The sequence below is a fragment of the Cnephaeus nilssonii genome (assembly GCF_951640355.1).
Source record: "Cnephaeus nilssonii genome assembly, chromosome: 10".
Taxonomy (NCBI): Eukaryota; Metazoa; Chordata; class Mammalia; order Chiroptera; family Vespertilionidae; genus Cnephaeus; species Cnephaeus nilssonii.
In genome coordinates this window covers 35881123-35949544 of record NC_137081.1, presented here as the reverse complement: position 1 = coordinate 35949544, position 68422 = coordinate 35881123, and the positions used below count along the sequence as shown (strand labels likewise).

Here is a 68422-nt window from a genome sequence, read left to right as displayed (position 1 = left end):
TGGATTTGGCCAGAGTTCCATGTGGTGGTCCTGAGGGTTCCCTGTGGGGAGCCTAAAGGCTTCCAGCTTGAATGTTTGGGCCTGTAAGCTACACAGGGGTTGGGGGGACACACGGCCGGACCGCCTGAGGCTGTGTCCCTGTTGGGTCCTGGCTATGATGGTCTGGACAGCTGGGCACTGTGAGTGTCCCTGCGGGTGTGTCCCTGAGGGCGTGCACACATACCTGTTCAATGACAGAGGCTGCGACAGGCTCTTCCCTGGGAACACCAGCTGGGTGAGGCAGCGAACTGCAGTGGTAGTGGCCGCACTGAGGAGGGGGCACAGGCCTTCAGGGCCTGGAGCAGGGACCTGCCTGTCCCAGGCCGCCGGGAGGGTTTGCTGGAGGAGGCGGCCTGCTAGCTGGTCCTGGAGGTGGGCCAGGCCGGCCGAGGCCGCTGCACCCTGTCCTCAGAAGGCACTGGTGGGAGCCCATCAGCCCCGGCTCATCCCTGGAAGGGACCCAGCGTAGGGGCTGGTTTCTTGATGAGTGGAAACTTCCTGCCCATCAGTATGATTGCACGGGGATGTGGGTATTTTGTTTAAGTTTGCATTTCAACAACCAGCTCAGTGCTCAGGCTGGTCCTAGACACCACCTCCCTCAAACATGGTGGCTCCAGGAAGGTGCTAGGTCAAGCATGTTAAACTCAAAGGCTAACACGGGCCAAATAAACAAGGTTTAAGTTTACTTGGGTCACAAAAAAACAAAAGCTTCAGTTTTCATAGAAATGTAGGTTTATTTCGATAGAGACATGCTGAATGCAAAGGGCTGAAATAAATGAGTAATCATTAACATAAAATAATAGAACATTTTAATAAAAATTAGTATTTTTCTTGAACATTCACTTACAAAACACTGAATAACTGCAGAAATTAATAAGTGCAACGCTAATAAACCTATTTTTCTCGTTCTCTGAAAGCAAAATATTTCCTGTTGCGCACACCAAACAAGTCAGTACAAGACTAATGATGTGGCGATCGGCTGCTAAAATATTCCCTGCTAGTATTAGTGGAGAGAAATGGTGCGCCTGTGCGTAAGGGAAATGAATGCAACACGATTACAGTAATCAGTCATTAGCAAACATTGTAGTTTGTTATTAATAACTAGAGGCCCGGTGCACGAATTCGTGCATGGGTCGGGGTCCCTCAGCATGGCCTGCAATCGGGCCAGTTGGGGCCATCTCACCCAATCCCGATCGGGGCCGATTGGGGCCGGCCAGCTGGTGGGAGGGACCTAGGGAGGTTGGCCAGCCATGGGAGGTTGGCTGTGGGAGTGCACTGACCACAGGGGGCAGCTCCTACGTTGAGCATCTGCCCCCTGCTGGTCAGTGTGTGTCATAGTTACCGTCTGGTCGTCCGGTCGCTTAGGCTTTTATATATATAGATTATGTACATGTAACAGGATATTGTAAAAATTAAGTGACGAAATTTTTATTAAAACGTTTCTTACATACGTTATATTGGCTGGGCTGCAAAAATATTCATTGTGGACCGCATCGGCCCATGGGCTGCGAGTTTGACATGCTTGCTCTAAGCATGTACTGTAAAGTGCAAACAGTACCCCGTGGCCTGGAGGAGACGCGGCATCTGGGAAGGAGAGGGAGGTGGCTTTTCTTGGCAGTTGGGTCTCCTTCAGCCCCCTGACTTCATTCATGATCCTCAGCCCTGTACCCGAGCAGGGAGCCCTTCCCCAATTCCAGGGCCTGTAAGAGGAGGCTCAGAGCACTGAGGGGAAAGGGGAGCCCCCAAGACCGGGCATGAGCCTCCCTCACAGGCAGGAGTCACTGTGCTGGATGGTGCAGGGACTTGCAGATGGTGGGAATGATGGAGGGAGGGTCTCGTCCCAGACATTTGGGTAGAGTGGGGACCAAGGGTGGAACTGACGAGGCTGTGGCTGCCCAGCTGTGCCCTTGGCTGGCTGTGTGAGTGTGGACAAGTGGCGGAACCTTCTGGAACCTTATTTTCCTCCCCCCTCAGGATGGGGTTAATATGAGCCCCTGCCTGGATTAAATGACTTGATACATGAAAAGCCCTCAGCACTGGGACTTGTACACGTAACTGTACATCTAAGTCCTGTAATTCTCAGTAGTACCAGTTAACTTTTAATTAAAACTCCTCCTTAATTTAAAATGGATAGCCTCTGAGCAAAACGCATGTTTTCTGTACAAACTGCTCCACTTTGCACGAGGGCTGCACTGAGATACCAGGTGTCTCACACGGGGCACAGGGCAGAGCCACCCAGGAAGAGCCGAGGAGGAGGGTTTTGTGACACTTGGTTCAAGGCCCTCCCCCCTTGTTCCTTCTTCTTACCCAGGACCCACGCGCCCGCCCCAAGCAGAAGGGTCCATGGGGCCCTTAAAGTGCTGGGGTGTTGGGGAAGAGCCCAGTGGCCCACAGTGACCCCCACCCCCTCCCACCAGGTACAAGTGGCCCAGTCTGGTGCCCCAAAGGCGGGCCAGCCTCCCCGGGAAGGGCCCAGGTGTGGATCTTGTTGAGACCCCTTGCCTCATGAGAGGGGAGAGGGTCCCCACGGGTCTGAGATGGGGCCTGGGAGTCTGCATTTCTAACATGTTCCCACAGCGTGCTGATGCCGCAGGCCCGGGACTCCATATCTGGGCCACACATTCTCCTGACAGCAATATCTGGGGGATTAGCTGAATGTCTTGTGGGGCAGAGTGAGGGGTGCTGTGTGGAATGGGGCTCCCTCCTGGGTGACCTGGTGTCCAGAGGTCCTGAGAGGACCCTGTGCTGCCCATGAGTGAGGGTCCTGGCATGGCCTCCTCAGCCTCCCAGCCGCATCCTCTTGGCCTCTCTGGGTCTGTGTTCCTGCCGTGTGACGGAAGGGCAACTGTCCTTGGTTCCCACGCTGTGCCCTGCAATCCTGGGGCATCCCTTGTGGCTGTCACTCTGCCACCTACCCCACCCTGCACACACCTGCCGCCGTTGCTGACTCTCACTTGGGGTCTGGGTGAGACCCCCACTGCAGAGGCCTCAGGAACTGGGGCTCAGGATGGGTTTCCAGAACCCTCCCTGCCTGGGCTCCAGGGTCTGGTACCCATGGTACATGGAGATGCCAATGGGGGGGTCTGCAGGAGGTGGCATGGGGCTGGGGCAGCATCATGGTTGTGCCAGATTGGACCCTGGTCCGGTTGGCCTTCTTGGCACCTGGGTGATGGGCAGTAAAAGGCCCAGGAAGGCTTCTCCCACCACCCACCCTACCTGTGAGACCCACCAGTCAGGTTTTGGAGACCTTCTAGGTCACCAGTGTCCGATCAGGACAAAGCCACGATCTAGCCTGACTAAGGGCCTCTCACCAGGAGCGTCTCCGAGGGGCCTCGTGTCCGGTGGGCTTGCTTCCCACAGCCCCAGGCCCGGTTCCTGGGCGGGGAAGTGGGGGTGGGGGTGGGGGGAGGGAACACTAGTAATAATCTCAGTGATGCGAACATGTGTCCCCCAGTCCCCAGGCAGTGCGCTCGAGTAACAGCTCCTGTAACCCACCAGGCGTCCTGAGGCAGGGAGACAGGTCTGCCGACAGGACGAGGCCAGGTGGCTATGCCGTGGCATTTGGAGCTGGGCAGTCTGGGGACTGCAGGCATGGGCTGACAGAGCCCGGGTGTTTGGGGCCCCCCGGGATGGACGGCGTCCCTCTAGGTCTTAGTCGCAGCTCCAGGGATGCCCACTGGTCCTGCAGGGGACAGACCCAGGCTCTCCCTGCAGACACCGTGGGTGGTGCTTGGAGTGGTGTGTGGCCTGTGTCCGTTAGCTTGTGCCGAGCGGGTGACAGTGCTTGTTCTGACATATGCATCTCTTCTGTGTGTGTGTACGTGTGTCCTGCCCGCCTCGCCTTTAGCGTTTCCTTCGGAAATGACACTAGGTACAATCACTCTCTCTTCCGCGCTCGCTTGGTCCTTCCTCTTCTGCTTTTCAACTTCCTTTCTCCTCTGATGTCTCCCCGCGCTCTCTGCCCCTCTGTCGCCCGCTGCCCTTACATCCCTCCCCCTGGATCTTTGTCCTCAATGACCTATGCCCGACACGCCCGGCCCCCTCCCACCGCTTAGCCCCGCGCCCCTGGGCCGTGCCACAGAGAGAAGGGCAGCGGAGGTGCCGCCTGTGCCCCTCGCGGCCTGGCTCCCCAGGCACCCTCCACACTCCTGGGCCTGTGCCACTGCCCGGCTTTGTGTTGATGTGTTCTCAGCTGTGTCTCTGTGAAGATGCTTGGATGGAAACCGGGCGAGGCAGGGGGCTGTGCAGCGCTGCCCAGGGCCCACGGGGCGGCCACAGTGGGGACCGAGGCACATTCCCCGCCTCCAATATGCAGGCAAGACTGTAGGAGCTCTGCCGTCCGTGGCTTGAGCGGCCCCCTTCAGGAGGAGTTTGCCGGCCCCTGGCTCATGCTCGGCTCATTATCTTTCCGGGTTGGAGATGGGGGCAGAGGAGAGGCCCAGCCTGCTCTGCCTGATGGAGAGCCTGGCACAGTGGGCAGTGGAGCTGTCTGCAACTGGCCGCCCGGTTTCCACTCCCAGCATCCTCCCCGAGGGCCTTTCCTCTCCCAGGGGCGAGTCGGTAATGGAGGAGGTGGGCCCTGGAGGGTGTTGCAAACTGGGGCAGGTTCCTTAGGGTCCAAGGAGAGACCATGGCACCTCCTTACTCAGACCGAGGCTCCCGCCCTGTCCCCACCCTTGTGGTCTTTCCCCTTTTTCCTTTTCCTCGCCCTCGCTGCTGTCAGTTTGAGAGCTGTGGGCTACCACATGCCACTCTTCATCCACAGTGGAGGCGACAGCTGGGCCCACCCTGCTGGTGGCATCTGGAGCCCCCCTCCCCCCAGTCCTGAGTAAGGAGGGGTCTGTCTTTCCTGGACACTGCCCCCCCAGGCCTCCCGACCTGCGACCCCAGCGACACGCCCTGCGGGTCGCCCACATGTCTCTGTCTGTCTGTCCGTCTGCATGTCCCCACCCCAGCCCAGTGTGGCCTGCACGTCGTTATCTTACCTTCTCTCCGCTCCCGCCAGGACCTTTTACCAGTTCGAGGCTGCGTGGGACAGCTCCATGCACAACTCCCTCCTGCTGAACCGCGTCACCCCATACCGAGAGAAGATCTACATGACCGTCTCTGCTTACATTGAGGCAAGACTCCTATGCCCAGGCACGCCCCCGAAACCACCTGTCCCCTGAGCCTGAGGTGCCTGCCCAGGGCAAGGAGGGCGAGCGCGCTCTGGACAAGCCCACACGACCCTGCCGTCTCCCCAAGTGCTCGTGGCCTCCATGCACCTCGAGCGGCAGTGCTGTCAGCCCACCGCGTCTTCGCTGTGCGGGCTGTCGGTGTGGCCAGGTGGCACCGATGCCCCAGGCAGCTCAAACACAGAAGCCTCCTCCCCACCCCCAGGGCCAGACACACAGGAGCAGGCTGGGAGCCGGGACAAATCTAGTGGGTACAGTAGCCAGGAATCTGGAAGTTTGGGGTCAGCATCGAAGGTGAGGGCATCGCCCCCCCTCAGAGCCTACTCCTCCGTCTGTAATGGCTCTGCCCAGACAAGTCCCCCGTGCCCATCGGCTTTGTCAGAGTTACAGCTGAGCTTCAGGAACACAAAGAGCAGCTGCTTATGACACCACATCCGCCCCTGTGATGTCGTCCGTGGCGGGTTAGACGCACGCGTGGGTGCATCCTCACAGACATGTTGTGCGGCGTGTCGCGGATCGATGGTGAGGCAGCTGAGGCCCGAGACGGTGACCCTCGGGGCCTCTGCACCGGAGCTGGCCCTCGGCAGCCTGGGAGGCAGGGCCCGCTGCCTCTGCCGGGAGGTGCTCCAGCGAGGAGCAGGGACTCTCCCGCCTGCTCTGGGGCCACGCGGGGCCCGGCGAGGCCTGGGCTGCGGTCAGTGCCGTGGCTCTTGCCCCCAGGAAGTTAGAAGGGGGTGTCCCTGTGCCAGAGCCCCTGCTTCCCTGTCCCCGCAGATGGAGAACTGTGCCCAGCCGGCCGTCATCACCAAGGACTTCTGCATGGTCTTCTACTCCCGAGACGCCAAGCTGCCCGCCTCACGCTCCATCCGAAACCTGTTTGGCAGCGGGAGCCTGCGGGCCTCGGAGAGGTGAGCTGCTGGAGTGGGCAGGGCTCCCTGGTCACCCAGAGACCGGACTGCTTGGGGTGCTCGGGCACGGGCTGACGAGAGCCCAGCTTGTCCGCTTCTGGCTGGCCCCCTGCTCTCGGCCCTTCTCCTCACCCTGATATTGGGGTTGTTGGAGGCCAGGGGGCATGTGTGGGACACCAATGGCATGTTAGGGAGCCACACTGCACCCCACCACCAGGTGACCTTCTTTCCCGGGGGCTACAGGGGTCTGGGCCATCAGGGCCCCTCGCCTGCACACGGGAGAGGCTGGATAAATGTGGGGGGGCAGGCTGAGAGAGGACTCGGGATGGAGGCTGGCAGTACCTGAGGGTCAGACTCTAGGACCAGATGTGCCTCTCACACTCCCACCGCTCCTTGCACTCTGGGGGGACAGTGTCAAGGCAGTGAAGTTCCCCACATGCTCTGTCCCGTGGACCCCCCATGTCCAGGCCACTCTGGGCACAGCTGGGAGGAGGGAGTGTGGGGGTCAGGACTCAGTGGCCTTGGGCTGGCCACGACCAGGCATCTGAGAGGGTCACAAGAGGGTCGGTGGGTGCCCTTGGCAGAATCGGCAGTCCCAGGGAAAAGGGGGTCTGAGATGGGGCCTCTCCATGTAGGGCTGCAGTGTGGGGCCTGGCACCCAGCTCCCTCCCCCCTTTGAGGCCACCTGCATGGGCAGGGCAGGGCAGGTGCCCAATGTGCATTTGATGGTGATGAGAGTTGGTCCCGGGCATCCCCGTGCTTAGTGACAGCATGTCCCCCTCTGCTCCCAACAGCAACCGTGTGACCGGTGTATATGACCTCAGCCTGTGCCACGTGGCCGATGCGGGCAGCCCAGGTAGGTGTCTGTCCTGCTCTCTGTGGCAGGCAAGGCGGGGTGGCACTTAGTTGCGAGTCACCTGGGGTTCTCTCGGTCACTCCAGGTGACGTCAGCGAAGCTGCCATTTGGGGGGTTCCTTCCCTGTGAGAAGCACGGGCCTCTCCAAGGTTGTTCTGAGGGGCTGGGGGACAGTGAGGGGAGAGGCAGCAATGGGAAGGCAGGCCGAAGGGAGGGCATCCCGAGCTCTCACCCCCATGGGACACGATGCTGTATGACTTTCCTTGGGCGAGCCCAGGTGGCTCTGAGGGTGGACCAAGGATTAGGGGAAGGGGAGCTGCCCCAGGGCCCTGTCCCTGCACCCCCGGCAGGGACCTGGTTAGACAGGTGCCCCTTTTCAGGGATGCAGCGGCGGCGCCGTCGGGTGCTGGACACGTCTGTGGCCTACGTGCGTGGTGAGGAGAACCTGGCAGGCTGGAGGCCCCGCAGTGACAGCCTGATCCTGGACCACCAGTGGGAGCTGGAGAAGCTGAGCCTGCTGCAGGAGGTGAGTCTTGGGGGGTCCCAGGCCACCCCAGGACAGAGCGAGCGAGGGCACTCACACTGCTATCACGGACCTAATTGCAGAGGGCTGTCGGCTTGCAGACAGAGACCAGAAATCAGGGTGGGCAAGGCCCTCTGTCACTAAGTCCGGGAGCCAGTGTCCAGCAGCTGGGGACAGCATGCAGCAGAGGCCCATACCCACCCTCTGGGCCCGCAGGATGCTGTGTCGGAGTTCGAGTGTCCATCTGCTCAGGGCTGGGCGGGAGGCCAGGATGGAAGGAGGGCAGTGTGTTGGCCTCAGGGCTGGTTCCCGTCAGCAGCATGGCCTCAGGTCGCTTTGCTCTCCCAGGATCTGACCTGGGGCCCTGGTGCTCAGTGGGCTGCCCGCCCTTCCCTCGCCCTCAAGTGCAGCAGGTGAGGTCACGCTCTTGCTCTCTGGTGCAGGTCGAGAAGACCAGGCACTACCTGCTGCTGCGGGAGAAGCTGGAGACCACCCAGCGGCCCGTCCCAGAGACGCTGTCCCCGGCCTCCAGTGAGGACTCCGAGTCCCGCAGCTTGTCCAGCGCCTCCTCTCCTGATGGCCGACCGTCGCCCCTGGAAACTCCCAACGAGAGGCAGCGGGAGCTGGCCGTCAAGGTAGGGCAGGGCAGTTGGGCGGGTGGGCAGCACGGCCATGACCCAGCCCCTGCAGGGCTCCAGTGATGTGGCCTTGACCATGCTGGCTCTGTCAGGGCCCGGAGCTGGGAGAACGAGGGGTCTATAGAGACCCCTTCCCCACAGCACCCACCGCACCTACACTGGATTTTGGGAGCCTTTTACAGCCTCCTCCCTGAGGAGTGGCTTGTCCGCTCTTGAATACCTACATCGATGGGGAGCTGACCACCCGAATCCCAGCCCATTTTGCGGCTGGGGCCCGCCGAGCAGGTCTTCGCCCAGGCCCAGGCCTGCCTTGGGAGGCTTCCCCGGCTTGCCCCATCTTCTTAGAGGCCTGAAGGTGCTCCCACCTTGGCCTGCAGTGCCGGGCACCTGGGCAGGTCTCTGTGTTGTTGGGGGCGGAGCCCTCGGCCGAGCCTGGTCCCAGGAGACTCCTGACTGGTGTTTGCTGTTCCTGCAGTGTTTGCGCCTCCTCACGCATACGTTCAACAGAGAGTACACACACAGCCACGTCTGCATCAGCGCTAGCGAGAGCAAGGTGGGCACCGTGTCAGGCCTGGAGCCCCCACCCTGGCTCATGGCCTTCCACGCCAGTGTCCCCATGGCACTCCAGCCTTCCTGGGTCCTCACTCCCTGCCCCGCAGCTGCCTTGCTTGCCTCTGGCCTCTTCACTGGCCTCTCCCTCTGCCTGGGAGGGCCTCTCCCCATGGTCCTCAGGGTGCACGTCCTAAAGTCTGGCTCAGCCACACCTTCCCCAGCACCACCCAGTGTGGTCCTCGATGCTCTTTGAAGCCCTACAGCCATGAGTCCCTCGTGGGGCTGGGAGGGGTTGGGGGGTACCTGCAGTGAGGGTGGGGGTGCCCTAAATGAGTTCAAATACCAGCAAAGGTGCAGGAATCGGCCACTGCCTCGGTGTCCCCACCACGAGACTGCCCCCTCCCTGTGTCCCCTGTAAAAGACGCTCTCTCCTCCACAGCTCTCTGAGATGTCCGTCACACTGCTGCAGGACACGTCCCTGTCCCCTCTGGGGGTGGCCACGCTCACTCCCTCCTCTACCTGCCCCTCTCTGGTCGAAGGGCGCTATGGAGCAGCCGACCTGAGGTGAGTGAGCCTTCAGGCTCCTGCGCAGCCTCCAGCTCTGCAAGACTACCGGTAACGATGGCCGTGACGCGGGCACGGAGTGCAGAGAAGGGGGCGCGGGTGGCCCAGTCACGCGGGGCAGCCGGACATCCAGGGCGGGCCTGGTGGCATGGGGTCTGCAGGCATTGCCCCCAGAGTCTGCCCTGTGCCCACCCCGCAGCCTCATGTGAGCGTGATGTCCTAACCTTCTTTCTGAGACCGTGTTCTGTTGACACGTACATTTAAAACCAGCCCCGAATAAAAGCAGGAACAGGTCAAAATAGCACAAAACAAGAAACCCTTTCCATGGGGCAGCGCTCATAAAATGCTCGGTGAGAAAAACCTGAGCCCTCTACTGCAGGCAAGGCCACGCAGCAGCGGAGCCGTGCTGGGAAGAGACCCTCCCCACACACTGCTGACACCGATTATGTCTGATCATCCAATTTTAAATCCCGTGGCGTTTCCTAAATTTCTTCTTAAAAAGAAAAAAAAATGGCATTGAATCCTCTGGCTGTCTTCCTGAGACAGGCCTCCTGGGCACCAGGTCCAGTCATAGGTCCTGGCATGGGCCATGGGCAAGACGGTCCCTGAGAGACTTGTGTCTCTTTCAACTCGATTTGGAGGATGACGAGTGGCTACAGCCCCCTTTATGGGGTGAAGGGGGAGGGGCAGAGAGCACCACGGGAGAGATGTGAGGAGCCCCTCACAGCTGACCCCTTCCCACGGGGTCCAGCACAACCCTGGAATCAGGCGGGTGGGCCAGACCGTGGGTGTGGCGGTCAGACAGCCAGAGGTGCCTGCAGCGGCTCTGAGAGCACGAGACCCCATCAGGAGCCTGGGGAGGGTGGTTCTGGGCCCAGTGAAGGGCAGCAGCGTCCCTCCTCTCCCCCAGGAGTCTGCAGCCCAACTCCCGGCCGGCCAGCCCGGAGCCCGAGAGTGTGCCGGAGGCTGATTCCAAGAAGATCCTCTCCCCTGCTCGGGCCACGGACTCGGACAAGGAGCCCCAGCGCCTGCTGGTTCCCGACATCCAGGAGGTCCGGGTCAGGTATGCAGGTCACCAGCCAGCCTTGCCCCTTGACCTAGGGCTGGGGGAGGTCAGAGCAGGGCCCTGGTGGTAATGTGTCTGCAAATGACCAGTGTGGCCACCGGGCAAATGTCCTGAGCACAGCACTGCTGATGGGTGTGGTCGTGGGTCACAGCGTGACAGGCCGGGGCAGCTGCAGCCTTCCTACGCTTTTCCATCTTACAGTGGGGGCGCGGCTCAGAGAGGGGTGGTGGTTCTGGTCTCTGGCCTCCCAGGTTGGGGTCTTGCCAGGTCCCCAGGTGCCTCTGCCCTGGCTGCTCCTCTCGGAGGCCCGCTGGTGGCACGGCTGGGGACCTGGCTCGTGGTGGACAGTGGACCTCCGAGCTGGGGCCTCCCACTGGCTGCCAGGAGGGCGTGGACGAGCAGACATTCCTGTCCCGCAGCCCCATCGTCTCCAAGAAGGGCTACCTGCACTTCCTGGAGCCGCACACGGCCGGCTGGGCCAAACGCTACGTGGTGGTGCGGCGGCCCTATGCCTACATGTACAACAACGACAAGGACACTGTGGAGAGGTTTGTGCTCAACCTCTCCACCGCCCAGGTGGAGTACAGCGAGGACCAGCAGGCCATGCTCAAGGTGCGGCCACAGAAACGGGATGGGCGGGCCCTGGGCTGGCAGGACACAGGGCGTCCGGGCAGGGAAGGAGAGGGCAGGAGCCGGGGCGGCCTTTCCTGTCCCAGGGTCTCTACCACCCATGGGGCTCATAGTCCTGGTGGCAGCCAGTGGTGATGGTGGGACAAGTATTAACCTTCTCCCATTTGAGGGCCAACAACCCCGTCCCCTCCTGAGGATGCTCATGGTGGGTTGGGCCGAGCCACACAGGCCAGCCGTGCTGTGGGCCCAGGAGTCCAACCCCCTCCCCCCCAGCTTGACCCTGCTCCTCTGAGCAAGCGCAGCTGTGGACGTGGGTGCTGGGAGCCCTGGCTCCGTCCCTCAGCCACTACAGTGGCACTAGGTGATTTTTGATTCCCTGGGGCGGGGATGGGAACTCAAACCACAATGCCAAGGGCGCAGGCTTGAGAAGAAGGGAGGCCAGGATTACGGAGCCCAGTGGACATATCTGGACCACAGCTGTGCTAGGGTCCCAGGGGAAGGAGCCTTGGCCCATGAGGTGGGGACACAGAGCAGTGGCAAGGGGCCCTGGGGCATGAGAATAGATAGGTATCCTGCAGAACCTTCCGGGCCAGGCTGTGCACACTGTAGAGAGTTCACATGGCCCTACCAGCGCCCCTCGCTCCCGTGGGTCTCCCCTCTTGCTCCCTCCTCCCTGGCTGAGTGCTGACCCCAGGGAGGGGCGGTGCCTCTCACAGCGCGGTGCTTTGCAGACGCCCCACACTTTCGCCGTGTGCACGGAGCACCGCGGCATCCTGCTGCAGGCCAGTAGCGACAAGGACATGCACGACTGGCTGTACGCATTCAACCCGCTCCTGGCCGGGACCATACGGTAGGGCCACCTCAGACCTGGATGGGTGTTTCCACCTCCACTGGGACGGGGGAGGGTGCAGGCCTGGGACATCCTCAGGGACGCCGATGTTCATGTTTGTCATTGCTGCTCACGGAGTGGATAAACTCCCCAAACTTTCAAGCTTCACCTGCCACCAAGGTGTACTTTTCTGTAGGGAAATACCTCTGCATAGGGAATAGCCAGGGCGCCCCCCCATCCCTCTCCCCCCCCCCCCCCCCCCCCCCCCGCTCCGTGACTTCACAGGAGTCACAGTGACATGTCTCTCAGGTGATAAGGGAACCAGAGGGGTCTGGGGTCAGTGAGCTGCAGGCTCCGTCCTCCCTGAGCTCTGCTTCTCTCCCAACCCTCCCGCAGGTCCAAGCTTTCCAGAAGGAGGTCTGCCCAGATGCGGGTCTGAGTGGAAGACACCACCCTCCAGACAGCCAGCAGGCCCGGCCTGCCCCCCTCACCATCCGTCTGTCTTTGCCACCCAGCCCTTCCCACTAGACAGCCAACAAGTCCCCTCGTCCCAGGGGTGCTGTGCTGGGCCAGCGAGCCCGCCTCTGGCCGGGACCTGCACCACATGACCGTCATGCTCCCAGTGGAGGCCGTGTTTGTCATCATTCCTTCCCTGAGACTGTGCCCGGGGGGAAGAGCTGGGAGATGCTGGAGAGACCAGAGGGCACCAGTCAGGGGCGTCGGTGACGTTCTAATATTTTTTTAAGCATAGACAGACTTATAATTAATATACAGTAGTTAGCGACATGGAAACAGTCCACTCAGAAGTTAACTATAAGACTGTATTCTATTTATAAGTATTTATTTCTAACGACCTTTAGGATTCAGATGGACCCTGTTCCCGCTTGTTCCCTCACCAACCTCCCAAGCCTCTTAGGGACAGACAGGGTGGGGTAGCTGCCTCGGAAGACCACAGTGAGGTTGCTCCCACTGGGGCACCTGCCTGAGGCCTCTCCCCAGCTGCCCATGGGGCAGGCCCTCGTCCTGGGGGGTGTGCCTGCGTCAGGGGGACCTGATGCCTGAAGTCCCAGCAGCACAGAAGGTGGTGTGTGTCGCTTCCAGCAGGAGGTACAGCCCACATCTCACCTGCACAGCAGCCGCCTGAGATGTGACTCCCAGCAGTGCCAGTGCAGCTCCCGGGAGGGGGTGGGAGATGAGGGAGGTGTGGGGCTGCAGGGGCTATGCTGGCGGGGCCAGGGAGGAGGGACAGGAGCCCACGCTCATGTCATGTGTCCAGGCAGGTAGGGCGAGGCTGGCTGGGGTTAGAGGTTGTCCAGGCAGCGAGGGGCTTGATGTACAGCCCCTCCAATTGCTGTGAGAAATGGGGTGAGCTCAAGGTTGCTCCTGGGAAGAAAGTTTGAGATTTCCCCTCTTTGCCCCAAGAGAAGAGAGTTCCCGTGAGTGCCAGTGAGAAGATGCCATGGGCTCCTCCTCCCCCTTCTGCATCAGATGTGCCGCCATTGTCTTGTTCTGGCCCCTCTGCAGACCCCGTGCCCAAGGGTTGGCCAGGACAGGACAGGAGTCAGCGCAGGCCAAGAGTCTGGCCGAGGGTCCTGTCCAGGCCCTAAACCCAGCAGAGAAACCACAGGGCCTGGGGGTCTTCTGCGACCTGTTCCCACACCCGAGGCACATTGGGCCTCTTTTTAGCTCAAGACAAAAACTACAAAACTGTCCCCACCAGAGCGGGCTTCACTCGGCCCCAGGTTCATGCCCACCCTTGCTGGTCCACAGCTTTCCCTGGCACCTCCCTCCATCCTTCCCAGCCCCTGCTGGGCACCGCTCACTGACACCAACTTCCACTTGGCTTGGAGGACTCCAGCTCACCCTGAAGACAGTGGTTCTGAGACCCACTCTGTCCCCACGTGGTGCTGACATGACACATGGACATTCCCACGGTTCTGGGCACTGAGGCCAGAAGTGCCCCCAGCTCCTTCCTCTAGGGATGTGTGGTGTGGGCTCCCGTCCGAGGGGCAAGGTTCCAGTGGTTTTCCTTTTGGAAAGTTGTTCAGGCCCCTTACGCGTGGCCTCAGATGAGGGATGCAGGAGCGTGGACCCTGTGGCAGCCATGTGTGCCCGCCAGCCTGCACGAGCCCAGCTGGCGGCTGGCAGCCCTTCCGTGCCCGGACAGCACTCCTGAGGGGAAGCCGTCAGTGAGCATCAGGGCCCAGGACCGCGTCTGGGCGCACAGGGCTCAGCAGCTTCCCTCCAGGTCCCAGGTGAGGGTCCCATCCTGCACTGAACTCTACGTGATCCAGAAGCAGGGACAGTGCTCACCTCCACGGGTGTTCCCGGAGGGGGTGGGCTGAGACACACAGGAGAGGAGCCAGTCTGGGACAAACACTGGCTTTTAGGACAGCCTGTGGCAGGGAGAAGCAGGGAGGGGTGAGTTCTAAGACAGGTTCCCCAGGGCCCAGCCACGGCCCACTCAGGTCAGCCAGCCTGAGGGACTGGCCTCAAGGGGGTCTGAGGCCTTTGCACGAGGGCACAGGTGTCTGAGGCCAGCCAACCTGCAGAGCACCTGTTTCCTCGGCAGGGCTGAGGGAAGGGGCCCACAAGAGGGTTTCCGGAAATCACCCCAAGTTCAGGAGCCTCCACGGCCATGGAGGCTTCCAGGGACTGTTTCATTCTGGCCGGGGTCATCTGGGAAATGGTGAGGAGCCAGGGGGGGACCTGGTGTCCCTTCCCGGCCTGCTGTAGCGGGAGGTCCTAGGTCCAAGTCCAGACACCCAGAGTCACTGGAGAGGAAACCCATGCGGAGTCAGGAAGCCTGGTCTCTGTGCCCGCCCTGCCCGAACCTCCATGTGTCATGTTAGCTGAGACAAGTCGTTTAACAAACTGGGACTTCGTTTCCACATCTGTGACAAGCGAGGCTCATCTGGGGGCCCCCGAGGGTCTTCACCCTTCGGGGTGCAGAGAGCAGAGTCAGGTCTGGTGTGGCTTCTGTCCCCGCTGAGTGGGGAGGAGACAGAGACCCGGAAAGCCAACTCTCTGATGGTTTTTGTTTGAATGCTTGACGCTGCTCAGGCTGCAGCCTCGTTTTGTTTGAAAAACAGCCATTCTTGTCTGGATCCGGCTCTCTGTCCCTCCAGCGGAGTGTGAGTTCCTTCCAGGGTGGGTTGACATGCTCAAGAGTTGCAAGGACTCCCTGTTCTGAATAACCGCTCGTAAGATGACAATGTTTCATTCTGACCCCACACACATGCACACGCCTGCGCACACACACATACACCCAGGCGGCTGTGTGAGGCGGTCCCACCTCAGGCGGGTGTGGTGAAGTGCTCGGGGAGGGGTGAGCAGGTTGCCACACTGGTCCTCCGAACAGCAGGCTGTGGCTCCTTCCTGGGCCTGTGCTTCCTGTAGCTGCCTGTCCCCGGGGCTCCCTGTGGCTTGTACATACGTGGTTGTGTGGCACACCCGCCCCTGCACCGTAACTGCCATCCTGCCGTAATGACTCCGTCCCCGATGTCCCGCACCCGAGTGTTAGCTCTAGGCTCCTGTACTGTGTGCACCTACGCTCTGTCCAGTTACGAAATAAACGTGTTCCTCACGCAGCACCAGCGCGCGGGCCTCTGCTGTGCGTCATTTGCACATCGGGTCACGGGTGGGGGATCTTAGACTTTTCACAGAGGTTGAGAAGTTAGGCCAAAATAGGTCTTGGACATAAGTGTAAAACACAAAACGGTAACACTTCTAGACATACCAAAATGCATCACTGAGAAAACGACCGGGAACTGGGAGAAGGTATTTGTAAAACAAGGTTAGGACAAAGGATTTGTATCCAGAATATATAAGAATACATGAGGCATCGTTAGAACTCAGTAATAAAAAGGCATACACTTAATAAAAAATGAGCAAAAAGTATTTGACCAATAAGCTCACAGCAATGTGCTTAGCATCCTCCGTCATCAGGAAAATACGATCGAAACCATATATAAAGGGAAGTGAACTCTGGGTAGGGTAGACAATGTGTGTGAATCTTCACACCAACTTCCTTCACAGCCCACATGTCTCACCCACGGCTCTTGTGTCACATACCACGGCTGCCTAGGCAACGCCGTGGCTGCTTTATTCGTATCAGGCAGAAACCCAAAGAAAAAAATACCTAAGTGTTCACATCAGAGAAATGGACACACCAGCTGTGGTCCTTACATGGGATTCCATTCAGCAATAACAAGGTCAGTGCCCCTCACAGACCCGGGCTCCGGTGACGGGTCCCTGTCCACGAGAAACTCGAGCCTGTGGGAACATGAGCCAGAAGAGTGGACGCGGCACCAGGAAGGAAGGCGAGAGGCCCGGGGACGGTGGGAATCTTCCCTTCCTGGGTGACGGCGTGGCTACTGGGTTCATGTGTTTGTCATAGGGTGGAAGTTTCCGCTGAAGGCTGATGAGCTTCCCTTTAAGTTTTATCTAAAAATCAAAAAGTACCTAAAAATAAAAAAATGAGTCGACATCGATCAGCAATGTGAATCACTGAGCCCGGCATGGAGGTCGGCGTGCTCACAGTGGACTGTGACCGTGCCTTCTGTGTGTTCTGCGTGGACACGTGGAGACGGAGGGCCAGGTCCCACCTGGTGGGAGCAGGAGTTACAGGTACAGACGAAGGCCAGTGGGTGCTGACGATGGAATGGGAGGCCCAGCATGGACTCACTCTCCACATGGTCCCTGAGGGGACCCTGGCTTGCCTGTGTCCAGTCTCTAGGTCTCTGTGGCTCCTGAGAGGCCTGGGCCTCGAACGAGGAAAGGACAGGGGCAGCTCCCACCCCCCAGGCTGGAGTCTGCCCGGGTCTGTCTGCCATCCAGGGTGAGGTCTGGTGGGCAAGGGGGATGGTGGTGGGTTTCCTACAGGGCTGCCCAGGGTGGAATGCTTGTTGGTGTTAACTTCACCCTCTCAGTAAAAGTCCTGGACCTCAAAATTGGGGACAGCCAGGAAAACAGCCAGCTCCTTGTCCTCCATGCTGTGGGTTCCCCTTCCCGGGTCTCAGTCTCCCTTCTGTGCAGGGAGAGTCTGGCAGGCACAGATTAGAAAAATAAAAACGAGGAATGGAAGGGAGGGGGAGTGGGCAGGACACACAAGCCCTCTGCTCCCCGGGAAACAGGTTCTGGTGGGATGAACACAAGGGGGCGCTGCGTGCACCCTGCCCATGGAAGGCACTGCCACAGCTCCAGGGAGCCAACTCCAGAGCCCCAGGGAGCCAGCTCCAGAGCCGGGGCAGCATGCGGGCCCCAGGGCCTGCTGGGGTGCGGCCAGGTGACGTCACACTCAGCTGGACTCCCACAAAGGAAATTCAAACCAATTTTGATGGCAGTGTCCCTGACTCCTGGGTCCCTCTGGACTGGACAGACATGGCTCCGTTTGGCACATAGTGGGGTGTGGGGAGGCGTTCACAGGTAATCCCTACGTGCCAAGGGCCCGGGGTCTGAGTGCAGCCCCTGAACTCCCCAGCCGGCCATTTTGCTTTCTTAGAAAAGCATTTTATTTATCTGCACTGCCATGCAGAACACTCACCACATATAGTGAGGAGGCCTTTCTGCTGGCTCAGAGCAGCCCTCATGGAGCCCCCATAGCTTCCTTGTGGGGTGGCCTGGCCCCACAGATGGCTGCCTTCATGCAGGGAACTGGTGGCGTGTGACCCAGAGGGCAGGCAGAGCCAGGGACCCGCCCAAGTGGGGACTCAGCCGAGGCACAGGGAGCTGCCAGGCGTGGAGCTGGGAGCCTGGGTGTGGCATGGCGCTCGATGGAGGCTTTGAAGAGCTGCGGCCAGGCTACAGCCCTGGGCTGGCCGAGTGGGTGAGTGTCCTGGTGTGTCTCACGCCCTGGGGAAGACGCCTGGCTGAGGGCCGGTCCGCTGTGGGCGTTCCTGGCTCTGCTCCTGGGTCTGCAGCAGGTGGGATGGAGGTGAGGGTGCAGGTGTGGCGTTCCCAGGAGTGCCAGCCCAGATGGACACTTCCACGGCTCCCCCGCCCTTGGGTCCTGGGGTGGGTCAGCCCCGACACGTCAGCTCAGGTCCCCTGCTCAGTCTGGCTCCATAGAGCCCCCGGGGCCGATGGCTGGTCTGAACGTGTCTCTCTCGTTCTTCTTGGCCACCATTGCCCTGTGCCAGGCGGCCAGGAGGGCGTCCAAGGCCCTGCTCCCCAAAGGTGCCTACGTCAGCTTCGCCCTGGAGGCGGTGGGCGCGGCCCAGCTGGGGGCCTGCTGCCTGGAGATGCGGATGCTGGCAGAGCTGGGCCCCTGGGCCGGGGGCTTCGGGCCCGACCTGCTGTTGACCCTGCTGTTCCTGCTCTTCCTGGCACACGGGGCCACCTTCAACGGGGCCTCGGCCAACCCCACCGTGTCCCTGCAGGAGCTCCTCCTGGCTGAGGCCTCTCTGCCCGGCACATTGCTCAAGCTGGCGGCCCAGGAGCTGGGCATGCAGGCGGCCTGCGCCCTGACCCGGCTCTACTGGGCCTGGGAGCTCAGTGACCTGCACGTCCTGCAGAACCTCATGGCCGAACACTGCAGCTCGGCCCTGCGCACGACCGTCGCCCACGGCGCGCTGGTGGAAGGCGCCTGCGCCTTCGTCTTCCATCTGACCCTCCTCCGCCTCAGGAATAGCCTTCCCGTCTACAGAGTGTCAGCCGTGGCCCTGCTGGTCACCGTCAGCGCCTACACAGGTGAGACCTGGGTGTCTCCTCAGAACCTCTGCCTCGGCGGCTGCCATGCCACCAGCAGCTGTGGGCAGGAAAGGGGCTGCCCAGCTGAGGGGCCTGTGAGCCACAGACACTGGGGGAGGCCATTCCCTGGGAAGCAAGTGGTGGTATGACCAATGGGACTGGACACGACATGGCAGGTGGGACCCCAGCCCCTGTCAGGGCCTCCCTCCTGGCTAGGCCTCTCCACACTCCGAGCTCCTTCCAGAAGCTGAACCAGCGGAAAGGCCCATCTCACTATATGCGGTGAGTGTTCTGCATGGCAGCGTAGACACGAAAATACTTTTCTAAGAAAGCAAGGTGGCCGGCTGGGGAGTTCAGGGGCAGATGGGCAGCCGGCGGTTTCTCCAGGGTGCGGCCCAGGCTCCAGGCGGCAAGCCCTGCATCTTCTGTCACCCCTTCCTAGGGTGCCGGGTCCTGTCCTTTCTTCCTCACCCATGTCTCCACCTCCCCTGTCGGCTCCAAGAGCCTACTGAGGTGGCAGCAGACACTCCACCCCCCTTTGGGGTCACTGCCCACCCCCCCACCCCCCGGCAAACCTCCTGACCAAATTCTCATGGGTCCCTCAGCCCCTGTGGGAGCCGCCCTGAGCCTCCCCTTGGCCCCGCTCTGCGTTTGGCCCTTAGATGGAGGTCACCTATCCTGAGGTCCCCTGCTTGGGCCTGCCCCCAGTGTGACGGGGCCTTTCCCACCTTCGTGGAAAAGCGAGCGCCAGTGACCACAGACCTTACTTTCCAGCTGTCCCTGCGTTGGGGACAGAGCTGGGCCAGGACGCGGAGGAGCCAGGCTGGGCCCTGCGGTCTGTGGGATTTGCCCGTAGGAGGGTCCTGCTGGGTTGCACGCTCCCTCTGCCCCTGGCACCGGGGACGGGGTCGGGGTAGGGCAGCGGCGCCTCTCAGGAAGTGGCTGCGGTGCCCCTGTGCTGGGTGTGGACAGGAGCCCTGCACCCGTCAAGCTCCCTGGGGTCCCCCGGGAGGGCAGAACCAGCCCTGAGGGCCCACTTTCCGTGTCCCTGACTGTGGTACCTCGGCCACTGGGGCCCATGCACAGGTGGGGAAGTCGAGGCAGGGCTGAGGAGAGAGCTTGCCGGAGCAGAGCTCTGCAGCCAGGTGGCCTGAACACTCACCTGAGGTGACACCCAGGAGCTCCTGCTGTCTGCACAGGACCCACCCAGGGCGCCTCCCGCAGAGTCAGCAACACTGCCCACGCCTGGCCTCCACCTGCCGGCTTCAGGCTCCCTGTCCACGAGGCCCAGACCTGCCCCGGGAGGCCCTGCTCACTGGGGGTCTGCCTGGCCTGGGGCTCAGGGACGCTGGCCCGGCTCTGGCTGCTTGTCCAAATCGCCCCTCAGTCCTGGTTCCACGATCTCTTTGTCTCTGTCTGTCTGTCTTTATCTGCCTCCCTATCTTTCTGTCGGTCTCCCTGTCTGGGTGCCAAGAGCCGACCTAGGCCAGGGCACAGAAGGATTCAGGGTGGGGATTTTGGAGGGTGGCTCTGGTCCAGGTAGGGCCACATGAGGCCTGTCCGTGCTTCCTCCACAGCTGGACCCCTCACATCTGCCTTCTTCAACCCCACCCTGGCCGCCTCCGTTACCTTCCACTGCGCAGGGCACACCTTGCTGGAGTATGCCCAGGTGTACTGGCTGGGCCCTCTGACAGGTAAGGGCTGGCGGGGGTCACTAGGGGCCCCAGGAGCTCCCAGGGGCAGAGGCAAGGCTAGCCCTGGGCGTGGCTCATGGTTGGGGAACAGGCCACACAAAGCATCCTGGTAGACCAGCCTGCAGGGTCCAGCTTTCTGGTGGAGAGTCCATTCAGGGGCTGCTTCCTTTGGGGAAGGGAGGGAGCCAGGTCAGATTCCCAGCCTGCTGGCACCCCTCCCCCCAGCCCAGGTCTGCAGGCCCCCCAGACCCAGGTCTACAATCCCCCGCCCCCATCCTAGGGAAAGTCTGGCATGCCCAGGTGTCTTGGGCTGCAAGAAGCCGGGGGGCCGTATGTCTGACACTCGGTCTCCTGCAGGGATGGTGCTGGCCGTCCTGCTGTACCACGGCCACCTGCCCCGCCTTTTCCAGAGGAACCTGCTGTACAGTCAGAAGAACAAGTATCGAACCCCCAAAGGGAAGCCAGCCCCAGGGCCTGAAGGTGCCCAGACACCCACAGAGGGTTGCAGAGGCCAGGAGCCTGGGCAGAGGCGGGTGGGGCAGCAGCCGCTGGGGTCCCTGTGGAGCTCCATGTGGAGGCCAGGTCCCTGGCTGAGGGGCAGGAAACCCACCCCCACTTCCTCCCCGGAAGCCATTCGTCAATAAACCGTCCCCAGCCCTGCCTGTCTCCCTGGCCTAGCAGAGGCCTCTGAAGAGGCGGAGGCTGGTCTGAGTGCCCCCCCCCCCCCCCATCGTTCCACAAGGTCTGTCCCGCCTCTTCTTGACAGAGTCAGAATCAAAGCTAAGACCGAGGAGGAAAGGCCAAAGTCCAGGTAGGCAACCTGGGCCTGGGAAGACCCAAAGGCAGAGTCTCCCATAGAGGGCTCCTGGCTGCCCTGCACACGCCCCAGCACCGCGGCCCAGGGAGCTCTGAGTGGCTAGGACACCCTGAAATCTGCTGGGAGGTTATGGATGGTGGCTGGAGCCTGAGGCTGCAGGGGAGTGGGCCAGACAAAGGGCCCCCAACCCTTTCATCCACCAGCACCCTGACCCTCAGGGCAGCAGGTCCTCAAAGCCAGGTGAACCCTTGCCAATCACAGGGCCTTCAGGGCAGATCTCCCCCACCCCTCAGCCATTTCCTCCCCAGAGTGGACCTGGAATCTTTCACCCCAAGAGGGCAAAGGCCCCTCAGCTGGGGGTCCTGGAGCCCCATCCAGCCCAAGGCCCCACCCTACCGTCCAGCTGAGGACAGGACGAAGAACCAAGGATAGGTCCTGGTCAGCTTTTCCCTGGGACGCCACCCAGGGAAGGTCCAGGAGAGAACCTTCCCACGGCCCACCCCACTTCCCATGGCTCCCTGACCCAGCCTGGCAGTACGGCTGCTCTGTCTGAACCCCAGCCTCCTCCCCTCCTTGGAGTGGCCCCCTGAGAGTAAGGGAGCCGGGACACCTTGCATTAGGGACTGAGAGCCAGCTGCACGTCTTCCAGAGGGCTGGGCAGAGGCTTCCAGAAAGAGAGCCCCAAGCGAGTGCACAGGGGTTGTGAGGGCCACCAGCTCCCCTCAGAGGAGGGCCTGTGTGGGACCGGCAGGTGGTGCTGGGGGAGGGGCGGGCACTACAGCAGCAGCACGCAGAGCAGAGGTGGCAGCCCTGGAAGAAAGAGGGGTCCTCACGGGGCAGCGCCAGGGCCCGAGGTGGGAGGCGGCTGGCAGTCTGTCCCCAGAGTCCCTCTGGTCTCTGCACAACTACTTCCAGGACAGAAACTGCTGATGCTCAGGCAGTAAACATTATCAGTAAATTAGTACAAGAAAAACGGGCACGTGGACATTGCAATAAAGCCTGTCAATCAGGAAATTCTCAGAATGATTCGAGGAGCTAGAATCTCTATTTTAGATGCAATCAGCATTGTAAAGCAACATCCATTAAGATTGGAAACACAAATTAAATTTAAGGAACTGCATTCGATGGAAAAGAATAAAATGTTCATATAAAGTTTTGATGAACCAATTACTGACATGGAAGTTAAAAGTTATTTTTTCTTTTTTTTAAATATGTTTTTATTGATTTCAGAGAGGAAGGGAGAGGAAGAGAGAGATAGAAACATTAATGATGACAGGGAATCATTGATTGGCTGCCTCCTGCATGCCCCCCCCCCTGGGGACTGAGCCCACCACCCAGGCATGTGCTCTTGACCAGAATTGAACCAGGGACCCTTCAGTCTGCAGGCCGACGCTCTATCCACTGAGCCAAACAGGCTAGGGCAAAAGTTATTTTTTTCCATATATTTGGAGATACAACGATACAATTACAAACAAGTGTTTTCAATTATATGTAAATCATGAATCAGATTCTTATATGATCCCCACATTAGAAGAAATCTCAGAGGGAACATTAATATGGCACTGTATAGATTTGCATTTCAAAACTGATTTGTATAGTGTTTTTTTTTTTAATTGTTCTGAGAATCATCAGCTCTAAATGTACTAAAACTTATGTTTCAAAATAATTTCACAGCCTGTAACATGCTCTGGGAGGATCTGTCATGGTCCCATCACAGAAATCGCCTTCAGCCTTCTTGAAATTAATAATTGTCTAAATGATCTGCAACCTTACATTTGGCAAGAGTGGCTGGTGTTGCTTTTGATTAGATTACCAAATATGACATTGCTGTACATTTTGATGACCTAATTAATGAATCTGCAGAAAAGGAAGCCAGAAAAATCTCAGGATCGATCAAGATCTCTCATTAACCAAGTGTTACTTATTGCAGTCCATGTAAGTCACACCAGCCGCGTGAGTTTACATTGTGGTCTCATGTACCATTGTGAGCCCTGTTCCGGTTGATCAGCAACAAGGTGTTTCGAGGGGAAAGCTTTCTGTTTTAGTCCTTTCGTGGCCCTTTTTCCCACCTTGCGGAAGGTCTGCATTCTCATTTTGCCCTGGGCCCCGCAGCGCATTGGGGCTTCGCTCCCTCAGGCCGTGGCCTGGTGTCTCCTCCTGCCCTGGTGCAGGTGAGGGGCCCCTGCACTGCAGCCAGGGCGGCGGGGGCACAGCAGGTGTGCACGGGGGCCCAGACCAGCCCGAAGCTAACAGCCCGGATGGCCACTAGGCTGTGGCTGCATCACTGCCTCTCTGCGCTCGAGGCAGGGGTGAAGCCAAGTGGGGGCGAAGTGCGTGTCCAGCGTCCAGTCGAGCATCCCAGGCCCAGCTCCAGCCACCACGTTGTCTAGCACCAGCGCCCAGCACCACCGCAGGACCAGGGACTCACGCAGGGGCTGCGAGATCAGCACCCGGGCTGCCGTCCACAAACCAGGCAGCACTTGGTCAATGCAGAGCTGCTCGCAGGACCCTGTCCCCTGGCAGTGGAATCCCACAGCCCCTCAGGGGTTCCAAAGTCGGTGTTGGGGGACAGAGGTGCCCTGCTCAGGGACATGAGTACCTGCTTACATTCCCCTGCTGCCGTGCACCTGTATGAACATATACACTTCCCATCTTCTCTGACATCACTGAGGACGTGTGGAGACTTCAGGTTTCAGGATTACTTTGTGTCCTTTGAAAGTGGTCTCAATCAACAGCCAGCTAGTGGCTCAAATGGAAATTTTCATGTGCATCTTCCAGTGGTCACCACTGGGTGGCGCTCACCAACTTTTGCCCTGAGGGCCAAGTACCGAGTCTTCCCACAGGGCCAAGTGCAGGGTCTCACGTGGCATTTATTAGAGTGCTAACCCATTTTGTTCAGAGGATGCTCTAGACCCGTGGTCGGCAAACGGTGGCTCGCGAGCCACATTCGGCTCTTTGGCCCCTTGAGTGTGGCTCTTCCACAAAAATACCACTGCCGGGGCGAGTCTATTTTGAAGAAGTGGCGTTAGAAGAAGTTTAAGTTTAAAAAATTTGGCTCTCAAAAGAAATTTCAATCGTTGTACTGTTGATATTTGGCTCTGTTGGCTAATGAGTTTGCCGACCACTGCTCTAGACTTCCCAAATTCACAACCTCTGTGGGCTCGGGCCATCCCATTGGGCCGCACTCAGCACATCCACGCGGCGCTGGGGAAGGGTGGGTTTACAGGCCTCTGTTCTCCGTGTCAGGAGGGGAAGCAGTTCCCACACAAGGTCCCCATATCCAGTCAGGTACCAAGGATGCAAACCCTTCACTTCACATGAACTCCGTCCCACAGCCCAGTTTCCGTCCAACGTTTGCCCTTGCATTCCCACATCCTCCCTGCCGGACTGTGGCTTCTAGAGGGACCGCATCACAAGGCCTCAGTCACAGTTGCACGGGCTGCCATGTCAGGGAGTCCCAGCACCAGTCGCCCTGCTGTCTGGTGAGGCTGCCACCGCCAGACACTTCTCTCTGCTGACATTTTCTCTTTTTTTTTTCCTAAGTGATCGTTCAGTGACTCAAAAGGAGACCACTCAGATAATGATTCTCAGGCAACGCCTGTAACTGCAGGTGACTGGGACCCGACTCTTTGGGGTCCTTCCGCGTCATTCTGTTTGTAGGGGAACAAGCACAATAGTTTGTTGCTGCTGATCTGTGTAATAAAATAATCCAGAAACACAGCAAGAGTGTCGTTCTGTCTTCTAAAATAATTTTGATTTTTTTTTTCTTGATTTTATTTTATTATGTAAGTGATCACATAGCATTTCAAATGAAGGCCTGACAGAATACAGTTTGGGGTATGTTTTATAAATGTACCTTCTATCAGTGTGACTCTCATTAGTAAATAGTTTCCATCTTACTTGATTTCTAGACCATGCACATGGGACGTTTTTATCACTATTACCTAATAAGTCCCTTCTATTGACCCAGACACGGAGGTGTTGGTTCTCATGTGAAACCCCTGTGACTTGTCTCTCCTGTGGTCTCACTGTGTGGCTGAGTGATGAAGCCCCTGTGACTTGTCCCTCCTGTGGTCTCACTGTGTGGCTGAGTGATGACTGATCAAGCGCACAGATGTCAGACACTGTTATGATTCCACGGCTGCGGTTCCCAAATGGAACTCGCATAGAAGGGGACCCCTGGTGCAGTCCCTTCCCCTGCCCTGGACAGGGAAAGAGGGTATTTGGGTGTGGTAGGCTCTCCAGGCCCCAGAACTTCAGGGTGGACCAAGAGTTGGATTAACTCTGCTTATAAGACTAACATGGCCAACTAACTAAATTTTAGTTTAAACAAAGTTGGGGAAACATTGTCAGCACAAGGCATCCTTTACTTCACAACTCACCATTGAATGTGTTGATGGCTCTGGGGGACCTGCCCGGTGGACGCTGCCACCACCAGCACCCGCACCCCACCCCATCCTTCAGCCCTGAATCCAGCTCTGGACGAGGACTGTCACTGCACAGGGGCTGGCCCGGAGCAGGTCTGCCTCAGGCCAGCCTGCAATGTGCGGGGTCTTGAATTCGCGTCAGAAAGATTTCGCAGCACTGGTTCAGATGGGTTTGAGGGGATGTTTATTAATGCTGGAACAATGAAACAAAGGAAGAGGTTCGGGAGAGCCCAGGTGGTGCTCTGAGTCGGTTCTCTAGAAATGTTGTAGGAGAGAAGTGCGGCAGGCGAGGTGCTTCAGTCACTGGGAGTCAGAGGACAGGATCGGGGGTGAGTCTGGGCTGAGCTGCCACTGCCCACTGCTCCCCTGGTTGCAAGTCCTGTGGGGACCCTTAGAAACAAAAAGTTCTTGCCCCGGAAGGGGCATGGGCGTGCCCTAGAGTGAGCCCGCATGGAATCTTTGTCCTCAGGGCTTTCTATCCTTTTTTTTTATTCTACAATTGAGAATCTTAGGGGAGGGTTTCACCAGGATATTCATCAGCTTCCCAGGTGAATTTTTAATATGCTGATGCCTAAAAATGAGTGTATAGGGGAGTTTTGGATTATTCTTTGGTCTATTTTACTTTTATCAGGTCTGTCTGGTTTTAAGGGTTTTTTTGTTATTTATTCCCCAACTTCATCTGTCCTTGGATGTGGCTGGCACAAATGGCATTAATTGGGTCTTTGTTCTCCATTTTCCCAGGCCTGGGTGATTTAAGAGATATATTCCCTGGTTGGGGAGGAGGGTATGAATCTTTTGTTCTTGGTTGGGGAAGATAAGGTCTTGCAATTCACTAGCTGGCTGCAAGCTGCCCAAATTGTTTGGTCTCGTTTAATTTTCTTGTCTCAGTTTTCCCATTCCACTTGCGTAGGAATTTTCCTAGCTTCTTTTTATCCTACCTAAGGACTGTGCTCTCCCAAACTTGTTTCCCCAAGGCACCCCTCTTCTCCAGCCCCTCTCTGACCCCGAGTGACACCTCTCAGAACAGGGTTTCCCAGAGCACACTCCAGAGGGGTCTGAGCTCAGCTGTGACCCTGCACGGGCAGGCTCTGTCTCCTGAACCCTCTCCTGGGACACACCCTAACCTCAACTCGGAAAAGTGCCCAAGGTGGCCCTGAACAAGCTCCCATGTCAAACTGCCACTCCTCGGCCAGGCCCACAGGCGAATGGTGAGGGTGACAAAGATTGTCCAGGACCCCTGACTACCCTCCCCTGCTCAAAGGTCTGGTCTTGCATTTGGAAGGAACCTTAGAAGTCAAACAGTCACCCCTCCCCAGCCACCTCTGACCTCAGCCCCTGCCTGGCCACTCTCAAGGACAGTTGGAACTGAGGACTGTGGGCAGTTTAGAACTTGGCAGGGCAGGGCCTGAGACCTGGCAGCTGAAGGCCCTGCCTGCACAGCTTGACCCTGGGCCCCTGTGGGCCCCCTTGGCTCAGCCCACTGCCACTGGCTGCCATGGGACGTGAACCCAGTCGTGGGCATCCAGCTGTCCTTCAATTCTCAGCACTCTCAGAGTGTGACACCAGGCAGGGGGGCAAAGCCCACACCACTTGGAGGACAACAGGCCTCGCCCCAGCAACCCTGAAGAATCCTGTGAATGAGGCCGACACGGTCTGTCCACTGTAACCTGGGGTACTGAGCACCGGCCGTGGCCGAGGAGGCTCTTCTGTATGGAGGGCACAGCACCGCGTCCAGCACCCGACACTGCCCGTAACCGTCCACGCGGGTCACTGAGGTGGTCAGCTACAGCCACAGCCGCCGGCCAGGACTCTGACTTGGGATCCGGCTCTGAGTGTGCCGCCTGTGACAGGGTGTGAGTGTGGCCCCGTGAGTGGCAGTTCTGCCTGTGGCTTCACAACCAGAAGCTGAGAGTGTGCCGCACTGCAGCCTCCACCCCCCGAGATACCAGAGACTTGCTCCTGGGCCGGAGACGCACCAGCCAGGCCAGGGAGCACAGAGGCTCCTCCTGTCCATGACGCGTGGCGTTTTGCAGTTCAGGCTCTGTCTTTTTTCACCTGGAATTCTGAACTTACCTGCTGGTGTCTGCCCAGCAGGCTGCACGCCTACAGGTGGTCCATCCTGGAAGAATTACAATCGGCTGTGTGACTGGGGATGCTGACCACGCCCCCTGTCACCTCCCCGGGAGCGGCCAGATCCAGATGAACATGGTGTGGGCAGGGTCAGCGGGTCTGAGGAACAAAAAGCTCTCAGAGAGGCTCATGAAAATGTGGGAAACACAGGGGACACTCCCCCTCCCGCTGAGGGTGCAGTGCCAGGCCTCAGGGACCAAGAGTGGGCAGGGGGGAGCATCCCTCACCCCCACCCCCCACCATTTTCATCCCTGCATCTCCCTCCGCACCTGCTTCCTCCTCTTCTCACGTTCAATACCTGCACCAAACAAGGGCAGCCCTGTCGCCCTGGGTAAACGTGGGGTGCCCCCTGCAGTCCCCGGGAAGCTTGTGATGTCTGCCTGCCCCATCTCAGCGGTGCAGCCATGTGGCCAGACTAACCTCCTCAGAGACATACCTGAGACCATGAGGCCCCCGCTGGAGGCCTCGGGATGCGTCCCTGTCACAGGTACTCAGATCGGAACCCCCTGCCTGCCTCGTCGTCCCCGGCAAGGACACGGGGAATGGCAAAGGCTTGTTGATCAGCTCCTCCCCATGTGGAGTAACTAATATTTTGGGGGTCCACCACCAACAAAGCACTGAGGCCATAGGCTCAGTTCATCCCACCAACCCCTTCCCGCTCCAGGTGGGGCCCCCCTCAGATGGCAGGCCTCAGAGCCCCGTCCTTCTCCTTACTAATCCTGCTGTGACTGTGCCTGGGACCTACTGACAAACACGTAACCGCTGTTCCTTTAAACACGTCAAAAGGTAGATTTCCTTCCCCGGGTTCCCTCCTATTCTCATCCAACCTTCCATCTTAGAAACTTGAACTTGACTCTAAGTGAACCAAATGTTTTTAGCTCAGGCCACCTCCTGGCTCACAGGAAAGCAAATGTGTGGTGGGCTCCACGCCGCGTCAGCCGGCTTGCTCGGAGACAGTTGGATTCAAACCTCCACCCGGAGACCCCCTGCCCTCAGGCCCCAGGAGCAGCCCCGGGACAGAAACGGGGCCTGAACCTCACGTCTGTGCCCCGTGGTGCAGTCTCTGCGCTAGAGTCATCCTTAAATCCCCTGGTTGAGTGTCCTGGGCTAATGGGGAACTCAGGCTCCTCTCAGCGCCTGAGGCAGGCCCTGCACTGCAGCAAAGCGAGGGTCACAGGGCCAAACACATGGAGACAGAGACTAGACTTCAGGTGGGGAGCACTCCACAGAATGCACGGAGCTGGAGTTATCTCGAGCACCTGAAATTTATGTTATTCACCAATGTTACCCCCAATACGTTTCAGTTTTAAAAAGCATTTGTGATGCACTGTCATTGACGCTGCAGCTCAGGAGACCAGCCCACAAGACGACACGGATTAGCCGTGGTGGGTGCCCCAGCCCAGTGTCCGCCAGGTCTGGGCGTGCAGACGGGGGTCTGCCTGCCGTCTCTTGTAAATGGAGGTTTGTTGGAGCTCAGCCTCACCGCTGCTTCACACAGCTGGCTGTCCCCAGGCTACGGTGCCGAGCTGACCGGGGAGGAGGAGACCCGAAACATGGACTCTGGCTCCTTACAGAAAAGTCTGCTACACAGGACCGAGGGCCTTTTGTTTGTGAGAACAACTGTGCTGCGGGCGACTGAGGGCGGCTCTCACGTCACAGATGTGTGTCCCCATCTGCTCCCAGGTGCCTGCAGCCTTTAGGAGCACTCTGACGCCACTACCCTGCGGCCGGGGTCCCCAGACAGTCGGCCTTGGAGGAGAAGTCTCTGTCTGTGATGCAAGTAGGAAACTGTGACCGACCCAGCGCCCTCCGCCGGCCCACGTGGAGGAATGACCAGGTCTTGTCCAGCGAAAGGCCAGCTGGGTTTCATCCCACCCACCGTCCCCACCATCCAACCGAGTCTGATCCGAGCAAACGCCCTAAATCATCTCCCACAGACCCAGATCCCACAGTGAGGCCTGGACGGCTGCTATTCAGAGGCTGCTGTTTGCTCAACGTTTTCCTAAGATGTGGCCCCACCCGACGCAGCAAGTAACACTGCCAACGCCTTCCTGAGGATCTTTGGCCGCAGCCTCGACACCGGTGACTGTTTCGTCAGAGCCATCGCCACTGGATGTCACACAGATGGCGGCTATTTAACACATCCTTGTCAAGACTTCCTCATTTTCAGGCCCCAAAGCCAGCACCCCGAGACAGGCTGTTGCTGGGGCTCTCCCAGCCAGGCAAAACCTTTCAAGTCTGAGGTAGAGCTGCCACAGCCTTTGACAGGGAAATTGGTGACCATTTAGGGCAACAGTCGGCCTCTTGAACTGACCTCCATGTCACAGACAGGGGGCCTCCGGGGGCCTCCAGGCAAGTCCAGGGGCTGTTTCTCAGGGTCTCTCAGATAGAAAGCAGCAGGCAGAACGGGTCCTTCCGTTACCAGCGAGATGGCGAGACCTCGGTTCTTGTCTTGAAGGAAGATTTCAGCCAAGAGACACCGTGCCGCAAAGCAAGCGTTTATTGGCAGCAGCAAAAGCACACTGAGACAGGATGTGCATGAAGGCCGGGGCAGTGCCACAGGGAGGAGCTGAGCACGGAGGAAGCCACAGGAGAGCCGAGGCTGGGCTGCTTTGGCTCCCTGGGAGGTCAGAGAAAAGGGGGCCTTGGAGACAGGGTTGGGGGTAAGATTGGGATGAGCTGCCGGTGCCCATTGCTCCCCTGGTCTCCTGGGGTCCCTGAGAGCAGCGGTCGCCAACCTTTCAGACCTCACGGACCACCAGTTGGTGACTGCGGCCTTAGAGGGAAGAAGAGGGAAGAGAGAGGCACGGGCGTGCTCCCCTTGCACAGAGGGTAGTCATCTCTCTTGCAGGTGGGAATCTTAGGGGAGGCCTCAGGGGAGGGTCTCAATAGAATATTCACCAGCTCTCCAGGTGTGTCCTTACAGGGTCAGTGGTCTCCACTGACCGGTCAGCACCAGGGCAGGGGGTCATCGTCAATGTAGCTGGTCCTGAGGCAGCCAAGGCGTAGCTTGTCTGGTGTTGCTGCTTTTTGGGGCCTGGAGCTGAAATACAGCTGAGGCCTAGATGTTATCTCCAGGGAGGAAAGGGTCAGGGCCTAAGCCGCATGGCCAGCGATATGCTCGGGGAGGGCAGAACCTGGGACGAGGTTCGTGTTTTCCCAGTTTTGCCCCTTGCTGGGCACCTGGGGCTTTCTGCCCTGGCGACTGGCTCTGCTTATGTCTGTCTGACTGCCCACAATGCTGTGACTGAAAAGGGGTGCTTGGTGGGAGCGCCCACCTTGGCCCCTCATCATCCCTGGCCCAGGAGTCACCCCCAGGAGTCCTGGCCGGGCCCTGCAAAGGGTGCTATGGGTCTGGCTCCTGGGGTCAGGCCAGCGAGAGGGCAGCTTCTTGTCCTCCGGGTCCCTGTGCTCTCCAGACTCCGAACCATGGGCATTGGCTCTAGTTACCTGGACAGGCCTGAGGTGTAGTCATGTCTGGAGCCGCACCTTGTGAGGCTGACCCTGGATCTGAGGGTCCCCGGGGTGCAGACGGGCTGAGAGAAGACAGCTGGGGAGGGAGGCGCCTGAACGTGCACTCAGGGAGCCGGCTCGAGGACGCCCCTGGACCCCTGGAGGGCTATTCTGTGAGCAGACTCAGTGTCTGCCGGCCCAGCACCCGGGCTCCTCGCAGAGGCCAGCAATGCAACGGCAGGCTCAGGTGGAGGATGGGCAGCTGTGGAGTACAAGTTCTCATGAATGGGTTCAGTGCCCTTATGCAGGGACTCCATGGAACTCCCTCACTCCTTCTGCTGCATGAGGTCACAGTGAGCAGGCCGCTGGGAGCCAGGAAGCGGCTCCCACCAGAACCCGGCCACGCTGGCATCCTCCCCATGCCGGCTCCCCGATGCCCGACTGTAAAAATAAACGCCTGTTGCTTGTAAGCCCCCCGGCCTGTCATGTTTTATCATGGGGATGGCCTAAGACCATCCCAGACCCTGTTCTGCCCGCTACTGGAATTGGAGGGCCGGCCTGCCCGGGAGGGAGGCTGGGGTGCCACGGGGCTTGCACCCCTTTCTCCACACCCTGCATTGCCTGTTCACACTTTGGCCATGTTTCTGTTGAGGGTGTTACTTTTACGAAGTTGGTTTGGGTCACAGTGAAGATTCATATTCCCTTTGCTAATTACGTAAAACTTTAATCGCAGCTGGACACAGCTGCGTGGGCACTCCCTGCTTTTTTGTGGCCCAGAATCCTCTTTGGTGAGAGAAAAGGTTGGATCAGTGGCCCTCAGCCCCACAGAGCATACACCGCTGGAGGGGGGCATGTCACGTCTCTACCCCCGCCCCCACCCAGACCCACTCTGCCAAGGAAAGGAGAGAAGACGGTGGTGGGGCCTGGGGCTGAGGGGGTGTGAAGCAGGCTCCCCCCACCCCTCCACACAGTCAACCTGGCCCAGCTCCTCCACCCGACGCTCCACGCCCTTCTCTGCCAGGTGCTGGATGCAGGCCTGGGAGCAAGATGAGCAGCACCGGGGACAGCAACCCAAGCTTCTGCTCCAGGGCTTGAGGCACAGAGACCGTGTAATCAGTTCCCTGTTAAGGATGGTGGCCCCTCCTCACGACATGGGTCTGGTCTGGCTGCCCTCAGTAAGCAGCCTGTTGTGCCCCAGCACTGCCCCCAGGCTGGGAGGGCCTGGGCCTCTGGCACCCGATTCCCCAAAAGGATCGGTCCTGGAAGGTGACTCCAGGGGCTGCCCCTACCAGGGTGCTGAGGCAAGGCGGGGACACAGTAGCTGAGCCCTGCTCCTCCCACAATTTGCAACAGCCTGAGCCCAAGGCCCCTGGCTCTCCCCGGGCCTTCGCGAGGGAGGTCTCCATGGAGCAGCCACGAGTATCTTCCCAGAGTCAGGCCTGGGCTTCTGGCTGCAGAGGGCCACTGGGCCACACTCCACGGCCTCACGGGGGATGGCCGCCTCCCAGAGCCAGGACCACTTTCACCACTACCCTGAGCATCGCTGGGCAGGCGGAGTGGGGGCGCTGGGCGCTTGCTGCTCAGGGCTCTCCTCCAAGGCCCCGCCTCTTCCTGGTGGCAAGGAGTGCCCTCTCCGGGACCCGGTGGGAGAAACTTCACACACCACGGCTTCTGGAGTTTCAGGCATCAGGCCTGAGCCTGCCGAGGGAGGGACTGAGAGGCTCGTGAGGAGGGGACACTGTGGGTGGAGCTGAGGAGGCGGGGTGGGGAGGAAAGGGGCCTGAGCAGCACCCCCAAAGGTAAGGAAGGCGATCTCTTTGACACTCTTCAAGAATCCAAGTTAAACCTTTTTTAAAAAGAATTTCTTTAAACTCATTTGACAGCTGTGTCTCTTTAAATGGGACCCCGAGTGGAGACATAGTTGCCCTGCAGCCTCGGGACCTAGTCAGGTTTTGGTGCAATGGTTGGAGGCTTTTGGAGACCCCGAACTTCAGTAGACTTTGTATCTTATTATGATCTGGAGGTAACAGAAGAAATAATGTCTTGGTTCTCTGTAACGCCCTCTCCAGGTCGTCCAGTGCTCAGTGAGTGGAGGGTGGAGGTCGGAGTTCAGCCTGGCAAAAACGGGGCCACTCTGCACCACGGAGCTTGAGGGCTGGACAAGGGAGAGAGCGCCCAAGAAGCTGGGCTTTGAGGGAAAAGGTCTGTGTGCTGGCAGTCCTTTAGTTTTTTTGGTTAAATTCTATTTGCAGAGGCAAAGCCCTGACTCCGGGACCCATCATTCTGAGCCCGCACCCAAGTCAGGCTGCACTCAGCGAGGCTGTTTCTTGCAGACACTGTGGCAGCAGGAAGAGAGTGGTTCTGGGGGGTCTGGGACGCCTCCCGCCTCATGCTGCAGGGCTGTGCGGGGGCCCACTCCTGTGCCACTCTCCTTCGCTGCCTCCCCCTGGGCGCCCAGGTCGGGGTGGTCACAGGCGCGAACACCCGGCATCCTTCCCCAGAGAGGCCAGGGCCTGGCCAGGACGGCCCCCACCTCCTCCTGGAACTCCGTGGCCACGAAGTAGTAGCAGACAGCGTCCAGGCAGCAGTTGGCGTTGGCAATGCGGGAGGCCACCTGCACAAAAGTGGCCACCCTCTGGATGGTGGGGCAGGCTGCATCCATCCACTGGGCCACGAGCTTGGCCAGCAAGGCCACGTGCAGTGGGAGGAAGCAGAGCACAAAGGTGGCCAAGTTGGCCATCACCACGCAGAGGGCCTTGAGGATGGCGGTGGTGGCCGGGGGCTGTGCCCGAGTCCATTCTCGGTGGAGGCGCCGGAGCACCTGGCTGGAGCAGAAGCTCAGGATGAGCAGCGGGAGGAAGAAGAGGATCAGGGAGAAGATGAGGGCCCTGGGGCCCCGCGTGTAACCTCGCCCAAAGCAGAAGCTCTCCCCCGGACGCAACCAGGCGACGGGCAGGGCCACAGCCCCGATGACCAGCAGCCAGAGGGCTGCGCAGGTGAGGGCAGCCTGGCGGGGGCCACGCCAAGCCCGGGCCCGCAGGGGAAAGTGCAGGCGGCATAGCGGTCGGTGGCGATGGCTGTGAGGAGCCACATGCTCATGTAGGTGTTGACATAATAGAAGCTCTGCAGGACCCTGCACAGGGGGCCCTCCTGGGCCCCCCGCCCCTGGCTCAGCGTGTGCAGGACCCCCGGCAGGCTCAGCAGCAGCAGGCAGTCAGCCACCACCAGGTTGACCATGTAGATGCGGGTCTCCGTCCACCTGCCCATGCGACAGCAGAACACCCAGAGCGCCAGGCTATTGAGCAGCAGGCCCAGCACCAGGATGAGGCAGATGGAGGCAACGGTCGCCGCCTGCGACAGGTGCCCCTGTCTGTGCTGCAGCTGTTAGAGTTGTTCCCAGGGCCGTCGGCCACAGGCACCATGGCTGGCAGCCTGAGAAGGTGGGAGCTTCAGCAGGCTGTTTCTCCTGGGGGCAGGGAGGGAAATGCTGCAGCCTCTCTCCCTTCTTCCTCCCCCCCTCCCCCTCCTCCAGCTTTCTCTCCCTCTCCCCCCACTTCCTGTGCCAGTCCCAGGGCTTCCACACATCCTGGATCAGGGTGCCCCCTCTCCTCACCCCAGGGGCTCCACTGAAGCCCCCTGAAGACTGGACCAGCCAGCTGCCCCGCCCTGCCCAGGGGCATCCTGCCAGGCAGGGGGCTCTGTAGGGGCTCTTCTCTGGGCCTCCTGACCGGAGGCTTTAGCTCAGCTTAGGACCTTTGCTGACCTAGGCCCCTGCAGAGTAACCCTGTCCCCCAGGGCCATGTGGGCCTGTCCAGGCGCCATCCACCCACGGCCCCAGCAGTGGGGTCCCCAGACTCCTCTGGGAGGCAGAGCTGACCCATGGTCCTTCCTCAAGAGCTCAGGACCTGCGGCCACACTCAGGCATGGCCCCAGCCTGGGACTCACAAGGAGGCATGAGGGCCAGCTGACACCTGCTCCTGGAAGCCCTCTGTGGCGGCCAGCGAGGTGAGGGAGAGTGAAGGCCTGCCGTGGCCGGTGTGCTCAGTGGTTAGAGTGTCGGCCCGCGCACCAAAGGTCATCGGTTCGATTCACAGTCAAGGGCACATATCTGGTTGCAGGTTTGATCCCCAGCGCCTGCCAGGGCACGTGTGGGAGGCAACCAATCAATTTTTCTCTCATAAGATGTTTCTCTCTCTCCTTCCCCCTCCATTCCTCCCTTCCACTCTCTCTAAAGAGCAATGGAAAAATGTCCTCGGGTGAGGATTAAATAAATAAATAAATTCCAGAGTGAGAGGCCTGACTTGGGGTGTACTCACCAATCTGGGCAGCCAGGGCCTTGAGGATCTGGGCTGCAGCCACTCTGCACACAGCCAGGCTGCTCGGGCTGGATCGGGCCCCCAGGCTGTGGTCACCTCCTTCATGCTCTCCTCCAGTGGGTAGGGCCCTGTCTCTGAGGTGTCTGGTAGGTAGGCGGTACCTCCCAGAGCCTCCCTCGGCCTTCATGTTCCCCAGTACCCCTGCCTGCGGAGCATGACACCTTGCACACCCTTCCTTCCTGGCTGCAGCTCTGCAGCAGGGCCTTCAGCCTCACAGGCAGGCCCGCTTTGGCTGGGTAGTGTTCCCTCTTTCCCCTGAGTAGCTGTGATTGACATGGGCTAGGGGGCCCGGTACAGGAAGGCCCTGTGGGCTGGCAGCAAGCCAGCCACATGCAGGAGAACCCAGAGACCCTAGGCCAGCATTCCCCGTTGCCAGGGCCTCAAGTCTCAGAGGCCTATGGTGAGCGGGACAGGCCCACGGCTGCAACATGGGGCTCCGGGCACCTGTACTGTCAAGATGGGAAGGTGTAGCGGATGCTGTGGGGTGCTGCCTGGGGACCCTCTTCAGGTCAGAAGTGCACACTGCCTGCCGGGCTACGGCCCAAGGCCCCTCTGGAACTGCCTTTAGCAGTGACTCTCAGAGGTCATGTATCCATTGGCCTCAGAGTGGTCAGCTCAGGTCACCCAGCTCAGAAACACCCTCTGCCCATCCTGCTTCACTCACCCCTTCCAGGTGGGGCTGGGAAGAGAACTCTCAGGAAACCCCTTCGTGCAAATCTCCATCACAAAGGGGCTTTCCAGCCCCCCAGTGCAGGGGTGTATCCTAGTGCAGGGGTGGCCTCACCCTTGCCACACCCCATGCTGCAGCCCTCAGGGGACCCAGGCCTGAGTGAGGGGTAGGGCTGGGGCTGGTGCCTGAGGGGCTGGCTGAGGTGACAGTGAGAACCTGGCCAGGCCGCCTGTAGGAGGAAAGGGGCCATGACTCCTGGGCCCTCCACTTGAGGACCACCGGGAGGAAAGCAGGGGGGAGAGGGAGTTCCCTCCATGAATTTCTGTGAGAGGTGATGGCTGCCAGCTGGTGGTACCCAGCAGGTGCCCTGGGGATGCTTCGAGGAACAGCCTGTGGGAGGAAGCAGAGCATAAAGGTGGCCCCCCCTCGGGGTCCCCAGACCTGGAGCTGGGTGGAGTGTCAGGCACTTCGGGTGGCTCAGAAAAGAAAATGAATTTTGAGAACAGACAGAGGGCAGGGCGGACTTAGATTTGGTTGCTGTGGCTGGACCCTGACCCCCTCCGGGAGTTTGCCTCAGGAATGCTAACCATCCTCCAGTCCCAGGGTCCCAGGAACAGGCTGACCAGGGTTTCAACATTGACAATTAACTACCTTATCATCGGACTTTAACATCCTGGAAGGAGACACAGACCACAGACCCTGCAGCCATTCCACCGTCCCCTTTTCCCCTTGCACGCAGCCTTTTCGTCCTTATCCCTAAGTAACCAGCCGGCTAGGAGGAGGTGCCGGAGCAGATGTCCATGGATGACCGGCCGCTCTCCCATACTGCCGGCAGCGTTGGAACCAACACTCACATATGATTTAACCCTGTCTCTGCTTAATTGGCTCAAGTCGTGACAGGCAGCCTGGACCCGTGAGTGTCCGGTTTCAGTGGTGCCCTCCATAAGAGGTGTGTGCCAGAGGGCACGTCTTCATGGTCAGCGCTTTCCCAGTGGCAGGGGCTGAGGGGCACCCAGGCTCCCAGGGGACAGGGTGCCGTCTAGACTCCGCACGACACGGGGAGGCTGACACATCTCTCCATGGGTGGGTTTTAGCGTGGTCTGACTTTCTGTGTCATCGGGTGGTCACTTTGGGGGTGTGGGCAGCAGTTTCCTGAAGTTAGCTGGACTCTGCATTCCACCGCCCCCTCCCTGGGAGAAAGGGGCAGCTGCAAGGTGGGTCCCTGTGACATAGGCAATTAGACAGATGGGAGCAGAGCAGGAATGAGAGGCCAGGTACAGGTCACCCCGCCGAAAGCCCTGGGTGCCTAGCAATGGGCAAAACTGGGAAAACAAGTGTTTTAGGCTAGAGCCTGATCCCCAGGGTGACCTCTCCTCCCCTTTCATATCACCAGTCATATGGTTTATACCCCCTTAGAGAAGGAACAAGGGGGCTGGAGAATAGCCTCATGTGACTCCCATACAAGCCCTCTCACAACCACTCCCTTAAGCAGTAAGCCCTCCCAGGACATTGAGGTTCTGACCCGAATCAAATAATCTTAGGAACAAAGCCTCGAGTCTGTTGGCCACAGAGACAAGAGTTTTGATCAAACTAGAGATAACAGCCAGGCCCAGAAAAGCAGCAGAACTAGATGAAGCACCCTGGCTGATCTCAGGACCAGCTGCAATGGGTAATGCCCGGCTACCCTAGCACCAGCCAAGATCGGTAGAGACCAGGGCCTTGAAAGGACACACCTGGAAAGCTGATGAACATTCTATTGAGATCCTCCCCCGAGACCTCCAGCGGTGAAGGACCCAGCACTCTCTCTAGGGCACGCCTGCGCCTTCTTCCCCAGAGCTCGCTCTCTCTCTCTCTCTCTCTCTCTCTCTCTCTGTCTCTCTCTCTTTCATCTGTACCTTTCCTCCACCTTCTTTCCCTCAAGGCACGTACTTTGCCTTTCTCTCTCCTCAGTTCCAAGGGCCCTCCTCCTGCCTCTGTAACTCAGTTTCCTGAGTCCACACAGCCCGCCTGGCTCACTTCCTCTACCTCTGTGACTTCTAAATAAACTTCCCTTATAATCAGAGTTTTTGACTCTGAATTCTTTCCTAGCCGAACTCCAGGACCAAGGTCTAACGTCACCATTAAGACTGCAGTGCCCCTCCTCCGAAGACTGCCTTCTCCCCACACCACCTGAGCCCAGGCTTAACCCCCAGCAGGGACAGGAAGAGCCTCTTGAAGCCAACTGCCCCAGAGGAAAGACTCACAGACACTGGACACCAGCCAGACAGGTGACACAGACCGTTAGAAACAGTGGCATTGGGGCTACCCAGCAGCACCTCGGTCTCTGTATGAACATTGTCGACCACTCGGATTCTGCATCAAACCCGGCTCTCCAATCAGAAGCAGCTTGGTTCTGGGCAGTTCTCCGGGTCTTTCCCATGCCTGCATTTATACTCTGCAGCCAGCTAGACCTGTCCACTCCTTGGGGATCTCAGATGGCCCCCACTTCCTGGTAGACACCTCACTCTTAGCTGACCACCCACACTTCCTTTGGCTGTTCCCAAGTGGTCTGGGTTGCCAAGCCCTCACCAGCCTACTCCCTCCAGACCCTCTCCAGAGTGACTGTGGCCTCATGCTGAATAGTGTCCCAAGCCAGATAAAATACCCCAGGTGTAATCCTAGCAGAGGAAGCATGAGCTTATGTCCTCCCACATTCTGGGCCCTATACTCCTGCTGATGCAGCCTCACAATGTTAGAAATAAGGCGAGCCTCCCCCCCCCCCCCGCAAGTCAGGGGTTCTGGTAGAATACAAAACACTCTGGAGCCAGGCAGCAACGCAAACATATTTACTTCTACGTAGAAGGGTGTACACACATGGTCTGGAAGCACGTGCACAGCGAGCAGACTGTCTGCTTGGCTTTATAATCCCTGACGCATGTGACCTGTCCTTTGCTCTTGATTGGAGCGCAGGTGCACAGTCTTTTGCGATTGGCTAATTCAAAGGGTGGCCCCCAGGGGAGCTGCAAGCCATGCAGCCAACATGGCGGCTGCCAAGTCACGCGATCCAAAATGGCAGCTGTCTAAACTGTTCTTTGACAGAAAAGATGACTTGTTTATTCTCACAACAATGAATCCATTTTTTCTTTCAGGTGCCTACTCATTGCTAATTAGTGATGAAGCTGGTCTTGACCATGTACTGGGCTGTCCTTAAGCTCTGGAGGGAGGGGGGCTGGTGAGAGGCCCCCCACTTGGCCTGGCCCAGCCCAGAGGCCTGACTCTGGTGTAGGGCACCCAGAGTCTGTGGTTCATGATCAGGGCTCATACGTCAGTTCCTGGGATGCTCACCATCTGTGCCTCTGTTGCTTTCCTTGTCATTCCTTCAGGGAACCCGTGAACGCCCAGCTGCCTGCATTGTGCTGGAGCCCCACCAGGCAGGAGGGAGATTGGAGAGCTGGGTTTGATGCAGCTACAGACTGGGAAGGAGCTGCACCTCTAAGGGCCAGCAAGGTGGGGCCCTGTGCATCCATAGGAGGTGGACAGGTCCTTTGAGAGCTGAGTGCTTCCTTCGCGCCAGGAGACCCTGCAGAGGCTCCAGAAAGGGCGGCTTTCCCCCTCCTGCTGCTTTAATTTCCTCCACCCGGTGAGGACCGAGGCAGGCCAGCCTGTGCCGGTATCACAGCCGCTGCCCCTCCGAACGCAGAGGAGACTCCGAACCCTTAGCACAGGTTCCAGGAGGCCACTGCCACCTGGGCAGTTAAACTTCCGATCTAGTGCTCTTTTCTGGTCCACACTGGCCCTCTGGCCACCCCTCTCCTGAGTCTTACAACGCTGGGGCAGGGAGGGGGGATGGCACTGGAGCCAAGTACTAGGCCCAATTCTGCCTGTTCTCCTGATCCCCAGATCTGGCCAAGGACAGGACTAAACGTTTCTATGCAGTCCGGACAGCCTGTCAGCACACCAGGCAGTTCCTTGGAAAACAAGACCCTCGAGGTTCGGGCTGATAGAAGTCAGAGACTGGAAACTGTCCCCAGAAGAGCAGGGCTGTGATGACAGCAGGCAGGGTTGGGGGAGGGGGCACCTGGAGGACCAGAGTGGGGTGCAGACACATGGGGAGACTGGCTGGGATGAGGGGGGTGGGGAGTTTGGGGAGCACTGGATGGGGTGAGCGTGGACCCCATCCCTGAGCCAGGGGCCTGTGGGACTGCAGCAACCTCACAACTATGAGGCCAACCCTGCCAGGACGTGGCCACCGTTCGCACTCCCATCACAGAGCTGGAGAACAGGGCAGGGAGGTTGTTTGGTGCCCAAGGACATGCAGATGGGACGGGACGAGTTGGCCTTGGAACCCAGGCCCACCCCAAACCAGCACCCACAGCAGCCTCTGGAAAGTGCTGGTTGTTCCGACTTGAGTCTGGAGGCCAGGGAGGTGCAGCCACAGCACAAACCTGCCTGGCTGGGCACCCAGCCCTCGCCTCTACCAGCTCCAGACTTTCCTGAATGAAGCACGGGAGTGTGTCCCCTCAACAGACCCCGGCTACCTCCTCATGGTCCCACTCTCCCCACCCACCACATCTGGGCAGCCCCTACGAGGGGCCCAGGGATCCTGGCCTGCACAGCGGGAGGACACCAGGCCGCACCCTCCACCAGACTTCAGATGGGTGGGCAGCAGGTTGCAGGGCCCTAGAGAGTGACCAGGGGAGATGCCCCAGCGCTACCACCTCCCACCGTGCAAACGTGGGCAGCGCACAAGCCCTGTCAGGATCAGCCCCGGTGGACAGCTTTATTCCGATCTCAGGGAGGCAGCAGGACCCAGCAGGTATCCACCCCACCCCAATGCCCAGGTATACCAGGCTCTGGACACAGCAAGTGGGCAGCCCCATCCCAGGTCCCCGGGGTGGCCTTTCTCAGGCCTCAGTCCTTTTGCCCTTGCCCCATCTGTATTCCGTCTCAGGGGTGGGGTTGTTACCTTCCAGGCTCCGTGCCTGGGTCAATCTCTGCCCAGCAGGCTTCTTGGAGAGTGTCCATACCCATGGTGAGCTCAGGGCCCATCCTGTGGCTCTTCACCACTGGTCACAGCCCCCCCCCACCACCACCCTCAGCAAGCAGCACCTCCCAGAGAGCCCTGGATCTGGTCCCCACACGCCTGTGTTGTCTCCTAGGCTAGAGTCACACACAGAGAGTCCTGGCTCTTGTGAGCCTTGGCAGCGGGAGCCCCGGCTAATGCAGATGCGTCCTGGAACTCCTTGGTCACGTAGTAGTAGCAGATGGCGTCCAGGCAGCAATTGGCATCCGAGACCTTGCTAGTAATGTGGAGGGTGTCCTGAATGACACAGGTGTTCAGGCCCGTGGCCAACCGCCACGTCAGCACCATGTGCAAGGGCAGGAAGCAGACCACGAACACCACCAGGTTCGCCCAGATCATGAAGGCAGCCTTCCGGGTGGCCTCCGCCTGGCCCACGTCGGCAGCCGGCCTCTGGCCCAGGGCAGTCACCACCTGCAGAGAGCAGAAGACCAGCACGGCCAGCGGCAGGTAGAAGCCCAACAGGGAGAAGACCACGGTTTGGGGGTTTTGCCGGGAGGGGTTCCCAAAGCAGAAGCCACCTTCTTGATCCTTCAGGACCCAGCGAAGCAGCAGGGAGCTGACCACCAGCACCCAGAGCACGGCACACACGGCCCCGGCCTGCTTCGGGGAGCGGAGCCCACGGCCGTACAGCGGGTGCCGCACAGCCACGTAGCGGTCCACAGCGATGGCCATGATCAGGCTGATGCTCATGTACCTGTTGGCCAGGTAGATGCCCTGGGAGAGCTGGCAGAGCAACGTGTCTTCGGCTTTGTACCGCTCCAGGGAGAAGAGCATGAAGGGCAGAGTGCAGAGCAGGCAGAGGTCGGCCACGGCCAGGTTGACCATGTAGATGTGGGTCTCTGTCCACTTGTGCAGGCGGCAGCAGAATACCCAGAGCGCCAGGCCGTTGAGCAGCAGGCCCAGCACCAGCAGCAGGCCCAGGTAGGCATGGCAGATGTGTCTGACCAGCGTGGAGCTGGTGAGGGGGCAGGTGCTGTTGTTCATGGTCCTGGGGCTGCAGGAAGGGAGCAGGGGTGAGGAGGGCGGGCAGCACACGGAGCTCAGGGAATGGCAGGGCCCCGCCCACCTCTGGCCAGGGATGAGCCCCCACCCCATATCCAGGAGCCCAAAACTCACTTTCCCAAAGAAGTCATAGAAACCATAGGAGCTCTGAGGCCCCGTAAGCCAGACCCCTGCCTGCTGGAAGGTGGGAAAACCGAGGCCTTTGGAGCCGGGGGGGGGGGGGGGGGCAATGTGGCCCCGTGAGCCAGCCCAGGCCTGGAGCCAGCCCCTCGCACTCTCCAGAGCCCTCCTCTCCGGGTCCTGCCCGCTGCTGGGCAGAGAGGAAGGAGAGGAGCCCACTGCCACCTCCAGTCCAGCCGATTCAGCTCTCAGGACAGGGCGCCCGGAACGGCCACTCTAAGGAGGGCCCAGGACGCAGCCTGCGTGGCCTCTCCTCCCGCTTCCCGGACCTACATTTGACCCACTCCTGCACCTCAACAGGGTGGTCAGCATGTACCCCACCTGGCCACTCCTGGCAGCAGAGGTCCAGACAGCAGGGGCTGTGGCTCAGGACAGCTCCCCAGAAAACTCCAGAAGTCTGGTCTTCCTCCTCCTTCCTGCCTGCCCTCCCTCCGAGTGTCCGCCCACCCAGTCCTGTTCCGTGAGGCCCCCCGCCCAGGCCCCATCTGGGGTAGGGAGCCCCTTGAGTCCTTGTGGTCAGAACCCTGAGGGAGCTCTGCCCTCCAGGCCCAGACCGGCCTCACGGTGGCACTGGGCGACCTCCACCTCGTCATCGTCATCACCAGAAGCTCCCACACAGCTTCCCCTCCCTGTCTATGCTGGCCTCTCACGCCCCCCAAAATGCCCCACCACGCAGGGCAGGAGGCCCAGGACCAGCCCACCAGGGCCTGAGGACGTGGTCAGGGTCCGAGCTCCAGGTGATGACACCTGATGCTGAGATGGATTCTGGATTCACCCTGCGCTGGGTCAACCTTGGAGCCCCCAGGGGGCTGCGCTGCTGGTGTCCCACGTGGTGGGGTCATGGAGCATGTGATGAGGACCAGGGCACCAAGCCTCCTCCCACCCCCAGGAACACGGGCCCTCCAGGTGGGGAATGGAAGTGGGTCAGTTTGGGAAGGGGGGGTGGCTGGGCCAGGCTGGGTGGGTTCTTTTCTCTTCCCTGCCCTCTCCCCCCCCCCCCCCCCCCGCAGGAAATACTCAGCATTTGCAGAGCCATTAGGTTCATTAGCGCCGGCTGGGCCCCCTGGGAGCCTCCAGACACAGACCATTAGAGAGGCAGTAGCAGGTTTCAGCCAGGAGCAGAAATATTCCTCTGAGCATGCCATCCCATCCCTTTTGCATTTTAAAATGGCACATTTGCCAGCAATTACAATTTCATGCATGCTTTTCCCGTATGTGACATCCCTACACGCCCCGTGATCTCACGCCTCGTTTTTTGAAGGATTCTGTTGGTTCTTTCTGAGTCACCTCATTTTGTCCAGATCCTGAGGTTCCTCAGACCATGAGCCAGGCCAGGCTCTGTGGACACCCCAGAAGCCACTAGAACCAGCCGCTGGGACCCTTCCTTCCTACCCACCCCGCCCTCCTAGCTACTCCCCACCCAGAAACCCTGGTGAGCTGCCAGGCCAGCTTTGTGAGGTGCCCCAGCCCAGAACCCTCAGAACCTACCTGGGACTACTACTCCGGGCCCCTCATCTCTGTCCTCTGGCGTCATCCCAGGAAAGCTTGGGAAGTCAAGGCCTGGGTCCCACCCAAATGGCCTTGTGTATCCCTGCCCATGCCCAGCCCCAGCATGGGGACGTACGTCCAGGACAGGGACCGCCTCTGGCCTCCTGCCCAGACATGCAGGACCGTCCCCTTTAACAGACACTGTGGTCGCCCTGCAGAAGCGCTTGCTCTGAGCGCTCAGCTGCCAGGGGCCCTGGCGTATCCGGCCGGGGGAGGCGGGCATGGGAAAGGGGAGCAGGCTCAGCTTCCTCTTCAGTCTGCTTCCCGCACAGGAAGCAGAAAGCCACCTAGTGATTTGCACCAAGATGCCTGTGCAGTCACCGTCAGAGAGACCTATGCGTGCACTGGGGCTGCCCTCCCCTCCCCGCTCCCCAGCCCCTCTGTCTGCCAGACCCAGACACCCCACAGTCGGATCCGGGGCAGACAGTGGTGCCTGGGTGCTGTGCAGGCCCCCGGAGCTGGGACCCCACCTAAGAAACACCCCAGGATCCAGGACTGGCATGTGTGAGCGAAACAGAAGTGGCACAAAAAAAGGCGAGGATGGAGGATGTGAATACATACAAATGGAACATGACCCAGCCATAAAAAGGATGAAATGTTACCATTTGTGACAAGATGGATGGATCTTGAGCGTACCATGCTAAGGGAAATAAGCCAGACAGAAAAGGACAAAAACCATGATTCCCTTCATATGTGGGACATAAAACAAAAAGCAACAAACGAACAAAACAAACAAAAACAAACTCATAGACACAGACACCAGAACGGCGGTCACCGGACGGGGAGGGAGCGGGGAGAAGAGGAAAAGCGTCAGATGTGTGGTGACAGGAGACTAGACTCCGGTGGCGAGCACGCACTAGAGTATACGAAAGTCAGATCATAACCTTGTGCCCCTGAAATTTACATAACGTTGTTAAACAACGTTAGGCCAATAAAAACTTTTAAAAAAGGTTTCACAAAACAGCTCACCGAACTGGCAACACAGAACTGAAATATTTTCTATCTAGTTTTTTAATGCTGGTCACACCCACAAGGTAGCTCTCAGTCTCGAATTAGGTGGGAATCTAGGCCCTGGAGGTACCTCGAGCTCCTCTGAACTGCAGCCCACCCTCATGGAGGGGGGTCCCCTTTCCAGACCTGCCCCTCGGAGCTCCTCCATTAGGACACTCTCCAAGCCCCATCACAGCCCTGGCCCCTCTCTGAGGCTCCCCATCACAGCCCTAGCCCCTCTCTGAGGCTCCCCATCACAGCCCTGGCCCCTCTCTGAGAACCCCCATCACAGCCCCGGCCCGGCTCTGAGACCCCAGGCCCCGAGGTTGGCACTGACCTGCAGTCAACCTCGGTTTCCTGGGCTGAGCCGTCTCCCCCACCCCTCAGGCTGCCTGACTATAGCCCTCCTTAAGGCAGGCAGGCAGTTAGCGGGCTGACGACAGCAGAGCGGGGGTGACGGGCTCCCCGCCTCCGCCCCAGCCCAGAGCTGCCTGGGGAATTTCCAGGAAGGGAAGTGGGAGTGGGCACTATGTCGACACCTCCAGACAACACACGCTCTTGCAGCACCAGAGGGTTCCCCCAGCAGAGGCATCTGTCCCAGCCCGGTCCCCGCACCTCCGCCCCCACCCACACCCTGGCAGGCGGGCCTCCTGCTCACTGCACGGCACCCTCACACGCACAGGCACGCTGACGGGTGACCTCCGAAAGGCATGGACACACAGCTGCTCAGGCCGACTGCCTGCGGCTGCTTTACCCGGCCGGCTCCTCTCCGTCTCCTCCTCAGAAGCCCCTTCCGAGGCCGCCCCTGCTCTGGTCTCTGCACTCTGAGCCCAGCGTGGGGAGCGGCCCTTCCTTTGGACCCCCACTCAACCCCCTGCACCCTGAGGGCAGGGACGTTGTCTCCTCAGCTTCCCCCACCAATTGCCACCTGCAGCATCTCTCTCTATACAGACTGCTGGGAGCCCTCCGACCCCACCCCTGTCCATTCACAGAGGAGGAGCTGAGGCCTGAGTGGGGAGTGGCCCGGCCTCCTGACCCTGGGACCAGTGCTCCTGCCCAGAGGCCCCTGAGGAGGGCCCTGTTTCACGCCTCTCCTCCACAGTCGCCAGACCCAGGTCTGACGGGGGGCATGGGGGGGTGTCTCTCCATGGGCTCCTCCTGACTCCCCTTTCCCCCTGCCTGCCTGGCCCCCTCCCAACCCAGTCTGACACCCTCTCCATCTGTTTTTTGTTTTTTTTCATACGACTTGTCTTTTGTACAGTTGACTCTTGAACAACTTGGGGGTTACAGGCAACAACCCCCACACAGTTGAAGATCCATATATAACTTTGACTCCCCCCACAAAACTTAACTACTAGTAGTCTCCTGTGGACCAGAAGCCCTACTGATAACATGACGTCAGTTAACATATTCTGTATGTTATATGCATTAAATCCTGTATTCTTACAATAAAGTAAGCTAGAGAAAAGAAAATCATAAGGAAGAGAAAATACAATATTTATTGAAAGAAATCTGCGCCTAAGTGGGCCCACACAGTTCAAGAGTCGCCTGTACTAGTCCTTAGTCTTTGCTTGTGACCAGGACCCCGCCTGCCCTCGGACAGGTCACCACTGGGCACAGAGTAGCGCCTCAATAAAGCGTATTAACCAGTTGGCGGCCCTGACAGCGGGAAGAATCTGTCCAGTGACCGTGCCAAGGACCGAGCAGGGTCCGTGGCTCCCAGCAGGTGCCCCATAAACATTAGCTGGCCACAGACTCAGAAACATCTGCTTGGCCCTAACTGGTTTGGCTCAGTGGATAGAGCGTCGGCCTGCGGACTCAAGGGTCCCAGGTTCAATTCCGGTCAAGGGCACGTACCTTGGTGGCGGGCACATCCCCAGTGCGGGGGGGGGGGGGGGGGGGGGGCGGGGAGAGGGCGTGCAGGAGGCAGCTGATTGATGTTTCTCTCTCATCGATGTTTTTAACTCTCTCTCCCTCTCCCTTCCTCTCTGTAAAAAAATAAATAAAATACATTAAAAAAAGAAAACAAAAAGAAACACCTGCCTGGTGGGAGGGAGGACCTGCCCCCTGAGCCCCGCCCCAGGAGCCGGCTCCCTCCCCGTGGAAGGCCGGCTGCCCGGAGTCTGAGAGGCCTGGCCATGCTGGGCAGGCTTCAGGTGCTAGGCCAGGCCCGGCCCCTCACTCCTGGGCAGTCTCACAACCACAGCGATGGTCCTCTGCCGAGAAGGACGGGCGAGGGCAGCCTCGATGCTGCTGCCGCCAGCATCCGCCAGGGGGTGGAGGCCTCCTCCCGTGCCTGCCACCCCTGCTGCAGTCCCAGAGCCTGTTCTGCTTCCATCCTGACTGGCCTGGGAGAGTCCATGTGACAGGCTTGTGGGGGGTTGGCACAGATCTCAGGGAGGCTCCTCCTGCCCCATTCTCTGAATCCTTGGGGTCAGAGAGGAAAGGGCTGTTGGGCTGTGAGAGACAGCCATGAGCTACGTGTGCATCACTGCCCTAGGTCCACGTGAACCCTGGAGGGCAGGGCCCCGGGGAGGCTGGCCTCTCCGAAGGAGCCTGCTGGACGTGTTCATGGGCCAGCCCAGCACACCCTGCTGCCAGCCCCACCCTGCAGCAGCCACCTCCCTCCCTTGGAAACCTGCCACCCTGCCAACAGGGCTCCCTCCTGCCTGTCCCCCTACATAGAAGCCATCTTCGGCCTCTGAGACCCCATGCGGCTCATTCATGCATGCACTCAGCGAATGTGTCTGAGCACGGAAGGTGTCACTGAGGTTAAGAGTGGGCACAGGAGGGGCAGGGGTTGAGGGAGGCCCCCAGTGGCACACCCTCAGGGCCTGGCTGTGCTTGAGGTTCCCCTGGTCATGAAGGGTCATGAAAAGGTCATGTGGGGAGTATGAGAGCAGATGGGCCTGAGAGGTGCCTTTGGGGCTGCCTATCCTGGTCCAGACCCCCATCCTCACCCCACAGAGTCACGGACACACACAGGCCCAGTGGGGGGAGCTCCCACGGCACCGCCCTTCCCTGCTCCTCCTCGGGCCCCTCCCTCAACAGCTGCCCGAAGCACCTGTCACCCCAGACTACATGCCTCAAGGCATCTGGACACCTGCAGATGACAGAGTGCCCCATCAGCTGGCTGCAGCACCCCACCTTCCTGGGCACAGCTGGACGGGCCGCTGTGCAGCGAGACCACAGCCGGTGCTGGCAGAAGGCAGAGGAGGCTCTGCTGGGCGCTGACCCCGAGCCCTCGCCACCCCAGGTTGGCTGACTCACCCTGACAGCGGCTGTTCCCCTCCTCCTGGCTGGCTCCCCAAGACTGCCTGCTCCGGTTCTGCTCTGTGACTGCATGAGCCCCCTGGGACCCCTCCCGGCAGCGGCCGAGGGGGGCCTCGGCGGCTGCTCCGTTTCCCTGTCACATGGGCTAACGCCAGAGTCCTGGCTCCTCCCAGCCTCTTGCCCTCTCCCTGCCCCTGCGGTGCTCCTCTACCCGCCCAGGCCTCCTTCCCCGGCCTCTACCCGAGGCTTCTCTGACTGGCAGGCTGGCCACTGGCCCCACACCAGGTCCCGCTCCTGGACAGGCTGCCTTCCTGCAGGGTCTCGGACATCAAGCTGCCCAGCCTGGATCCTGGCCTCTGTCTGCGAGGCACCCCCACTTCCAGGAGGTCATGCCCCTGCTCAAGAACCTGCTGAGCTCCCCACTGCGGGGACAGGAGTTGCCAGGCCTGCTCCTGGCGAGGCCCTCGGGCTGCAGGGGTGATGGTGGAGAGCCTGGGGTGTGATTGCATCTCAGCCCTGCTTGCAAGTCAGCTGTGGACCTCCAGCAGCTGGACCCAGAGCTGAAGGGCGTGTCTCCCTTTTCGAGGCCATGTCTCTCTGTGAGGGGTTCCCTGCCCCCCCCCTGCCCCCCACCCCAAGGGCAGCAACCTCCAGCTTTGGCTGGTTTGAACCATTGTGGGGTAGACCCAAGAAAAGTTAGCTTACTCAGCAGCCTCTCGAGAAACACTTGCTGCGTTCTCATGTCCCCCTCCTTCCCCAAAACCGCTGGCCTCTGACTCTCACTTCCCCTGGACATTGGGCAAGATGCCAGCTAATAGAAATGTGAACAGACTTCACAGAAAAGGCGATGTAAAGGGTTCATTAAAGATATGAAAAGACCCCAACAGACTCACAAAGAGAGATACAGAGATTAGAAGTGCCTACAGTGGCATTTCCGTCTCGCATGGGCAAACGCCAGAGCCCACAGCACTCGGCGCGGGGGGTGGGGGGGGGATGGGGGGACAGCCTCAGACCTCTCCCGTTGATACTGAGCATGGCACACACCCCATGGAAGGGGGTTCGTCATATCTACCAAAATTAGAGATGCGTGGCCTTTGACCCCGTAACGCCGCTCCTAGGAACCCATTCTACAGGCAGGCGGAGGGAAAGCTGCTTCCGAGGCTCTCCCCGTGCACGCAGGGTCGCAGCAGCCCAGGAGCCATGCTGGCGTCTGTTCCGTCCAGGCCACGGAGCAGCGGGCAGCTGGAGGAAGGGAGGAGCCATCTCTGTGCCACCACCAGGAGGTTATCTCCAAGAGGTGCCGCGAAGTAAACAAGGGTGTGGATGCTCATTCACTTATTTGGGGCCAGCTGGTTATATTTTTACAAATGGAAGGATAAGCCATCAAGTTTGTTTTCAATTAAATTGTGACCTGTGGGGAACAGGTGGCTATGGGGTGAGGGAGAGAGGGGTAGAGACTAGACTTCTGTGAATACACCTGGGTGTGGATTTAACTTTAGAACCATATAAATAGTCATGTAATTACTAAAGTCAATTAAAGTACATTTTTAAAGGAATTCTTAAATTTGAAAACAAGATGAAACCATGAACTTGGATTAGCAGTTGGTGGCATAGCCCACCGAACTCACCCACGTGACTTTAAAGTCCAGTATTCTGTGGGATGGGAATGGGGGGATGAGGACAAATATGTGATACCTTAATCAATAAAAATTTTTTTTAAAAAAGTCCAGTATTTTGACTATGTCTCTGCAGCCTGAGGACAAAAAGAATGACGAAGTGTTTCATCTTCCAAATCATTTTAAAACACACTTTGCCTGGACATCTATATAACCCAAGGATTTTAACAGTGCATAAAACGGTTCAGTTTCTTGGCAGTCATGCTGTTGGTAGTGTCGGTGTTGTTTGTGGATTATTGTGCTTCTTGGGGGATAAAATAAATGAATAATTATGTTGGGTGTGGGATCAAGAAGATGCAGATAAGTCATCAGTAAGGTTAAGAAAGTCACATAGGTCAGAGCTGACGGAAAGGCAGCACCTACGCGCACTATCTCATCTACAAAGAAGCTTCCTGCTTCTGTCCACCTACGAGGCTGGGCCGCGGGGGGTGGGGGAGGTGGGAGCGGGGGGGGGGGGGGGAGAAGGGAGGGAGGCTGGGCTGCATTAGGGGTGGGGTTAGAGTCAGGCCAGGGCCCACTGAAATGTCATGAGCAAGACTTGATGTTTTACTTAATGTTTGTTCACTTTGAAAATCTGAAAAGTCCAAGATTATTTATCCAGAGTCCTGTGTGGGCATGTGCGCATGCACACACATACACACACACACCATCCAGGGCCCCAATTTCACATCTGCTCACCCTCATCCAGGACACACACCCCTGCTCGCACCTCCTCGGGACACACCCACCCTCTAGCAGCCACATCCATCCCTAGCTGTCCACGTGCTCATCTCCAGCATAGATCTGCCAGCACCGCCTCGGCTGCCAGCACCGCCTCGGCCAGACCCTGAGCCGAGCGCCAGCCTCTCCGGAGGTCAGTGACACCTGCACAGCTCCCCAAGAATGTAAGGGTTATTTTCACATTAGAACGCTAATCAATAGAATTCATTACATTAATAAAGAAGAACATTTACATAATCCTTTCAGTCAATACCAAAAAAATCATTTGACAAAATCCAACACTTATTTATGATAGAAACTCAGCAAGCTAGGAATGGAAGGAAGCTTCCTCGACCTGACAAAGGGCATCACAGATAACCTACAGGAAACACCGTACTCACTGGGGGGACTGGAAGCTCCCACTTGTGCTTAGTAGCAAGGACAGTGCCTACCACCTCCATTCTGATGGTTCTGGACTGGAATCAGTGGAAATGAGGCAAAAAAAAAAAAAAATGCTTCCAGGCAGGCAAGGTAGAAGTAAACCTTTCTATTTTCACATTATGACATCATTGTGAATACAGAAAATCCAAAGGAACTTACCCCATAACTATGAACCAATAAATGAATTAGCAATGTTATAGGCTATGAGATTAATAGACAAAAAAATGTATTTCTGGCAACAAACAACTGAAAAAAGGAAACTAAAAATACAGTAGCATTTGTAAGCATCAAAAAACAAAGTACTTGAGAAAAAAGTAAAACGTGTATGCTCAAAGCTACAAAATACTGCTGAGAGAGACTCAAGAAGGTCTCCATAGATGAAAGTAGATGGAGAGGTATACCATGCTCATGGATTCTCATATTGATCTATACAATCAAACCCTGAAGCCTCAAGTGTTGTGTCTGCTGGTTATGCTTCCTGGGCATATCTAGACACTGACCTCTTCTTTCGGCCTCCACCACCTCCCGTCTAGCTAGGACACAACCATCTGTTCCTTGGATGTCTGCAACAGTCTTCAAGTTGGTCCCCAACCTCCAGTCTATCCCCAAGACCTCAGCCAGAGGGAGATGTCAAATAAACTCACATCAGGCCCTGCTTAAAACTGCAATGGCTGCCCCTGCCCAAGAGAAAAGATCCAAGCTCTTTAAACGGCCTCAAGGCCCTTTCTTTACCTACCCCTCCAGCCTTAGCGCTCGCCATGTTCTCTGAACCTGCCCCTCTCCCACCTGCACTGCAGGCACAGAGAGCTCCTTTTCATTCCCTGGGGATGCCCAGCTCCTGCCAGCTTCTGCCCTGCTCCTGGCTGACCCTAATCAAGGACCACCCCCACACATCATCTGCCACCTCCTTGTCAGGACTACATAGGGGCCCCAGACCTGCAGAACTGAATACTACAGGGAGCTGGTGGGCACAGCCTGTCCCCAAACTCACCCTTAAAACTGGAGTAGACCCTCCCCTTAAGGAACACAGCCATGTCCAAAGACCCCAAAGTGTTCCCAGGAGCAACATGACTCTTTTATTCACCTCAAAACGCAGCAAAACCAGTTTAAATCTGTTAAATGTTGGGGGCGGAATCCAGTAAAATCAAATGAAGCATCCATGGGACACTGAGCAAGAAATTATTGTGAACCAAGAGACAGAGAAAAGAGAGCTTGGAACTTCTGAGAACTTGGCGGCAGTCTGGCTATCCCTGCCCCCTTTCCATCCCGCCTCCTGTCCAGGAAGTCTGGCAGGCCAGGCCCCTTCCCTGTCTACCTGCTCGCAGGGCCCCGGGGTCTCAGTACTCACTGCAGAAGCTCTGCCACCCTCCACGCTGATCCAGGCTTGGGGGAGGGAGGGTGGGTGAAGACATTAGAGAGAAGGCCCAGGACCAGGACTGGGTAGGACACGGCTCCCACGGAGAAGGCACCATGCCTCTGCAGCAGGAAGTGAAAATGAGAAGGAACCGCAAACAATGCGGGCAAAGTCTGCTGAGAAGGATGGGAAAGCTGTTCTCACCTGCACACACTCACACCTGCCCCACTACAACTGCCAGCTACTGTGCACAGGAGGGAGGCGGTCTTCACGCCCCTACTGGCAGGTCCTGGCTCTGGCTGGACATAGCCCTGGGCTCAGCACTGGCACTCAGCTTGGCTGGGCAGGCTGCTCCTCTGGGTTCCATGGAACCCCAGCTCAGCCCGAGCTGCCCAGCACTGGGCTCCGGACTGGCCACAGATGTGAGAATACAAAGACTGAGGCCCAGGTGTCTCAGGCATGGGAGATAGGCCATGGGGTGGGAGGGGGGCCTGCTCAGACCCTGGAAGAATGGGGAACAGCCCATGTTCCTCCACTCCTCTGGACAGGCTGGCCCACCCCCGCTACCAGGCTACCAAGGACTCCAGGGCAAACCAGAGGGCCGGAGCCGGGATGGGGGTGTGGAGGGCACACTGTGGGTGGGGACAGAGCCCAGACAGGTTTTCAACAAGGACATTGGAGTCCAGAGACTGAAGACCAGAGACTGACTGCACTGAGTGGATCCAGACCCTGTGGCTGCAGAGGCTGCCCCAGGGAAGGTCTCCTTCAGCTCTGCCTGTGCCTTGTAAGGTCCATCTAAGGCCAGCTCAGGCCCAGGCAGGAGGGGCTGGCTGGGAGGGGCATGGAGACCGTGCCTGACTGCCCCAACCACACAGGTCCTAGAAGCCCTGAGGGCCACTGACTCACCCCGACTGGGCCCTCTGTCAAGCAAGTCCTTCCCCACCACCCAACGAGAGACCGAGACTTGTCCCAGATCCTGTCACAACCAGGGTGCCTCAGAGGAGAAAGGGTGAGTCACCCAAGGGTTTTGGGGAGGAGCCAGCACCAGCTGCCACCCTCACCCCTCTGTCCCGGAAAGGCTAGCCCCTGCCTTTGAGAGTTCTGGGCCCCTTGCCCAGATGTGATGGGGCAGTTAGCCGCATCTCACATTGTCTACCACAGCCGCCTCCTCTGGAAGGGTGGTACTCCCCCGCCCCCCGCCCCCCTATACACACACAGGGCCACCCTGCGGGGAATCTTAATGGGTGACATAATGCTTGGCTTTCTCACTTTTCATGTAATCAAACTGCTTCGCAGCAAAACAAGTGGAAAACAGAAGATGGATGACAAAGCCCAGAGGTGCAGGCTCCTCAGCTGGAGCAGCCCCCAGGGCCAGCGATCTACCTGGAGCAGGGGTGCACACACAGCTGGCTTGACCAATCAGTGGCAACAGTGGGCTCTTGGGGTCACTCCCTAGTCTCTAAGCACATAATTGGGGCTGACACATGGCAAATGACCAGCACCCTCGGTGGGTCAGGCATGCCAGTCAGAAAGGCCAAGGGCACACCGAAACCTTCACCCTACAGAAAACAAATCAAAACCGGTGTTATCGGTGGGGTGCTCTCTGTGTCCCCACCTTTCGCCTGTGGAAGTCGGCTTCTTGTGATGTCACAAGGAAAGGACTTTCCTGAGATTCACATGGGAGAATAAGTGGTATTTATTTGTGTGGAATTAAACCCCTGAGTTTCTAAGTTCCCATTTTCCCCTGTCCCACCAAGGAAAAAGTCCTATTTTGTCTTCAGCAAAGCTAGGATTAAAGTCAGTGTCCAGTTTCCACTCCTCATGTGCACAGTCCAGTCCAGCATCTGGCTAGCTTAGCTTGTGTCCCCAGCTGCAGCCCGTGTGTGTGGGGTCCACGTGGCTTTGGGCCATGTAGTTTTTAGGGCCATAGGGCTTTGGGGAGAACACAGGAGCAAAGGAAGCAGGACAAAGCCAGAGGAACGAGAGTGAATTCCTTTGTCTCAGGATGATATATTCCCACATTTTCTCAGGCTTGCTGTGGCTCCACCCCTCTGGCCAATTATCTTTGTTCTAAGGTTAGACTGACAGGCAAGTATTTTCCCTACATCACCCACTTCACTGCCCATACCCGTCTTCCCCTTTGTTCAGTCCTTTCTGCCAGTGACCTGCAGGGACCGGACTGGTGGTTCCCTGGTGGTGTGAAATTGCAGGTTCCTGATGGCTATGCTTATAATGTCTGGCCTCCCCTTAGCTCTTTTCCTATTATTAATAATAACTAATTATAATGGTAACACTGGCACCACAGGGGTTGAACATGAGGACCTCCCTGAAGATGTGTGAGTGGTAGCTCCATTTGAGTTCGTGTGGCCTCTATGGACTGGGGGTTCCACTGCAGGGCAGCCCTAATCCAGATCACTAGGCCTCAGGTACAGGGGTGCGGCCACGAAGGGCAGTTGGGAAAGCTCAGAAGCAGGTCACTTGTGCGGACTGGACAAGAGGCAGTGGCAATTTTTCCCAGGACAGACACTCAGCTGGCTGGACGCCCTGGCTGATGTTGACATGATGCAGACTGAGTCGGAGGGGCAAGATGGGATTTGCTGTGTCGGATATGGGGAGGGGTCCCAGGCACGACCCTGGCAAGCGTCAACACTGACTGCATGTGGCAATGCCGCGCAGCGGAACACCAGGCCTCGGGTTCTCTGGTGCCTGCCTTTCCACACCTGGGAATACCATTGGTTGGTGATGGCAAGGCTGCCAGGTGGGAAGATGGCAGGAAGCATCCCTCCTACACCTGCCCTGTGCACCAGATCCTCCTCCTTGACCCTCCGAACATTGTCTCACCCCCTCCTCCTCCCTGAACCTTCCCACCTTGGAGGCTGCGATCCTCCTAGGGTCTCCCTGCCTGAAATAAGACATCTGTAAACTGCTCAGTATTCATGTTTATTTATAAAGTTACATCCAGAAGTGCTGCAAACAGCTGTGTGCTGACACACTCGTCTGCCAGCTATGAGGTCTCTCAGGAGCCCGGAGGGACTCGGCAGAGCTGTTGTCATAGCTTGGGGACCAGGACACTTGCGTTGGGCCTTTCTTGCCCTCCCTGCAGCACCTGCCTGACCCCGGGGCTGCCTCTCTCCAGGATGAGGAACCTTCACTTAGTGCCACAGGCACATGCAGCTGCTCAGTGCAGGACTGGCAGCTACAGCACTGAGGCTGGTGGCACCGAGCAAGGACGCTGTGTGAGGACATCATGGGCCAAGGGAGGCCTCTGAGGACTCCAGCGGGGTTATCCAGTTAGGTCTTCATCACTGCCATGAAGGAGGCCTGTGAAAGGAGAGATGGTGAGGTGTGGGCAGTGGCTGCCTGGACAGCAGGGAAGACACAGTGCACCTCATGCCTCAGGACAGCCTAGTCTGCAGTGTGACCCTCTGGGAGAGGCTGGGGAATGAAGGCCCCAGGGCACCAGGAAGCCCCTCCCAGGCCCCATGTACCTCTTGGAGGAGCTGCCCCAGCATTTCCTGGCTGTGAATGGAGCGTCTGTGGGAAAGAACACCTGGGTCAGCCCAAGGCCCCTCCCCAGCACGCAGGCGCATCTACACCCCCATAGGCTGACAGGCAAGGAGTCCCCAGGTACTGTGTCAGCCCCTGGTCTATGCCAGGACAGCTAACAGCGGGGGCATGTGAGGCAGGTGGGAGAACACAGTGAAGGTGGGCACTAAGGTCCTGAGGACTACAGCCCCCCACCGCCCCACCTGTCTATTCTGGTTGAGATGGTCACTGTGAAGGCCCCCTCTGTGTCTGGCAGGTAGGTGGAGGGCACAATCCTGTAGGTCCCTGCAGACAGGTGGCAGATGCGGCTCACTTCCTGGGTGTAGCAATGTGGCACACAGCTCAGCAGAGGCTTCTGGAGCAGCAGGGAGGGCGTGCTCTGGCCCCCGCTGTCCGCTGGAACCTGGGGAGGCACAGACTGACTAGGAAGCTTGTCCATGGGGCGGGTAGAGATGCCCATTGTCCTCAGTCTCAGTCGGGCTGCTCTCTTTCCCAGGCCCAAAGCAGCCCCAGCTGGGAACATGCTGAGGGTGTGCTGGGCTGGAGCAGCCCCGGCTGCCGTCTGCTTGGACCTCCTGGGGCTTCATGCCTGGTCCCCCACCATACATGCGCCCCCTTCCAAGGAGGAGCAGCAGCCCCCCAAAGCTGGGCTCACCACTCACTGAGGCCCTGCCACCCTTGCCAGGAAGCCCCATCAGGTGTCAGGTGTCCATGCCTTGGAACCACCCAAATTGCCCCTGCTTAGGCCCTGAGGCACCTGCTGGCCACGGGCACTTTTTTCCAAGCTCCTGGTGTCTCCACTCTTGGGAAGGGGGTTTCTCAGCAGCTCTCCCCATTCTCTAGGGTACAGAACCTTCTCAATCAGAAAATTCTCCCTTCCCCCCAGATCACCTGTGCTCCAGGCTACGTGTGCCTCTTCCCCCCTCAGATCCTGGAACACCGGCCACTTCACCCTGCCCGTCTAGAACTGGGCCCCCGGGGGCACAACAAACAGTGTGTGGGCTGAGGAGCCTCCTTGGCCATGCGGTCTGGACCTGCAACCTCTGACTTCTCCCCTTCCTCCAACTACAGGTCTGCTAAGCGTGTTTTGCCTACAAGGTGGGAGAGAGCCGACCGCCAAGGAAGGTGCTCTGGGAGGCTATACCTCATTGGCAGCACCCCCTTCTGGACTCCTCTGGGCTCACAGCCATTCTAGGACAAAGTGGGGACAACATACTTTCAGCCTGAGTTCCTGGAAGCCCTCTCTTTCCTTGGACCTGTCTGGGATTCAGGAGCCACCCCACACAGCTGAGCCCACTGTAGCCCTCAGACTGAGCTGCCTGGCCCCGAGAACCTCGGGGACCTTGCGAGCTCCTCACCACCACCTGGCTTTGTTTTCTTCCTGATCTGAAACTCCTGGCAGCGCCATTTGGGCAGCAGAGTGGCTGTCAGTTCCCCAATGGTCTTAGCCAATGTGGCCTTCCCCAAACCCCCTTTACTGCGCTTTCCCGCAAACCCTCGCCATCACCCACTTCTCCCTGGCTCTCAGGGGCATATACGCACCCAGGAACAGCCTCATGCTGCGGGCCATGGGCAGAGGGCAGGGTTACACAGCTCTGGGGTGCTGCTGGTGTTTGACTGATCACTCCCGGGTGATGCCATTGGCCTCCTGGGTGGGAGGCACTGTCCTGGGGAGAACTGGCCCCATGACATAGTTGTTCTGAGCCAGAGCAAAGGGACAAGGGGATGCCTGAGCTACCTGTGACCCCCGGTGAATTACAGACTTGATGAAACCTAGAAATGAGTCATGCACATGACCAGCCAGCCTGGGCAACATGCCCAAATGACTAAGTCCAGGGCTCCACATCACGCCCCACCCCATCCTGGCTCACGGTCCCCCCAGACCTCCAAGAGCTCTCAGAGCTTGCCTGGAAAACATGGAAGCCGATGGGGTGGCAGTCGCTGTCTAGGCAGTGCTGGTGCAGAGTGATCCGGACGCAGCGGGGGCCTGAACCCTCAGGGACCGTGAGGGGGAAACAGGGGTTGCTGGAGTAGGAGGCGAAGTTCCGGCTGCCCCCAGCTGTCTGGCCGATCTTCCAGGAGCCCTGCAGCTGCACAGTCTCCCACTCCCCCGCCAACAGAGTCTCCCCAGGGCCAGGGCTCTGGACCACTGTCTTGATGGCACTGCCCGGGAAAGACAAGCACAGGACGGGGGGCTAAAGGCACCGTCTGGCCTGCCTCGGTCAAGGCAGGAGCACACAGGCCCCCAAAGAAATGGCCAGGCCCCTCACCTGAGGGAGACTCTCCCGCTGGAGAAGACCCGGAGCAAAAACTGTCCTGGCACATTCTTTAAGAAGGTGCTGGGGACGGCCAGGTAGTAGCCGGGGGTGAGCTCACAGCGGAGATGGACCTCACGGTCATACGCATGGCACACAGTGCCAGCCACAGGGGGTGTAGACAGGATCCTGGGCAGGCTGACCCGCCGCTTCTCCACCTGTGGAGAGGAGGCCTGTGTGGGAACTCACAGAGACCTGCCCCACCCTCCTGGCATCAGGGCCTCTCCTCAAAGGAGTTAACACATGAAACCACTCCACCTCCCAGGGGCCGGCTGAAAATGCCCATGACCCTGGGCTTCCACTCAGCCTGTCCCCTTGAGAGCCTGCAGGACCTCCTGCCCCGGGACACACAGACGCAAAAGGGCTGTGCCCACGGCTACCGCAACCTGGGGCTGCTGGATAAAAGGCTTTCCAGCAACTCAGCAGGAAGAAAGGAACACAATGTAAGCCACACCCACAGAGGGACAGGGAACACTGTGCCTTGTGCTATGAGACCTTGGCAGGACATACAAAGACTAAAAACTAGGCCATGGCAGCAAATAGGCAAGTTCCTGCACCAGCCATGCTCCTGTCCCCAGGACAGGCATCTCCATTGGGGGCCAGAGGGCTCCTTGCACAATCCCACAGGATCAGCCGTCACCATCCCCACCTGATAGGGAGGAGACTGAGGGCACAGGGAGGGTGGAGTGACCTCTACAGGTCCCACAAGAAGCCAAGCTGGACTCAGACCTCCACAAACACCAGCCCCCAGAGCCCCACCGACTCGGGACTTTGGTTCTGGTTTCCTTTGGCCCTCCCGGGGCCAGGCCGGGAACCCAGTCCTCTCAGTGCGGGGTCTGTGGGAGCCCCAACAGGCACATGATCCCCAGGACAGCCAGGGCGGGGGGGTGGGGGGGAGGCCTGTGGGGCTCTTGTCAGTCATGCGTGTCCCAGCACTGCAGCTCCTAGGATTCAGACATCCATGTGTCTCCCATCTTGGACCCTGTACTTCAGTGAGTGGGAAGCTGGCCCAGCAGAGTTACCTTCCAGAGATGCAGACCCACGGCAGGGTAGTCCTTGCCCGGAATGCTTGCCGGGCTCCATACAATGTGGCTGCCCCCCACCGGCACCTGGGCCCGGCCGGCCCAGTCCACCGTGCGCATCCTGGGCCTCTGCAGGACGGCAATGTACACCTCGCTTGGTTCTGAGACCCGCAGCCAGAACTTGGGGTTGCTGGGAAAGCCGCTGTTGTTCCGGCAGCCTCCTGCGGACTGCCCCTGGACCCAGGCTCCCGGCAGCTCCTGAGTGTGGCTGAGCACCTTCTCTAGGGCAAGAGCACACCACAGGTCAGGCTCCCCATGCTCAGACACCAGCGTCCCCCACCGGGAGCCACCGCAGGGGATGCGGGCGCCTGCTCAGGCTTGACTTCAGAAAGCAGAGTCCATTCGGGTGGCCGCAATGCACCCCCCGAAGGCTGCCCCAGGAATGGTACTGGTTACCTGAGTAGAGGCTCTGCAGATGGCCAGCCTCCGTAACCGGGTAGCCAATGGTGACCTCGTCAAATTCACGGAGAAACTCCTCCTCCTCCACCCAGAACTCCCCTTCCTGGAGCTGGGACAGCAGCTCCGCCGAGTCCACTGGGTCCACCTGGGTCCACCCTTCACCCCTGGCAGGAAACTCAGGTCAGCGGAGATCTCTCATCTGAGAGTGACAGCACTGATGGTGCAGTGGGGCAAGAGGAGCCAGAGGGGACAGAGGGTGTCCTGAGAGCCCTGTCCCTGAAGCACCTTGGGGCCAAACTCTGTGGCCCCCTTCCCACGCTTCCATTTGCCCTGGGCTGAACCTTCCTCAGGGCCATCACCTCTCTTCCTGCCACATGACCTGGATGAGCGAATGGGTCAGTGAGCAGTGACAGAAGGACATCTGCCCATCGCTTCAGGCATGGTTGCTCAGACCAAGTGTGGGATCTGCTCACCACCCTGGCCACCTAAGGGGACTGTCACAACGCCCTCGTCCATCAGTTACGGGTCTTAAAAGCCAAGCTGAGGACATAGCGTAGGCATCTCATAGGTCGCTGTCCCTCAGCCTGGCTGGGCGTCTACTGTTCCATGGGCACCCTCAGCACCAAGCACTAAGCCAGCCTCCTGGACCACCTGACGCCAAGCACAGACCATGTGGCCTTAAGGTTAAGGGGGCCTTGCTGGGAGCCAATTGAGCACTGTCCTGACCACAGAAACTACCATGGCACCAACCACAGCACGGGGGCCCAGGATTCCCCTCTGGGCCTGCAGGCCCCCCCCCACCCCCTTAATGGCAGTGCCAACTGCACTCACCCCTCTCTCCAGGGCCCCTGCCAGCACCGCCGGCCCCAGGGGTTCTGAATGCGAAGCAGCAAGATGCTCTGACCAGCCTGACCCCGGAGCTCGCGCAGGTCCGAGACGATGAAGGCGTGAAATTCCCCCAGCTCCCTGGCACCTAGGCGAGGAACAGCTCAGTCAAGGGCAGGAATCCCCAAACCCAGCAGATGTACAGGTCTTGTCTCCTTCCCTGGGGACTGGTCCAGCCCCCCAGATCCCACAGATCACCTGGGGCTCCTTTCCTAAGCACGTGGACAGTTAGCTCAGCAGTGGCCTTAGGCAGCACAGAGCCCCAGCGAGGGAACTGGACCAGGCCTGGCAGCTCATTTCCTTCTCTGGGCCTCATTAGCTGGTCACATGGCCATGCAGGATGCCTGGTGCAGGGCCAGGTCTCAAAAGTGCTACTGTCAGCACTGTCATCAACAGTCTGTGACCACCAAGGGAAAAGGGAGATCACTTGGCAATGCCAACTGGGGAGGATGGATGGGCAGTGGGAGGACTGAGGTCCGAGGAGAAACGACTCCACCTGCCCTGTGACAAGAGACAGAAGACATAGAAGGAGCCAAACAGGACGACACCTACCTGGAGAGGAGGGGTGGTGGTCCAACGCAAAGAGAAGAAACTCCTGGGCTGTCTCTAAATGCTTTCTTCAGAATGGCACTGTAGCTACCACCCATGTCCCCAGCCCCTTGCCACTTCAGTGGGCTCCAGGTGACCTCCAGCAGCCTGTGTCTAGCCCACCCTCAGGGGAGGAGCCTGTCCCAGGCCTGTGCCAACCCTCACACATACACCAGGAGCATAATTGTCAACAAGAGCCAATTTATTTCAATGTTCAGTCTTTGATAAAATATTCCATTGTGGCCCGGCCCGGGTGGGTCAATGGTTGAGTGTTGATTTATGAACCAGGAGGTCACAGTTTGATCCCCAGTCAGGGCACATGCCCAGGTTTCGGGCTCGATCCCCAATAGGGGGCATGCGGGAGGCAGCCGATCAATGATTCTGTCATTTCTCTCTCTCTCTCCCTCTCTCTCTCTCTCCCACCCCCCCCCCCCCGCCTTCCTCTCTGAAATCAATTTAAAAAAATATATAAAAATTCCATTGTGGAAATAATACTAAATAGGAAACTTGTATGCATAGAGATGCTGTTATTTATAACAGCATAAAATCAGAAAGACCTTAAACTTCCAACATGAAGGGAAAGATGAAAGAAGCTACAGCAGATCCACTGATGAGATAAGTTGACAAAGTTTATGTAACATATAAAATCTAGGATGCAGAATGCAAAAAGTACATTTATGAAAAACTGAGGAAGTATACTAAAAAGTCAAAGGTAGCTATGTTTGAGGGAGTTTTTCCTTTCAACAACTTTTCTTCAATGAACATACATATCACTACAGTGGAAACCTGAGTGCTGATTTCACAGGGTGTCAGCTGAGCCAGAGATGGTGCCACCACGTGCTTCCTAGGCCATCTCTGCACAGCGGTAACCTCACACAGGCTCCTGCCTGCCCTGGAGGTAAGTCCTGGTCAAGGGAAAAGGGACCCCTCCTTCTGGAGAGGGGCAGGCAGCAGGACAAGGTCACACAGCCAGACACCAGCTTGGTAGGACAAATGTCCCCACTTTCTACTCATTCCAGACAGGGCCTCAGGGATTGCCTACAGGATCTGAGGGTGTGTGTGTGTGTAGGCCCTTTGCATGACCACCGCCTCACCTGCTCTGGGGCTGAACACTGAGCAGCTGATCAGACACCGCTCCTTGAGGCTGAGCAGCTGCCAACAAGTCTTGCGCTCTGAGCTGCCAGATCCATCCTGTTGGCTACTGCTGCTTGCCAAGTTCTTCAGGTTCCACCTTTCTGCCAGGCCACCGGTTAGGTCCACCAGGGCATCTGCCACCTGCCCTGCCCATAGGTGCTCGTAGGACCCATGGACCCTGGGAGACAGACACAGGAATGAGCCTCAGGCAAGGGGAGCAGCACCCTGCCTCTCTTCTATCCCCTTGGTCTACGATACTCCAAATCATCCTGTGATCCCATCCACCCGGCTTCCATCGCTTTTCTTTCCTGCTGCCTCGCCTTCACCACAGCCAGACGCAATTATGCCTTCACGGCTGACATGCAGTGTCCCAGCAAAGCCCAGCCGCCTCTGCCACGTGCAGAACCTCTTCTACTGCCAGTGTGGGCACAAGCGTGAGGCAGTGTGGGCAGAGGCTGTGACATCCACTCCATCTGATGGGACCCAACCCCAATGTCAGCAGCAGGCCTCCCTCCTGTCCTCGGTGCAAAGGCCTGCCTATCAGTTCACTGTCAGCAAGATGGTAAATGCATTCTAGGAAGGAAGGGCCTCGATTCACTCTGCATGAGGGTTTTGGGCTCAGTCAGGACCAGCTAAAAAGGCTGATACTTAGCTGGCCTCTTTCCTCCCCAACAAGCTGCAGAAAGGCAGCCTGTCCCCAGGGGTGAAAAACAAATAGATGGAAACATCTTTCTTTCTGGGTTTTGAGGAAAGAGAAAGGAAGAAAATATACATCCTCCCTCATGCCCACCTGTGAAATAAGGGCAGGGAAAGGGAGGCAAACCACAGGCCAACCCTCAAGAGTTCCCGTCTCCGGACCAGTCAGCCCCACCCCAGGACCTGCCGCCAAGTGCCTGGAAATGACAGGATTCTGCAGCGAGGGAGAGCAGAGACCTGCCCCTGGGGGCAGTCTAAGGTGGCATGGCCCAGCCCGCCAGCCTCCAGCACACGTACTTGGCATAGACCTTCTCCAGTAAAGGAAGCCAGAACACATCCTCTCTCTGGCACCGGGAGAAGCAGAGTCTCCCTGCAAGACAAGGCAGACGATCATCTATGGTCACCTCCACCCAGCGTCCAAACTGCCAAACTCGACAGGTGAAGGAGCCACGGTATGTCTGGTCGAGCCAGCTCGGCTGTCCGGGAAGAAAGACCTACCGTGCACAGGGAAAGGCAAAAGGAGACCATGAGACAATATCTCACAGCGCCCTCCAAGCGTGCTAACCAGAGTGTGACCACACTGTATTGTCCCACAGTACCCTGCGGTCTGCAAAGGATCTGCCTCATTCCATGCCTTGAAGCAGTGCTCATGGAAAACCGACCACTGGACTGAAAATCCAGACTTCTCAATAAAATATTTTAAGACCATAGTGAGGGAGCCAGTGTCTCCAAAAACTTAAAGTCAACCATTATGCCCTAATGTCCCAAATAAGCCCTTGACCTGAATCTAAAACAAATGTGACTTTTAGAAGCATGAGACCCAATTCTCAGCAGAGCTGGCTGCAGATGGCAGGTTGCCATGGGCACAGCAACCCTCCTGCAGATGCCTGAAGCCCAGGACCTCTGCCAGCACCTGGACCCATGTTCACTGCCAGGTTTGTTCTGAACCAAGAGGCAGTGGGGACTGCGCACCTAGACGACGTGTTTGGTCCTGTTCTGCCACTCACTAGCCAGAAATCAGTGACAATGGTTCTAGTGCCCTCATTGGTGAAAATGGGTCACATCCAGTGAGGCCTGTGAGTGAAAGCCAGCAATGTGCTGTGCTTATTAGCATGGGGCTGGGACCCAGGATGAGCTCTGAACGGGGTCACCACTGTCAATGAACATTGCTGCATTCATTGGTGATACTTAGCAAGAAGCCAAACAGAAGGCCATCAATGGTCCAGGGAGGGAGTCTGAGCAGGCCTTCTACACCTGTGGTGTCAGAAAGAGTTTCAATCATCTTTTGCCAATTTATATTTAAAACCTATTTAAGAAGTTAACTAGCTAAGGACACTAATTCCAAACCAGGGCACAGGCTCCCTCAGCCAACCCTTTCCTGTCCAGGCTGGCATGTTTGACTTTTTAGTTCAGATGCATGGTTCTGACTCCATAAGAAGCGTGCTCGGGGTTTGGCAGAGCAGGGCAGAAAGTACCGCTGCAGGAGAGGAGACACTGCGTCGTGCCTGGGAGCCCCTGTGGCCTGACAGCTGAGCTCCCCACTGCCCATGCTGAGCAGCTGCAGCAGAGCCCCACAGAACAAGGGGTTCAGCCGCCTGGCCTCTTGCTTCCTTCCTGGGCACAGCAGACAGGAAGACAGAGCAGAAGAGAAAGCTGCACTATCACAGACACCTGGTCCAGGAGGTGCCGGCTCTTCTGCAGGGCGGCGCAGGCACACAGGAACCAGCAGTCCCCCAGAAGCCCTTGCTTCACCTGCCCTTCCTGTGGGTTATCTGGAAACAGCCGGGGCGTAGCACAAATTTCCTAAAAATAAAGAAAATTGTCCAGTTACATCATGCCTCATGCCAGTCTTTAAAATAGAGAACACAGGATCTAGGTGACGGGCTGGGAGGAGCTTTTCTGCTTATCCATGCTGCCTAACAAGGGAAGGGAAGCAGCTGGCTTCTTGCAGACATTATCTGTCAGCCCCTCCTGGTTTCAGGTCACTCTGTCCAGCTTAGATTATGGGGTCCCTGTCTGTCCTCCACATTCCTTAATTGGCAAAACTCCCAACTCTGGATGAATGCTACCACTTCCCTTCTCAAAACAGCTAAATGTTCATCTAGAAACTGGCTTCACTTTATTATCTTTTAATTTTACTTATTGATTTTTGCAGAGAGAGAGGAAAGGGGAGAGGGGAGAGAAATTAATTTGTTATTCCACTTATTTATATATTCATTGGTTGATTCATATATGTACCCTGACTGAGAATCAAATCCTCACCCCTGGTGTTTTGGGACAATGCTCTAACCAGCTGAGCTACCTGAGCAAATGGTTTCACTTTAAGTTCATAATGGGGAATCTTGAGTGGGTCCTCTCTACTGCTGGAAATCCCACTGTTTCTCTAAAAGGCTCACTTTCCCACAGCCTGGGTGAGCTTATGCCTCCTATACTCCCTCTTCTCAAAATGTCCTCGCCTCATGCTTCATTAGAAGCCACCTGACCTGCCCCCTCTCCTGCTTCAAGCCTGCATTCCTCCTGAGACCCCTTCCCTCTTCCACCTACTCGGGCAAAATCCCTCCAGCATAAGGCACAAGCAGAATCTCCGTCTTCTCTACGACACTGCCCCTCAGCACTATTTCCCTTCTAGGTTTCTCTTCACTGACAAACTTCTGAAAAGAGCTGCCATCAGCTCTACTTGTCCCCCTCCCCCGCCCCTGCAGGCCCCTCTAGCTTCATACCCCCAAACCTTCTTTACCAGTGTCACCTCCATGTTGTCAAATGCAACAGACATCAGTGTCCTGTTGAATTCCACAGCATCAGAACAGTGTGTGTGTGCTTTGTGTGTGTGTGAGAGAGAAGGGAGGGTGGTGGTGGAGTGCTGTCCCTTAACCCCAGCAGCTCTCTGGTGGTTTCCATGATTCCATGTACCCTGGGTGTCTTTTCACCTCACTGCCTGCTGCTTCTCAAGTATACCTGTCCCAGCACTTGCTGACCCCACTGGGAAATGTTAAAGCTCCTCCAGGCTCAGTTCCGAGTCCGAGTCCTCCTCTATCTGACACTCTCTTCCAGGCCCTGGCCCGTAAGCCACGTTACAGTCCAATTCCCAGATCGAGCCTCTACCCGGATGGTTCTGAACTCCCAACTCACATCCACCTGCCCACTGACAGCACCAATTACATGTGAGAGCAAAACCAATCCTAGATTTCCACCCCCACCCCCACCCCTGCCACTTTCCCCTAGTACCGTGGTCGGCAAAATGCGGCTCACGAGCCACATGAGGCACTTTGGCCCCTTGAGTGTGGCTCTTCCACAAAATACCACGGCCTGGGCGAGTCTATTTTAAAGAAGTGGCGTTAGAAGAAGTTTAAGTTTAAAAAATTTGGCTCTCAAAAGAAATTTCAATCGTTGTACTGTAGATATTTGGCTCTGTTGACTAATGAGTTTGCCGACCACTGCCCTAGTACATCAAATGGGACCACCATCCACCCAGGTGCTCAGGCTCCAAATCTAGAAGTCATTATCTTCACCCTCTACTTCTAATCGGCCACTAAGACCCATCTAAGTGCTAACGTCTGTCACACTAATCTAAGCCCCTTCGTCCTTCTCAGGACCACTGCAATGGCATTCCTGCCCTGACCATCCACTTCCCACAGGCAGTAAGAGTGAGCTTCTTCAAACTCATACCCAGCTAAATCACTCCCCTACAAAAAAACCTCTAATGGCCTCCCATCGCAACTAAGATCCATTTTTACCCAAATCCCACTCGTGTGGCCTCTAAAGCTCTTCATGCCGTGGCTCCTCCCAGGCCAAACAGGCCCTCGCGGGGCAGCACCAGAAAGGCGCCTCAATCACCAGAGCCCAGAAGTTCTGGCGGCCACGTACACCCTGGGGGAGGCAGGCTTGTTGTCCCAGGGCAGTGTTATTCAGCAGACAATTTCTACAGATGTCAACATAACACTAGGCCAGAGCATCCCTTTAAGTTACCACCTTAAGATGTTTACATCTGAAAATGCAGGTGCACTAAGTCCAAAAGAGAAATCTGCAGAGCAGAGTGGCTTTGCTTCATAGGCTCATCCTGGCCCTTCCATGGGAGCACGAGAATATCAGCAGACACACAAGCAAACTCTGGTTGAGACGCCCTTCAGAGCAGGAGCAGGGAGGTGGGGCTGGGTTTGTGTCTGTGGACACGCCCCTCTCGCTGAGCCTCAATCCCCTTCGGAACGGAACTGCGCTCTCACAGGTGGGGACCCTGAGCTCGGGGCTTAGCACACCCTGAGTCAGCTTCAGAGGGAGCTACCATGTGGGGTAGGGAGCCTGGGGACCTACTCCTGGGGACAGCAGGCAGACCCTGCGGGCCACCGCGCGCCCAGACCGGGCTGACCCCGGCCACCGAGCCGGCCTCCGCGCTCGCACCCCGGCAGGAAACACCGTGCAGAGACCTTAACCAAGACCCAGCCGCTCACCTGAGGCCGCCTCCACGTGATGTCCCCCCGGAACTGGGCCAGCGGCGTGGAGAAACTGGAGAAGAGCGAGGAGTCCGAGGCAGGGAAGGCGGGGTCCCGGAAGAGCTCCCTGGCGGGCGCGCGCATCTTGAGCGCCCCGGGCTCCCATATGCAGCCCACGCCCCAGCGCCGAGCGGGGCCCAGGGGGAGCGCAGCCCCGCGAGGGGCCGAGTCGGCTGCCGGTCCGGGGCTGGCCTACGCCCCAATGCTTCGCCAGGCTCTCCCCGGGTCGGAGCCGCTGCACGGACTCCACCGCCGCTCGGTGGCCCCAGCCCCCGAGGGCGTGGCTTCCGAGCTCGCCTCTCGCGACGCGCGACGTCGCCCCGGCGGCACTTCTCCTTCCGGGCCGAAGGTGCCCGGAACTGTTCCTGCCGAGGTTCACCTTCTGCGAGGCTGGCGGGAGTCTTGTCCTTGGGCCTGTGCGGGTCGGGCCAGGGCGTCGGAACCGCTTGGACTCGCGGGCTATGAGGGCTGAAGGGAGCGGAGAAGCCGCCTCGGCCGAGGTCGCGCCGCGGACCACCGGTCCCAGCATGCAGCGCTGCCTCCCAGAACGCGCCTCTCCTTCCGGCGTGCGGCGGCGGATCCGCCTTTGTGGGCGGATCCAATGGGAGACCCGCTTGGGCGGGCAGGTAGTGAGCGGTCGGAGGTGTCTGCCGGTGTTGTAGCGGTGTCCTGGGTTCGTGGGAATAAGACGGCCCAGGGGGGAGGGTCTCCCTAGGCTTGGCAGGCTGTCTCAAGGCGGCTGGGATCAGAAGCTGGGTCCTGAGCGGGGAAGGGCAGGCGCTGGAGCATCCTCCTGGTCCCCAGGTGGCCGGTGGCCGGCTTCTGGTCCTGGTGGGCTGGGCGTGTGGTTACAACTCACGGCCGCTCAGTGATGCAGAGAGGTGAAGACAGTGATTTCGGGACCTGCTCAAGGACTCACTTTTGCTGCAGGAACCAGCGTGTCGCCATCCCCGTTCCCTGGAAGGAAGACGGCCAGCCAGAGGCTTACACTCTACCTGCCCCTCCGAACTACTTCACTCTGCCTTCACA

At 58.4% G+C, this 68422-nt stretch overlaps 4 protein-coding genes across 19 annotated transcripts in view; 2 read left to right on the top strand and 2 right to left on the bottom strand.

The window, feature by feature from the left end:
* Positions 1–12843, top strand: part of KIF1A (kinesin family member 1A) — a 72119-nt gene extending 59276 nt beyond the window's left edge. For 8 of the 14 annotated variants that reach the window (XM_079782119.1, XM_079782117.1, XM_079782115.1 and 5 more), the window contains 11 exons: positions 5045–5159; positions 5988–6121; positions 6916–6977; positions 7358–7503; positions 7944–8135; positions 8614–8691; positions 9130–9254; positions 10165–10317; positions 10740–10932; positions 11667–11800; positions 12176–12843. In XM_079782119.1, the coding sequence (XP_079638245.1) occupies positions 5045–5159; positions 5988–6121; positions 6916–6977; positions 7358–7503; positions 7944–8135; positions 8614–8691; positions 9130–9254; positions 10165–10317; positions 10740–10932; positions 11667–11800; positions 12176–12218 (1375 nt within the window). In that variant the 3' untranslated portion in view covers positions 12219–12843. The remainder of the gene's footprint in view (positions 1–5044; positions 5160–5987; positions 6122–6915; positions 6978–7357; positions 7504–7943; positions 8136–8613; positions 8692–9129; positions 9255–10164; positions 10318–10739; positions 10933–11666; positions 11801–12175) is intronic. The other 6 variants (XM_079782118.1, XM_079782116.1, XM_079782126.1 and 3 more) reach the window with 1 other exon arrangement.
* A 5019-nt stretch (positions 12844–17862) lies between these two features.
* Positions 17863–23249, top strand: LOC307106568 (aquaporin-12-like; the record flags this gene model as incomplete). Its single annotated transcript, XM_079783139.1, has 4 exons — positions 17863–18469; positions 20047–20163; positions 20521–20745; positions 23152–23249. 4 exons carry the CDS (start codon positions 17863–17865, stop codon positions 23247–23249), a joined length of 1047 nt encoding a protein of 348 aa, XP_079639265.1.
* Positions 23250–39001: 15752 nt separating this feature from the next.
* GPR35 (G protein-coupled receptor 35) lies at positions 39002–49220 on the bottom strand. Of its 3 annotated transcripts, none has more exons than XM_079782698.1 (2): positions 49164–49220; positions 39002–42092 (listed from the first exon to the last, which is right to left on the bottom strand). In XM_079782698.1, exon 2 carries the CDS (start codon positions 42080–42082, stop codon positions 41171–41173), a length of 912 nt encoding a protein of 303 aa, XP_079638824.1. In that variant the 5' UTR covers positions 42083–42092; positions 49164–49220; the 3' UTR covers positions 39002–41170. The 3 variants fall into 3 exon arrangements, with proteins under 3 accessions (XP_079638824.1, XP_079638823.1, XP_079638825.1); XM_079782697.1 differs by lacking the exon at positions 49164–49220 and adding an exon at positions 48089–48219; XM_079782699.1 differs by lacking the exon at positions 49164–49220 and adding an exon at positions 43028–43050.
* Positions 49221–55185: 5965 nt separating this feature from the next.
* Positions 55186–67937, bottom strand: CAPN10 (calpain 10). The gene is given in 13 exon segments (XM_079782828.1): positions 55186–55582; positions 55750–55795; positions 56011–56210; positions 57715–57970; positions 58078–58280; positions 59145–59425; positions 59601–59767; positions 60435–60576; positions 62171–62388; positions 63204–63400; positions 64578–64709; positions 67352–67472; positions 67474–67937. Coding segments are annotated over 13 exon segments (2442 nt in total). The 5' UTR covers positions 67923–67937; the 3' UTR covers positions 55186–55552.
* Between the last annotated feature and the right edge of the window lie 485 nt (positions 67938–68422).

Excerpts from the sequence above, each read along its gene's own strand:
- GPR35 (XM_079782698.1), bottom strand. The coding sequence starts at position 42,082 with ATGAACAACAGCACCTGCCCCCTCACCAGCTCCACGCTGGTCAGACAC.